General features: G+C 44.9%; 4 protein-coding genes across 7 annotated transcripts in view; 3 read left to right on the forward strand and 1 right to left on the reverse strand.

The window, feature by feature from the left end:
* Nucleotides 1–3825: 3825 nt before the first annotated feature.
* Nucleotides 3826–10968, forward strand: b4galt3 (UDP-Gal:betaGlcNAc beta 1,4- galactosyltransferase, polypeptide 3). Its single transcript, XM_046364941.1, has 8 exons — nt 3826–4269; nt 5402–5502; nt 5847–6402; nt 6533–6768; nt 7359–7549; nt 7637–7759; nt 8247–8351; nt 8436–10968. Exons 3-8 carry the CDS (start codon nt 6126–6128, stop codon nt 8839–8841), a joined length of 1338 nt encoding a protein of 445 aa, XP_046220897.1. The 5' UTR covers nt 3826–4269; nt 5402–5502; nt 5847–6125; the 3' UTR covers nt 8842–10968.
* A 5721-nt stretch (nt 10969–16689) lies between these two features.
* Nucleotides 16690–40482, forward strand: LOC124045566 (V-type proton ATPase subunit S1-like protein). Of its 2 annotated transcripts, XM_046364943.1 has the most exons (7): nt 16690–16850; nt 36748–36803; nt 37009–37085; nt 37312–37562; nt 37752–38046; nt 38151–38463; nt 38700–40482. In XM_046364943.1, the coding sequence occupies exons 1-6, from the start codon at nt 16750–16752 to the stop codon at nt 38415–38417; spliced, it is 1047 nt and encodes a 348-aa protein (XP_046220899.1). In that variant the 5' UTR covers nt 16690–16749; the 3' UTR covers nt 38418–38463; nt 38700–40482. The 2 variants fall into 2 exon arrangements, with proteins under 2 accessions (XP_046220899.1, XP_046220898.1); XM_046364942.1 differs by having other exon boundaries at nt 38151–40482.
* A 13563-nt stretch (nt 40483–54045) lies between these two features.
* Nucleotides 54046–62771, forward strand: ddx20 (DEAD (Asp-Glu-Ala-Asp) box polypeptide 20). Its single transcript, XM_046364944.1, has 11 exons — nt 54046–54276; nt 56221–56315; nt 56490–56658; nt 56786–56900; nt 57552–57694; nt 57845–57983; nt 58135–58193; nt 60132–60214; nt 60354–60459; nt 60850–60951; nt 61099–62771. Exons 1-11 carry the CDS (start codon nt 54081–54083, stop codon nt 62394–62396), a joined length of 2505 nt encoding a protein of 834 aa, XP_046220900.1. The 5' UTR covers nt 54046–54080; the 3' UTR covers nt 62397–62771.
* Nucleotides 62772–67991: 5220 nt separating this feature from the next.
* Nucleotides 67992–71203, reverse strand: part of kcnd3 (potassium voltage-gated channel, Shal-related subfamily, member 3) — a 348776-nt gene continuing 345564 nt past the window's right edge. For all 3 annotated transcript variants that reach the window (XM_046364947.1, XM_046364946.1, XM_046364945.1), the window contains one exon: nt 67992–70579. In XM_046364947.1, coding sequence (XP_046220903.1) covers nt 70402–70579 — 178 coding nt within the window. In that variant the 3' untranslated portion in view covers nt 67992–70401. The remainder of the gene's footprint in view (nt 70580–71203) is intronic.

Here is a 71203-nt window from a genome sequence, read left to right on the forward strand (position 1 = left end):
GTAGGGGTTTAATGGCACAGGCAGGGAGCCCAGCCAACAGCGAGTTGCAGTAATCCAGACGGGGATGACAAGTGCCTGGATTAGGACCTGCGCCGCTTCCTGTGTGAGGCAGGGTCGTACTCTGCGGATGTTGTAGAGCATGAACCTACAGGAACGGGCCACCGCCTTGATGTTGGTTGAGAACGACAGGGTGTTGTCCAGGATCACGCCAAGGTTCTTAGCGCTCTGGGAGGAGGACACAATGGAGTTGTCAACCGTGATGGCGAGATCATGGAACGGGCAGTCCTTCCCCGGGAGGAAGAGCAGCTCCATCTTGCCGAGGTTCAGCTTGAGGTGGTGATCCGTCATCCACACTGATATGTCTGCCAGACATGCAGAGATGCGATTCGCCACCTGGTCATCAGAAGGGGGAAAGGAGAAGATTAGTTGTGTGCATAGCAATGATAGGAGAGACCATGTGAGGTTATGACAGAGCCAAGTGACTTGGTGTATATCGAGAATAGGAGAGGGCCTAGAACAGAGCCCTGGGGGACACCAGTGGTGAGAGCGCGTGGTGAGGAGACAGATTCTCGCCACGCCACCTGGTAGGAGCGACCTGTCAGGTAGGACGCAATCCAAGCGTGGGCCGCGCCGGAGATGCCCAACTCGGAGAGGGTGGAGAGGAGGATCTGATGGTTCACAGTATCGAAGGCAGCCGATAGATCTAGAAGGATGAGAGCAGAGGAGAGAGAGCTAGCTTTAGCAGTGCGGAGCGCCTCCGTGATACAGAGGAGAGCAGTCTCAGTTGAATGACTAGTCTTGAAACCTGACTGATTTGGATCAAGAAGGTCATTCAGAGAGAGATAGCGGGAGAGCTGGCCAAGGACAGCACGTTCAAGAGTTTTGGAGAGAAAAGAAAGAAGGGATACTGGTCTGTAGTTGTTGACATCGGAGGGATCGAGGGTAGGTTTTTTCAGAAGGGGTGCAACTCTCGCTCTCTTGAAGACGGAAGGGACGTAGCCAGCGGAAGACGGAAGGGACGTAGCCAACTCAGGGATGAGTTGATGAGCGAGGTGAGGTAAGGGAGAAGGTCTCCGGAAATGGTCTGGAGAAGAGAGGAGGGGATAGGGTCAAGCGGGCAGGTTGTTGGGCGGCCGGCCGTCACAAGACGCGAGATTTCATCTGGAGAGAGAGGGGAGAAAGAGGTCAGAGCACAGGGTAGGGCAGTGTGAGCAGAACCAGCGGTGTCGTTTGACTTAGCAAACGAGGATCGGATGTCGTCGACCTTCTTTTCAAAATGGTTGACGAAGTCATCTGCAGAGAGGGAGGGGGGAGGATTCAGGAGGGAGGAGAAGGTGGCAAAGAGCTTCCTAGGGTTAGAGGCAGATGCTTGGAATTTAGAGTGGTAGAAAGTGGCTTTAGCAGCAGAGACAGAGGAGGAAAATGTAGAGAGGAGGGAGTGAAAGGATGCCAGGTCCGCAGGGAGGCGAGTTTTCCTCCATTTCCGCTCGGCTGCCTGGAGCCCTGTTCTGTGAGCTCGCAATGAGTCGTCGAGCCACGGAGCGGGAGGGAGGACCGAGCCGGCCTGGAGGATAGGGGACATAGAGAGTCAAAGGATGCAGAGAGGGAGGAGAGGAGGGTTGAGGAGGCAGAATCAGGAGATAGGTTGGAGAAGGTTTGAGCAGAGGGAAGAGATGATAGGATGGAAGAGGAGAGAGTAGCGGGGAGAGAGAGCGAAGGTTGGGACGGCGCGATACCATCCGAGTAGGGGCAGTGTGGGAGGTGTTGGATGAGAGCGAGAGGGAAAAGGATACAAGGTAGTGGTCGGAGACTTGGAGGGAGTTGCAATGAGGTTAGTGGAAGAACAGCATCTAGTAAAGATGAGGTCGAGCGTATTGCCTGCCTTGTGAGTAGGGGGAAGGTGAGAGGGTGAGGTCAAAAGAGGAGAGGAGTGGAAAGAAGGAGGCAGAGAGGAATGAGTCAAAGGTAGACGTGGGGAGGTTAAAGTCACCCAGAACTGTGAGAGGTGAGCCGTCCTCAGGAAAGGAGCTTATCAAGGCATCAAGCTCATTGATGAACTCTCCGAGGGAACCTGGAGGGCGATAAATGATAATGATGTTAAGCTTGAAAGGGCTGGTAACTGTGACAGCATGGAATTCAAAGGAGGCGATAGACAGATGGGTAAGGGGAGAAAGAGAGAATGACCACTTGGGAGAGATGAGGATCCCGGTGCCACCACCCCGCTGACCAGAAGCTCTCGGGGTGTGCGAGAACACGTGGGCGGACGAAGAGAGAGCAGTAGGAGTAGCAGTGTTGTCTGTGGTGATCCATGTTTCCGTCAGTGCCAAGAAGTCGAGGGACTGGAGGGAGGCATAGGCTGAGATAAACTCTGCCTTGTTGGCCGCAGATCGGCAGTTCCAGAGGCTACCGGAGACCTGGAACTCCACGTGGGTCGTGCGCGCTGGGACCACCAGATTAGGGTGGCCGCGGCCACGCGGTGTGGAGCGTTTGTATGGTCTGTGCAGAGAGGAGAGAACAGGGATAGACAGACACATAGTTGACAGGCTACAGAAGAGGCTACGCTAATGCAAAGGTGATTGGAATGACAAGTGGACTACACGTCTCGAATGTTCAGAATCTTCTAATCTTATTGACTAAAATGATTAAAATGATACAGTACTGCTGAAGTAGGCTAGCTGGCAGTGGCTGTGTTGTTGACTTTGTAGGCTAGCTGGCAGTGGCTGCGTTGTTGACACTACACTAATCAAGTCGTTCCGTTGAGTGTAATAGTTTCGACAGTGCTGCTATTCGGGGGCTAGCTGGCTAGCTAGCAGTGTTGATTACGTTACGTTGCGTTAAAAGAACGACAATAGCTGGCTAGCTAACCTAGAAAATCGCTCTAGACTACACAATTATCTTTGATACAAAGACGGCTATGTAGCTAGCTATGTAGCTAGCTACGATCAAACAAATCAAACCGTTGTACTGTAATGAAATGAAATGAAAATGTGATACTACCTGTGAATGCGACCGGGTTGTTGAGTTCTATTCAGAAGACGTTGGCTAGTTGTTGGCTAGCTGTTGGCTAGCTAGCAGAGTCTCCTACGTTAAGGACGACAAATAGCTGGCTAGCTAACCTCGGTAAATTAAGATAATCACTCTAAGACTACACACTCTAAACTACACAATTATCTTGGATACGAAGACAGCAAAGACAGCTATGTAGCTAGCTAACACTACACTAATCAAGTCGTTCAGTTGAGTGTAATAGTTTCTACAGTGCAGCTAATCTGTGGACGTTTGCTAGCTGGCTAGCTGCTGGGCAGAGCAGTGAAGACTACGTTAGGACGACGGAATACGATAATTACGCAATTATCTTTGATACGAAGACAGCAAAGACAGCTATGTAGCTAGCTAACACTACACTAATCAAGTCGTTCAGTTGAGTGTAATAGTAGGCACAATAATTGAATAACATAGATTTCTAAATTGATTTTGCAACACGCGACACGAGCGGTGTCGTCAGCCTATGACAGTTTTTTTATTTTTATTAAAGGACTGAAAGTAGCTGTGCTCTGGCTACACCATAGTGATACCCTAGAGGGTGCTGTTGAGGCTACTGAAGACCATTGCAAAGCAGTGTTTCAGTTATTTAGTGACGTGAATATATTTAATATATTATCAAAAAAATCTAACTTTATCATGTTTCACTATTTTAATTTGGTCCTTCCCTTCCTCCACTGCTATATAATCACTTGTGTGTTTCACAATACAATCTCAACTAGTGTGTGTGTGTGTGTGTGTGTGTGTGTGTGTGTGTGTGTGTGTGTGTGTGTGTGTGTGTGTGTGTGTGTGTGTGTGTGTGTGTGTGTGTGTGTGTGTGTGTGTGAGATAGAGAGAAAGAGATAACACGGAGAGGGTTTCTGCACTCGAACATGCTCAATTTGCCCGGCAAAATACGTCATGTTCGCTTTGCCCCTCAACATGCCTGCCTGTCGTAGCGGCAGCGCTGTAGCCTACAGAGAACGGGGATGATAGATGAACCGCAGTTTATATGTTGATATCTGTTGGATGCTGCAGCAGCGACGGCCTTCCGTGTTTAGTCCATGCGGAAGAGTGCTTTCTAAACGGCTAATAGAGGATTTCGACCTGGATAAAATAGATTAGGAAGCGGACTCACCCAGAAACAGCTCCATCCACCCATACCATCGAATGTGTTGATCACAGGGCGGCCCAGTTGTCCTAAATCGAAGCCGGGAGCTAGATTTGGAACGTCGCAGGAACATGGAGGTGAGACGACGGGTGTGACAAGGGAGTTCTGCCCTAGAAATTAATGTTGCAGACATACCGATCTAACGCGAGAATGGCCTAGAATTAAGAATGAATGCAATGATCTAGAGATATAGAATGATGTTTAGCTAGGTGAACAGATTATCACGAAAAATATTAGGCCTAGACTTCAATAATAATAATTATTAATACAACTATTATTATTCATTTTGACAGCTTGTACACCCTATTCTGGAGATAAAATGGACATGGATTTGATACGGACATCATGTTTCACCTAATATGGACGCATCAATTTACACATTTAAATCTGTTTTGAAAGTAATTGTTTATGGTATCATTGGATCTTATATTTGTATCATATAGAAAATCTAACTGAAATAGACAGAGGACCAGAACGTAATAGCCTAAAAACGAGTTGCGACTTGTTGTAGCCTACTGTTGCTAGGAATGCTGTTATAGTTAGTTCATACATTTTTCATGTAGCAACTGAACCGTTGGAGTCATACTGTAGCCTAATTTAAGAAGAACACTTGAGTCTACAGGCTTCCTATTCAGATATGAAATCAGTCAGTCAGTCAGTCAGTCAGTCAGTCAGTCAGTCAGTCAGTCAGTCAGTCAGTCAGTCAGTCAGTCAGTCAGTCAGTCAGTCAGTCAGTCAGTCAGTCAGTCAGTCAGTCAGTCAGTCAGTCAGTCAGTCAGTCAGTCAGTCAGTCAGTCAGTCAGTCAGTCAGTCAGTCAGTCAGTCAGTCAGTCAGTCAGTCAGTCAGTCAGTCAGTCAGTCAGTCAGTCAGTCAGTCAGTCAGTCAGTCAGTCAGTCAGTCAGTCAGTCAGTCAGTCAGTCAGTCAGTCAGTCAGTCAGTCAGTCAGTCAGTCAGTCAGTCAGTCAGTCAGTCAGTCAGTCAGTCAGTCAGTCAGTCAGTCAGTCAGTCAGTCAGTCAGTCAGTCAGTCAGTCAGTCAGTCAGTCAGTCAGTCAGTCAGTCAGTCAGTCAGTCAGTCAGTCAGTCAGTCAGTCAGTCAGTCAGTCAGTCAGTCAGTCAGTCAGTCAGTCAGTCAGTCAGTCAGTCAGTCAGTCAGTCAGTCAGTACTGCAGTCATGGTAGGCTACTACCTGGTGCTTTCTCTTCATAAGGAACTATGAGGGGAGGAGGAGAAGGAGAGAGGGAGAACAGACTCTCTGCTGGAGGCCAGGTTCTGACATTATCATCCAGTTGGGACCAGAGCAGAACACAGGTACACTCACACACACCACTCGTTGATGGTTTCTCAGGGAGAGATGGATTATTTTTTTTAAACACATTTCTAATTCACACATTAGTACACGCGGGAAATAGGACAAATGTAAGCACCCACAAAATTATTATGATCATTTACACACACACACACACACACACACACACACACACACACACACACACACACACACACACACACACACACACACACACACACACACACACACACACACACACACACACACACACACACACACACACACACACACACACTGTAGTAGCTATGTCATTGTTTTTGCGTAACTGTATACAATGTTGAGTGTTGTTCCCTGTCTTTTACAGTGACTCGTCAGATGTTGAAGCGATGGCCGTGTGGACTGAGCTATAGCGCTGCAAGATTCATACACATAGATGCCCCCCTCCTAACCCCCCGAGCCCCCTACAGCCTCCCCACCCTCCCTCTGTCTCTCCTCCATCTCTCCTTCCTCTGTAATCCTTCTACCCCCTCTGATCCCAGCCTCTTTCTGATCTAATTGTCTCTCACTGTCTTCTTCTCTCCTTTTCTCTTTTTTTCTCTTTTTCTCTCAATCACCCCCCCCCCCCTCTCTCCCTCCCTCCATCATGGCGTGTTGTGGTCGCTCTCTTGACTCCCCCTGTACCCTGGCCCTATTGGTGGGCTTCCAGTTTGCCTTTGTGGTCTACTTCTCCCTGGGGGGCTTCAGGGGGCTGGTGTCTGTACTGGTCCACTCTGAGCAGCCTGAGTTTGACTACTCCCGCCCCCACGACGTGTACACCAACCTCAGCCACCTGGGGGTGCCACCAGTCCCCCACATAGGCACGGGACCACCAGGGACAGGGGCTCAGCTGAAGGACTGCAAGATGCCCTCACCACTACTGGGTAAATATACGTGTGTGAGGGGGAAAACCACTCCACCATGCTGTAAGGCATTATGTACTGTATGAATAATCAAGGTTTCCTACATAATACGATACTTCTCCCCTCCTCTACCTCTCTATGTCTTCGCTAGTCGGTCCTGTATCTGTGCGTCTGTCCTCGCCTCTCTCTCTGGAGGAGATCAGGGAGAGGAACCCGTTGGTGTTACCGGGAGGCCGGTACAGCCCCCCAGATTGCCAGCCGCGCCACCACACGGCCATCGTGGTGCCGTACCGTAACCGCCAGACTCACCTCCGAGCCCTACTCTACCACCTCCACCCCTTCCTACAGAGACAACAGATTCACTACAGTATCTACATAGTCCAGCAGGTCTGTCTCTCTCTTTGATTTATTTATGTATCTGTAAAAAAAAATGTTTTACCCGTTTTTCTCCTCAATTTCGTGGTGTCCAATTGTTGTAGTAGCTACTATCTTGTCTCATCGCTGCAACTCCCGTATGGGCTCGGGAGAGACGAAGGTTGAAAGTCATGTGTCCTCCGATACACAACCCAACCAAGCCGCATTGCTTCTTAACACAGCGCGCATCCAACCCGGAAGCCAGCTGCACCAATGTGTCGGAGGAAACACCGTGCACCTGGCAACCTTGGTTAGCGCGCCCGGGCCCGCCACAGTAGTCGCTGGTGCGCGATGAGACAAGGACATCCCTACCGACCAAGCCCTCCCTAACCCGGACGACGCTAGGCCAATTGTGCGTCGCCCCATGGACCTCCCGGTCGCGGCCAGTTACGACAGAGCCTGGGCGCAAACCCAGAGTCTCTGATGGCACAGCTGGCGTTGCAGTACAGCGCCCTTAACCACTGCGCCACCCGGGAGGCTGTCTCTCTCTCTCTCGCGCGCGATCTCTCTTTCTCTCTCGCTTACTTTCTTTCTCTCTCTGATCGCTGTATTTTTCTTTGCAGTGGGGTAACTCTACATTTAACCGGGCTAAGCTGTTGAATGTTGGGGTCCGTGAGGCGCTGAGAGACGAGGACTGGGGGTGTATCTTCCTACACGATGTAGATCTGCTGCCTGAAAATGACCATAACACCTACAGCTGTCACAATCAGTTCCCCACACACCTCTCTGTTGCCATGGACAAGTTCAGATACAGGTATGTGTGTGTTTATGAAGAGTATCAGTGTCTGTATGTCAAGTGTCATCTGAGGTTCTGGCATCTTCTGGTATTTGTCCCACCCAGGTTGCCGTACCCCCAGTATTTTGGAGGGGTATCTGCGGTCACACCTGAGCAGTACATGAAGATGAACGGATTCCCAAACAGCTATTGGGGCTGGGGTGGGGAGGACGATGACATCGCCGCCAGGTGAGTAGGGCGAGGGGCTGGGAGGGACAACCACATGTGACTATACCAGTGAATTCCTTGAAAGATGTCTCGCCTGTATCTCTCTCTCTTCAGTAGCTATTTGTCTTCACGTGTTTCATTTCTACCTCTGTCATAATATCCTGTTCATCTCCATTCTCACCGCCATTGCTTTGCTGTGTCTCTCCCCACAGTTCATGTTTGGAGCTCAGTAAGTATCCATGTCAGCTTGTTGGGCAGTTTGCTTGGTAGATTTCCTCCGCATTAGTTGGTTTGTTTAGTTCAGGTGGATGTGTGAAAACCCATAGAGGGCCAATGGACCAGTATGATAGTGGATTACACACCTCATTAGTAGGCCCCAGAGTTTTTCCTAGTGAGGTCAATTGGTCAGGAAAAACTTGAGACGCTACCTTATCTAGTCCTGTGCTGTCTTTCAGTTATTTCACTCAAATCAACATATTAATTCTTCCTGTGTTGCGGTCTGTCTCAGAGTGCGTCTGTCTGGGATGAAGATAGTGCGCCCTCCAGTGGCCATCGGACATTACAAGATGATCAAGCATAAAGGAGACAAGGGCAATGAGCAGAATCCACGCAGGTACACACGCGTGCGCACACGCACGCACACAAGCACACACACGCCTTATTGACTCATCTCTCTCCTCCCCCTGTCCCTCCACAGGTTTGACCTTCTGAAACGGACCAGGCTCAACTGGCATTCTGATGGTCTGAACTCTCTGACCTACGAACTGTTATCCAAAGAGCTGCAGCCTCTCTACATCAACCTGACGGTCGACATCGGGGATGACCCTCGTCTGCCCCAGAGAAAGGCCACGCCTCCTATGCCCAAACGTGAGGTGAAGGGGGATGAATTACCTCCCCTTGTGCCATGGAGCAAACATGGATCAAAGAGGAGGGGAGACACACCCCTTGCAACCAAACATGACATAAAGGGGGAAGGGCAAGCCGTTAAAGTGGGTGTGGTTACAGCTGTGACTACGGCTAAACCTAAAGCTGACACGGTAGACCACGCCCAGTCAAAGACAGTGCATCAGACTGTAGATGAGAGGGCGAGTGTGGTAAAGTAGGAAGAAGGGCTGGAGATATGGGGTGCATCTCATTGGTCTAAAGCTGCCCCCTCTCCTCTTCTCTCCTGCATCTGAAAACACAGGATGGGTGTTAGCAATGTGGAGGATGTTACTGTCCTGTCCAGTTCTACCACATCAATGCAGATGAAGGAAATGACGTGATGAGAGGAAGCCAGAGATGCACTGAGATGTACACTAAAATGACACACCTTCTGTTCCTGTATTATCATAGGGTCCCCTATGAGGGGACCAGTAAAGCTAGCTATGTCCGTGAAACTGTAGATATTGTGAAGCATAGGGCTTACGCTACAGCCAACTCAAAACCCTTCTGAATGTGACTCACCTCCAGCGACAGTCAAGGTATTCAAACAAACTCTCCACCCTTCCTCTCTCAGAAGACTACACCACCGTTATTACCAGTTGGTTTCATTGGTTCTTAAACCTCTCTTCGGGGATCAGACGTTTCACCGTTTTGTTGTAGCCCTGAGTTAGCTCACCTGATTCCAGTAGTCAACAGCTTGATGAGCTACTGAATCAGGTGTGCTAGCTCTGGAATAGTTCAAATATATGGGGGTCCCTGAGGAGAGGTTTGAGAACCACTTGAACCAGACAACTGGTATGTAAAGGGTGTTGTAGTCTTCTGAGAGCGGAAGGGTGGAGTGGTTTTAGAAACACTGGTCTGATGGACAGGTAACGTTATGTGGTGAACATTCATTCTGAAGAGAGAGATTGTGATATCAGCATTTAATCAAACCCAATTGAAACTCCGGAGTTCCTTTTTTCAGCCAATGGAATGCCAGATCTTGCAAGCAACCAATCCGCTGCAAACCCACTGCTGCTCTGAGCCAATCATCTCCTAGTTGACTTCTGGCTTCAGCCTATCCGCTCCCAGAAACTGCTGCTGTTGGTCCGCCCTATTGTGTGGGTCAGTGTTTCTGTGCCTTCTCTCTTCTATTGTCCCTAGACGCTGATCTGGGGTCAGTTTTCTGTTGGCCCTGTTATGGTTAAGTGTATATATATTGGGTCAGGGTAAACTGATGCTAAGTCTGTATCTACAGGCTACTTCTTCTCCGAGCACCATTTTATATCCGTTTGCCCGATCAGTGCTTTCACACTCCAGACGTATCAGATGACTGTAGGATTTATATTTATATAGAGATGTTTGTTTACTTTGAGTCAGGTGCCTCTTGATTGTGTATTTGGGTTTAGAGACAATCTAATCGAAGGGTAAAAACGTTAACTGTTACTAATCGCTTCACATAGAGAAAGAAATCTCTCTGTAAAGGGAAGTGAAGTATTCTATGCCTCAAATACATTAGACTTGGTTCTATAGTTTGTTTTCTAGTTTGAATATACTGTCTTTAAGTGAGTGAACTTATGTCCATCCAGTACAGAATCCCTCATAGCCATCCATGTTGATTTCATATCAGCCATCCATGTTGATTTCATATCAGCCATCCATGTTGATTTCATATCAGCCATCCATGTTGATTTCATATCAGCCATCCATGTTGATTTCATATCAGCCATCCATGTTGATTTCATATCAGCCATCCATGTTGATTTCATATCAGCCATCCATGTTGATTTCATATCAGCCATCTGGAATGTACTGTACATACTTTATCATACTAGTTTACTGTAATCCAAAAACGATAAGATATGTTTCAGTGAGGGGAGGTTCTGGAGCCAGTTTGTAGGAGGAGCTATAAGGTAACTACCTATACTGTATTTCCTGCTGCGCTGTGATTGGCTAAAGGAGTGTGTCGGGGGGGCTCTGTAGATTCTCCTGTATAGGACATAGGGTTTCATTAGAGAGATGCTCATTTCAAGCTTTTATGCTGTTCATGAGTTGATAGAATAGTTTTTTTATATTCAGATCCACGTTAGCTGTTGAAGAATCAGCAACTATTCTTCTTGGGGTCCACACAAAGCATAGAACATAACCAAATACAGGTTACTAATGGACAAGAACAGCAACACAAACAATTAGAGTATTTTAAAAAGAAGAAGAAAGAGAAAATAAATGAATAATGCTAATCTTAAAAATTCAAGAATAATGTGTGTTTTGAAAGTTGTTGTTTTTTCATGATTTATTTCACTAAACTACTGTTTTACTGATGCTAATTTGAATGTATTTTATTTATTAAACTACTGTTAGGATTTGGGTTTTACCCGTTAAGCTTACTTACAGCAGTGAGTATTTACTCATTCCATAGCATCAACAATGCCTCATATCAGAATGTAGACCAGCCTTTTAGCGTGAAAGAAAGGGTGGTTCATATTATCCATGTAGTTGTCATGGTTACTAGCACTGTGCTGAACTTATATGACGGGACTTAAAGTTCCAAAACTTGCAGATACTGTAGAAATTAGATTTAGAATGGAAACAATTGAATCTTTATCAGGTAGAACAGCTGATTTGATATATTCTATATTTCTATTTCTGTCTTCTACATTCTAAACATTATGCCTCAATAAGCCCCGTGTTTTAAAGAATGGAATGCTGTAGGCAACCCTGTTCCTGGAGTACCACAGGTACTGCAGGGTTTTGTTCCAACTAGTCACCACACATGACCAACTGAGCCATGCAGCACTCCAGAACCAGGGTTTCCTACCCCTGCTGTAGGCTATGTACTGTATGTGTCTGATTCAGTGTACAGCATATCTTGCATATATGCCCTCTTGCAGTCTGAAGCTCCCTCGGAGAGAGCTTTACTTTTTTACGGCCGTGGTTGGGTCCCATAGGGCGGCACACAATTGGCCCAGTGTCGTCCGTGTTAGGGTTTGGTCGGTGTAGGCCATCATTGCAAATAAGAATTTGTTCTTAACTGACTTGCCTAGTTATATAAAGGTTCAATTAAAATAATATATATATATATATATAAAAACATTACGTGGGTGCTTTCTAATAGAGAGGGAGGGAGGGAGGGAGGGTATGGGAATCAAGGCCTCTGACTGTACAATAGGAATATTAATCAATACTGTCATTATCTGCACCTTGTACCCAATTAAATCTTTACAATGAGGATGATGAAATGCCACCCCCACCTTTTCAACTCGTGTGTGAGATATTTTAGAGAATTAGAGAAAGAGAATAGTATTTTGACTTTAGATTCACTACACAGGTGGCATACCAATGAAACTACTGTATACCCACTGTAACCATACACTACTTAATGGTGGTGGTGATAATGGCGATGGTGATGATGCCATCCACTATTAATCAATTGTAAGTGATCATCCATTGGATATATCTGCAGTCATATTAACACAGCTCTTCATAGGGACATAACTGACTAGTATGTATCATAGGAGACAGTGTGTACCTGGAAATCATTCTATATTTAATAAAATAGCTAGTTTTCTATCAGATGTTTGGTGTAAATGGAGGGGAAATAGTATAGACTACTATAGGCAATCTAATGTAACTTTAATGTAGTCACATGCTTTTGACTTTTATTTCTAAAACATGCTTTTGACTTTTATTTCTAAAACATGCTTTTGACTTTTTCAATCATGATCAGTTCGGTGTGTTGATTTCCATACTGATAGCTGTGTGGTAACATACTGTATTGAAAAGTGTTAGAATATTATTGTAGTTTTAAGGGGATATGAATTATATCACTTGGACTGGGAGTTGAATGGAAGGTTATGATGTGCTTTAGTCACTGTATTGAGTTTCTAACCTGATTTCCACCTTCAGATGAAAATGGACTCATATTTAGAGGAAGTGGACACTGGACAGCTCTAGTCCTCTGGGGTTGCCGTGTCTGCTGGGCTGGGTTGTGTTTGGGAGTGAGAGGGGAGATGTGGAGAGACCAGTGGAGAGGCCAGCAGAGATTGGGGGTTATTCTTTGGGCCATGTTGTGGAGTGTTGTGTTTCATGACTACACAGAGAAAACATACCAATAAAACACATTCAAAAGCAGACTTGCCTGCTGTTTTTTAAATGTATTTAATGGAGGATTATTTGAATAGGTTGTTAGAGTAATGGCTAATGGACACTTAGGGAATGTCTTGTCACCCCATCAGAGAAACATACAGTACATGCATATCATATACACATCAAACCATTACATCACTCTTAATGCTATGGCAATCCTGAATGTTCTATCACACAACATAAGTGGGGGATTATAGAGTGAGCCATGAGATCATACTTATAAATAGATTATGACTCCTGTCAATGTTCGATCTGTTTTCTAATCTCTGATTCAGAGGCATCGGAGTGGGTGTCGGGGGGAGCTGTAGTAGAACTCAACAGTCATGAAATAAATACACACAGTATCTCAGAGGAATCACATGCCTTTGGTCAGAAGTAGTGTACCGGATGGGAAATAGAGTGTGATTTAAGCCAGTCATAGTAATGTTCTGTGGTAGACTATAAATCCATAATGTACAAGGTCTGTACACAGACGTCATACGGTATGCAGAAGGTTCCTGAATTTATTGGGACCAACCATTGCATTGATGTAACTCCCATTGAACAACTGAGTCTCACAATCTGGCGTAGAGTCAATACAAAATCTTGGTGGAAACCATGAAAAAAAAATGGGCAGCGACCATTTACTGGCAGTGTTTTCCCAGCTAAATATTGTTGGTTCACAGAACATTTCTGAAAGGGAAGATATAACTCTCCTCTTGTGTGCTGTAGGCTGTACACGGTGGCAGCTGGAAGAGACTAACCTTCTTCTTACCAATGTTTGTCCATTTCTGTAGCATTCATGGAAAAAACTCCTTCCAAATAAATACACTCTAGGAACAGTGGATCCTGGGATTTAGATCAAGATTACACTGAGGTGATGTCACAGACAGAGGCCACCAGGAAGGAGACAACAGTTACCAACCATTTCAATGACATGTCAAATGGTCCTCTATTTCACCAGGAATAAAACCATTTCAATGACAACATTTATTTTAATTTGATTTATTTCACCTTTATTTAACCAGGTAGGCAAGTTGAGAACAAGTTCTCATTTATAATTGCGACCTGGTCAAGATAAAGCATAGCAGTTCGACACATATAACAACACAGAGTTACACATGGAGTAAAACAAACATACAGTCAATAATACAGTAGAAACAAGTCTATATACGATGTGAGCAAATGAGGTGAGATAAGGGAGGTAAAGGCAAAAAAGGCCACAGGTGGGTGCTGCTATGGTGACCAGCGAGCTGAGATAAGGAGGGACTTTACCTAGCAGGGTCTTATAGATGACCTGGAGCCAGTGGGTTTGGCGACGAGTATGAAGCGAGGGCCAGCCAACGAGAGTGTACAGGTCGCAGTGGTCGGTAGTTTATGGGGCTTTGGTGACAAAATGGATGGCACTGTGATAGACTGCATCCAATTTATTCAGTAGGGTATTGGGAGGCCATTTTGTAAATGACGTCGCTGAAGTCGAGGATCGGTAGAATAGTCAGTTTTACAAGGGTATGTTTGGCAGCATGAGTGAAGGAGGCTTTGTTGCGAAATAGGAAGCTAATTCTAGATTTAACTTTGGATTGGAGATGTTTGATGTGAGGCTGAAAGGAATGTTTACAGTCTAACCAGACACCTAGGTATTTGTAGTTGTCCACATATTCTAAGTCAGAACCGTCCAGAGTAGTGATGCTGGATGGGCAGGCAGGTGCAGGCAGTGATCGGTTGAAGAGCATGCATTTAGTTTTACTTGTATTTAAGAGCCATTGGAGGCCACGGAAGGAGAGTTGTATGGCATTGAAGCTCATCTGGAGGGTTGTTAACACAGTGTCCAAAGAAGGGCCAGTAGTATACAGTATTTGACATGTCAAATGAACCTCTATTTCACCAGCATTAAAACCATTTCAATGACAACATGTCAAATGATTGTCACAAGTGTAGAGAGGAGTAGGCAGTCGCAGGTTTAGAACTACTGAGTTTATTAAAGCACGATATAAATAAAAGCAGGAAGAAACCCAAAGTGCAGAATAATAAAGTATTCCGGAAATAGTAGGAGCGATTCCTCTCAGGAAAACAAGCAACATGTACAATGACCGACAAAGACAAATGAGAGTGGGAGTATATATACAGTTATTGAGTGGGGATTGGAACCTGGTGTGTGTAATGATGACGAGACATGTCCGGGAGTTGATGAGTGAAGGGCGTTTGCCAGCAGCAGGTTCGGCAGCAGCTAGAAGGCCTGAGCTGGACAGGAGGGGGAGCCAAAGCGAAGGCTGGTGTGACAATGGTCTTCTGTTTCACATGAGGAATAAAACCCATTTCAATGGCAACATTTGAAATGATCCTCTATTTCACATGAGAAATAAAAAAAGGTGTCTTTTTTTCATTAAACATATTATATAGATCCAGTGGATCCACTTTGCTTTGTGGCTGGAGTTTCACTTTGGTTGTGAGCAAACTAAAGTCTACTGTACCTCATCTTTGGCATTAGAGAGACAATCTGGTATGTTGGTGTGATAGATAAGTAAGAACAGAGAGAAGGCTGAGACAGGCTTTAGTCAACTCCTGTTAGTGCCTATGAGACTGACTGACCTGTCCCAGCCTTTACACACACACACACACACACACACACACACACACACACACACACACACACACACACACACACACACACACACACACACACACACACACACACACACACACACACACACACACACACACACACACACACACACACACACACACACACACACACACACACATCCCCGATCTGACACGTCACACTCAAGAAGATCAAGAGCCTCGGCCCTCTTTCTGCCAAGGACTCTGCTCTATTCATTAAAGAGATTTCTCTTTTTAATCTCAGAGGGGCAACCTAGATTTAGGAAGGTTAAGAGTAAGTAAACATAGAATTAATTCATGTATTCTTCAATGGCAAAGACAATCTACAAAAAACTTGAACAAAACATCCCTTATCTAACTGTTAAATTGTGTTATCTAATTTCTATAGAATATTCCTGGAGTTCCTATTTCATTTCCCAATAGGTATGTGAATAGCACCTTCCCGTACATATACGTGATTTACACTTAACCTGCACATATTTCTATGTACCGTATTTGATCCACAGCATTTGATACACAGTATTTAATACACAGTATTTGATACACAGTATTTGATACACATTATTGCTCATAACACATAACATAAATGTGAGAAAGCAGCACGGAAATACAAATAACAAAAATGTGTCAGACAAATCATCCAACCATATCTTATTGACAGGAAATAGAATAAAAATAGAAACCATCAAAAAATTAGGACATTGAGTCATCAGGCCACTCGGGTTGTATGATCCAAATTTAGTCCCTTAGCTGTTCAGCTGTTTCTATCATACACATATTCAGCCTCAGTGGACCATTTCCTCTGCCCCGGGCCTCCTGTGCTCACAACAACGCAGAGATCAAGTGAATTATTTCAGCTATTGTGGCAGTACACCCACTGGGGATCTAGATCATGCACTCATAGCTTTTTTTGCCTCCCAGTAAAATAATGTTAACATCCTGTCCTGTCCTCCTACACAATCTGACCTTGACATTCCCAGGTGATTGTTTTTTTCCTCTCTTTCTCTGTGTGTGCGTGTGTGTTTGTGTATGTTTCATGTACATTATTGGTCTGGAGTAGGTATATGGGGATGAGGGGGGGGGTAATAAGCCTGTCTATACTTAGGGTTTGCCTGCAGCTATGCTTGCATGAGAGAGGGAGAACGAGAGAGAGAAAAATAGGGAGGATGACAGAGAAGGGAGGGAGAGGTGGAAGGGAGGGGCTGTGTGACTGTGTGAGTATGACGCACATTGATCTCCTCTCCTGCGTTGTGACTGGCTGCTACGGCTGTCTGTCAGTGAGCTAAGTGGCTGGCGATACAGGGAAGGAGAGCAGATAATGAAGCGGAGCTCACCAGCGGCAGTCTCCTCTCATTGTCTCAATGGCTGCACACGCGTTCCTCCTGCTCTCCTCTGCCTTGCTGTCTGCCCTCAGCCAGCCCACCCTGTCCTTTGATCAAGTGCCTGCACTCCTAGAGAGAAGGTAAATACCCTCTGTGATTTGGGAGAGAGATTGGGGAGGGGGGTTCAAGGATGCTGGGAGGCTGATGTGCAACAAGGGTCTTTCTTCCTCCCTCTCTTTCTATCTTTCTTTCTTTCTTCTTCCCTCTGTCTCCCTCCCCTTCTCCCCCTTCCTGTCTCTCTCTCTGTCTTTCTATCTCTCTCCCTCACTCTCTCCCTTCCTGTCTCTCTGTCTCTCTCCCTTCCTGTCTCTCTGTCTCTCTCCCTTCCTGTCTCTCTGTCTCTCTCCCTTCCTGTCTCTCTGTCTCTCTCCCTTCCTGTCTCTCTGTCTCTCTCCCTATCTCTACTTAAACACACAAGGCATCACATCTGATAACGATGCTGCTGCTGTAAAAGCGTTGTTGAATCTGTGGTTGGATACTGTATGGTTGTGTCTATTTTAGCATGCATCAGGCATTTGTCATTGATCACACGGCTGTTGTCTGTCTGGCATGGAGCAGGTAAATAAGGCCAGGACAATGGAAGGCCAGGTAAATAAGGCCAGGACAATGGAAGGCCAGGTAAATAAGGCCAGGACAATGGAAGGCCAGGTAAATAAGGCCAGGACAATGGAAGGCCAGGTAAATAAGGCCAGGACAATGGAAAGGAGGGGAGAGGAGGAACAAAACAAAGGGATGGGACAGAGGAGAGGAAGGGCTGGTCTGAGGGGCTCTGTTTACAGATGAAGAGAAAGAGGGAGAGAGAGGGAGAGAAAGAGAGAGAGAGAAAAAGAAGGGTGAGAAGGTGGATGCTACTCGGTCTTGTCTGTGTACACACGGTCCTGCAGGTCAGATGTAGCAAGATTAAATATTCAGAGGCCAAACCCAGGCAGTACAGACCTGTCTCTGAGAAGAGAGAGAGAGCAAGAGAGAAAGTGAGAGAGCGAGAGAGGGCCTTTGTCAACACTGCTGCTAGGGGCATTGACGTTGGGAAAGGTGCAGGAATCAATGTTTACCTCTGCATGGAATTTTTATCATTGATGGCAGAGAATGATTTTTCTTTCTCAGCACCACACAAAGGGGGGGGGGGGGGGCAATGTTGAGGCTTTACGCTTACTCTCTTGGAGATATACTTCATAACATTACAGTTGTATTCACTATATAACAATTACAATCAATACTACATTCAGAACTACTGGTTGTTGTGAGGATTCTAATGGTTTTCTGTTGATATTCATGGGGGTGGCAGGTAGCCTAGTGGTTAGAGCGTTGGGCCAATAACCAAAAGGTTGCTAGATTGAATCCCTGAGCTAACAAGGTAAAAATCTGTTGTTCTTAACTGACTTGCCTAGTTAAATAAAATAAAAATATTTCAGATGTGAATATTTTGGCAATTTTCGCTTGGCTCTTCAACTAAACAATTACCGGGACAGTAATACTTATGTTTGTTTCCAATGAATAGTTTCACATACTATAGAAATGTTTACACAACCAGACAAATACATTCTGTTTCAAAGTAATTGTATATACTGTATTTCCATGCTAAATGAGTCATTCCTCGCAAATTTAGACAATGTCAACAGGCTTGACTAATTCTTTGTTTTCTCATTGCTTTGACCATCAGCTACCTTAGTTGCATTACTTTCTTCTATCTTTCAAAAGTTAAACCTGCATCTTCAAAACAAACAGAAGACAATAACTGATATAGTTCTCCCATGTGTTCGTCTGTCTTACTACATACAGTATATTGGTTCCTATCTGCTCTGCCACAAACTGAAATTCTGTTATATAAAAATAACTGCCTTTAATTTCAAAGATCTATATTCACTGGCTAGAGGTTCATAGAGACGGAAGTGTACATTCAGGGGGGAAAGTAGGATGGTAGAGAAAGATCCATATGAAAGGTACTGTAGAAGGGTAGCTTTAGAGTTTCAATAGGAATGTTATTAGCTAGACCAGGGCTCTACAAGCCTGTTCCTGTAGATCTACCGTCCTGTAGGTTTACACTCCAACCCTGTTCCTGTAGGTTTACACTCCAACCCTGTTCCTGGAGAGCTACCGTCCTGTAGATTTACACTCCAACCCTGTTCCTGGAGAGCTAGCGTCCTGTAGGTTTACACTCCAACCCTGTTCCTGGAGAGCTAGCGTCCTGTAGGTTTACACTCCAACCCTGTTCCTGGAGAGCTAGCGTCCTGTAGGTTTACACTCCAACCCTGTTCCTGGAGAGCTACCGTCCTGTAGATTTACACTCCAACCCTGTTCCTGGAGAGCTAGCGTCCTGTAGGTTTACACTCCAACCCTGTTCCTGGAGAGCTAGCGTCCTGTAGGTTTACACTCCAACCCTGTTCCTGGAGAGCTAGCGTCCTGTAGGTTTACACTCCAACCCTGTTCCTGGAGAGCTAGCGTCCTGTAGGTTTACACTCCAACCCTGTTCCTGGAGAGCTAGCGTCCTGTAGGTTTACACTCCAACCCTGTTCCTGGAGAGCTACCGTCCTGTAGATTTACACTCCAACCCTGTTCCTGGAGAACTAGCGTCCTGTAGGTTTACACTCCAACCCTGTTCCTGGAGAGCTAGCGTCCTGTAGGTTTACACTCCAACCCTGTTCCTGGAGAGCTAGCGTCCTGTAGGTTTACAATCCAACCCTGTTCCTGGAGAGCTACCGTCCTGTAGGTTTACACTCCAAACCTGTTCCTGGAGAGCTACCCTCCTGTAGGTTTACACTCCAGCCCTATTCCTGGAGAGCTACCATCCTGTAGGTTTACACTCCAACCCCAGTTGTAACAAACCTGATTCCGTTCATCAAGCAGCTATTTATTAGAATCAGGTGTGCTAGATTAGAGTTGGAGTGAAAACCTTCAGGATGGTAGCTCTCCAGGAACAGGGTTGGAGTGTAAACCTACAGTAGGGTAGCTATAGACTCCGGACGAGAGCCATGTCCAACATCACAATACCTTTTAACCGATGAACATTCAACATGCCTGTTATCTTAAACTTACCTGTAAAACATAGAGTACCAGTCAAAAGTTTGGACACCAACTCATTCAAGGATTTTTCTTTATTTTTTAAACTATTTTCTACATTGTAGAACAATAGTGAAGACATCAAAACTATTAAATAACACATATGGAATCATGTAGTAACCAAAAAAGTGTTAAAGAAATCCAAATATATTTTATATTTGAGATTCTTCAAAGTAGCCACCCTTTGCCTTAATGACAGCTGTAGTGTCTTAACACTTAGTACTTATTTATGTAATAAGAAAGACTCTGAATACAAGCAATTGAACTGGAGCTTCACATTTACTCAAACAGGTTAGTACCAGAATAACATAGAACAATACTGCGCATGACCAAGGGCGCTTCATCCTTAAAGGGGACATCAGTAATTAACAGAACATAACATTCCTTCTCTTATACAATCAGAGTTACTTTTACCAAACCACAACTGAAACATTTCCCAGAACTTGTTGTAGTTATTTTGCATCTTTTAATTTGAACTTGAACAGTTAGTTTTTGTTTGTTTGTTTATAAGTCTAGTCTGTCTGGTGGACGGTGCCTTCATTCTGGGTAGCGCCTCAGATTGTCTGGAGGCTCCTGAACATCCTCAGTGTGTGCTTGTTCCATTATAGCGTCTGCTATAGCAGCACCTTCATCAACACGTTCCCTTCTTTCAGCCTGGGGTCTCTCTACTGCCCCACCGTCCTCTACAGTTCCTTGTGTGTCACTCTCGGGAGCTCTCTGTGCCTGTTCTCTCTCGATTGTTGTGCTGTTTTCCGTGGAATGCATTTGGTTAATGTGACGCCGCCACATTATGTCTGGGCTCACTTGAACCTGGTAAGTTCTGGGTCCCGTTTGTGTGTGTACGGTCCCTCTTGTCCATTTCCCTCCTCTTCTGTAGTCTCGCACCATCACTTCCTGTCCTGTTTGGAGATGGCGCTCCCGGCCACCGGAGAGCATCTTGGCTTGTTTGTTCAGCACTTCATTACGCCTGTTTGGCTTCATGATGTCCAGCTGTGTGCGGAGAGGCCTCCGAACATCAGTGCGGCTGGGCTTTCATTTGTTGTGGCATGTGGGGTGTTTCGGTAGGAGGCCAGGAACTTGGCCAGTTTTGTTTGCAAAGTCCCTTCGTCTCGTTTTGCTGCACAGAGTCCTTGCTTTAGGGTTTGCACAAAGCGTTCTGCCAGCCCATTGGTGGCAGGGTGGTATAGAGCTGAAGTTGAGTGTTTGATTCCATTTACTGACATGAATCTTGTAAACTCTTCACTTACAAAAGCTTGCGCGTTGTCACTTACCAGCTGCAGTGGCAAACCGAAGCGTGCAAACGTTGTTCTGAGACACTCTATCGTCTGAGCTGAGGTGGAGGAGTCAGTGCAAAACACCTCTGGCCATTTGGAATGGGCATCAACTATAACCAGAAACCTGTGCTTTTCAAAGGGACCAGCGTAGTCGACATGAATTCTCTGCCATGGCTCTGCGGGCCATTCCCATGGGTGGACTGGGACAGGAGCAGGCATGTGAAGGGTTTCCAAACATCCACTACAGTTCTTTGCCATATTTTCTTTATCTGTTGGTCCAGACCTGGCCACCAGAAGTGGCTCCTTGCGAGCAGCTTCATTTTGACAATTCCAACATGACCTTCATGTAGTTGCTGCAAGACTCGATGTTGGCATTTCTGGGGTATCATGACTCTCATTCCCCACATCAAACATCCCTGGTACGTTGTAATTTCGTTTCTCCGCTGGAAATACGGAGTCAGCTCCTTTCTGCCAGTAGCTGGCCATCCTGACATGGTGTAGGTGTACACTTTTGACAAGGTCACATCTTTCCTTGTCTCATGTTTGATAACTGTGCTTGTGACCGGTAGTGCCTCGAGCTGAGCGGTATGGAACATGTCCACTGCATCCACCCTCCTTTGCCTTTCTCTTGTACATGGCAGTCTGGATAATCCATCTGCATTTGTGTGGAGGGATGACGGCTTAAACTCAATGTCATACATATGACTGGCAAGGAACAGGGCGTATCGCTGTAACCTGGCTGCTGTCATTGCCGGAACCTTTCTTTGGACTGAAAATGGAAAGCAACGGCTGGTGATCTGTAACCAGTGTGAAACGCTTGCCATATAGGTATGCGTGGAATTTCTTGACGCCCCACACTAGTGCCAGTGCTTCTTTGTCGATTTGTGAGTAGTTTTTCTCTGCATCATTCAATGTTCGTGACGCAAATGCAACTGGCCTCTCGGACCCATCTTTCAGTGTGTGTGAAAGGACTGCCCCTAATCCATAAGGGGACGCATCACAAGCCAACTTCACTGGCATTTCAGGGTCGTAATGCATCAGGACCTGTTCAGATGTTATGAGCCGTTTTGCCTCCAGAAATGCATTTTCACATTGCTCTGTCCATCGCCATGTCCTATTCTTTTCCAGTAGCTGATTTAGAGGCTGGAGTACTGCTGAAAGGTTTGGGAGGAATCTTCTGTAGTAATTGATCAGTCCCGTGAAAGATCTCACTTCTGTGATATTTTGTGGTCGTGGTGCCTGTACCACTGCCTCGCTCTCATCCAACACCTCCCACACTGCCCCTACTCGGATGGTATCGCGCCGTCCCAACCTTCGCTCTCTCTCTCCCGCTACTCTCTCCTCTTCCATCCTATCATCTCTTCCCTCCGCTCAAACCTTCTCCAACCTATCTCCTGATTCTGCCTCCTCAACCCTCCTCTCCTCCCTCTCTGCATCCTTTGACTCTCTATGTCCCCTATCCTCCAGGCCGGCTCGGTCCTCCCCTCCCGCCCCGTGGCTCGATGACTCATTGCGAGCTCACAGAACAGGGCTCCGGGCAGCCGAGCGGAAATGGAGGAAAACTCGCCTCCCTGCGGACCTGGCATCCTTTCACTCCCTCCTCTCTACATTTTCCTCCTCTGTCTCTGCTGCTAAAGCCACTTTCTACCACGCTAAATTCCAAGCATCTGCCTCTAACCCTAGGAAGCTCTTTGCCACCTTCTCCTCCCTCCTGAATCCTCCTCCCCCCTCCTCCCTCTCTGCAGATGACTTCGTCAACCATTTTGAAAAGAAGGTTGACGACATCCGATCCTCGTTTGCTAAGTCAAACGACACCGCTGGTTCTGCTCACACTGCCCTACCCTGTGCTCTGACCTCTTTCTCCCCTCTCTCTCCAGATGAAATCTCGCGTCTTGTGACGGCCGGCCGCCCAACAACCTGCCCGCTTGACCCTATCCCCTCCTCTCTTCTCCAGACCATTTCCGGAGACCTTCTCCCTTACCTCACCTCGCTCATCAACTCATCCCTGACCGCTGGCTACGTCCCTTCCGTCTTCAAGAGAGCGAGAGTTGCACCCCTTCTGAAAAAACCTACACTCGATCCCTCCGATGTCAACAATTACAGACCAGTATCCCTTCTTTCTTTTCTCTTCAAAACTCTTGAACGTGCCGTCCTTGGCCAGCTCTCCCGCTATCTCTCTCTGAATGACCTTCTTGATCCAAATCAGTCAGGTTTCAAGACTAGTCATTCAACTGAGACTGCTCTCCTCTGTATCACGGAGGCGCTCCGCACTGCTAAAGCTAGCTCTCTCTCCTCTGCTCTCATCCTTCTAGATCTATCGGCTGCCTTCGATACTGTGAACCATCAGATCCTCCTCTCCACCCTCTCCGAGTTGGGCATCTCCGGCGCGGCCCACGCTTGATTGCGTCCTACCTGACAGGTCGCTCCTACCAGGTGGCGTGGCGAGAATCTGTCTCCTCACCACGCGCTCTCACCACTGGTGTCCCCCAGGGCTCTGTTCTAGGCCCTCTCCTATTCTCGCTATACACCAAGTCACTTGGCTCTGTCATAACCTCACATGGTCTCTCCTATCATTGCTATGCACACAACTAATCTTCTCCTTTCCCCCTTCTGATGACCAGGTGGCGAATCGCATCTCTGCATGTCTGGCAGACATATCAGTGTGGATGACGGATCACCACCTCAAGCTGAACCTCGGCAAGATGGAGCTGCTCTTCCTCCCGGGAAGGACTGCCCGTTCCATGATCTCGCCATCACGGTTGACAACTCCATTGTGTCCTCCTCCCAGAGCGCTAAGAACCTTGGCGTGATCCTGGACAACACCCTGTCGTTCTCAACCAACATCAAGGCGGTGGCCCGTTCCTGTAGGTTCATGCTCTACAACATCCGCAGAGTACGACCCTGCCTCACACAGGAAGCGGCGCAGGTCCTAATCCAGGCACTTGTCATCTCCCGTCTGGATTACTGCAACTCGCTGTTGGCTGGGCTCCCTGCCTGTGCCATTAAACCCCTTCAACTCATCCAGAACGCCGCAGCCCGTCTGGTGTTCAACCTTCCCAAGTTCTCTCACGTCACCCCGCTCCTCCGTTCTCTCCACTGGCTTCCAGTTGAAGCTCGCATCCGCTACAAGACCATGGTGCTTGCCTACGGAGCTGTGAGGGGAACGGCACCTCAGTACCTCCAGGCTCTGATCAGGCCCTACACCCAAACAAGGGCACTGCGTTCATCCACCTCTGGCCTGCTCGCCTCCCTACCACTGAGGAAGTACAGCTCCCGCTCAGCCCAGTCAAAACTGTTCGCTGCTCTGGCCCCCAATGGTGGAACAAACTCCCTCACGACGCCAGGACAGCGGAGTCAATCACCACCTTCCGGAGACACCTGAAACCCCACCTCTTTAAGGAATACCTAGGATAGGATAAGTAATCCCTCTCCCCCCCCTTTAAGATTTAGATGCACTATTGTAAAGTGACTGTTCCACTGGATGTCATAAGGTGAATGCACCAATTTGTAAGTCGCTCTGGATAAGAGCGTCTGCTAAATGACTTAAATGTAAATATGTGTTTTGTGCAATCCATTACAGTCAATCTCATGTCCACAGAAGACAATCTTGTCTTTGAAGAACTCACACTTCTTTAAGTTTGCCTGTAGACCATACTCTTTCAGTCTTTTCAGGACCTCTTCCAGGTTAGCCAGATGCTCTTTGTCGGTGCGTCCTGTTATGATCATGTCATCCAGGATACACTGGGTTCCTGGGATTCCTTGCAAAATCTGGTCAATAGTTCGTTGCCAAATAGCTGGGGCTGATGCAATGCCAAACACCAGGCGGTTATACCTGTATAGACCTTTGTGTGTGTTTATTGTCAGGTACTGTTTGGAACTCTCTTCAACCGGTAGCTGCAGGTAAGCCTGTTTCAGATCGATTTTACTGAAGTGTTTCCCACCAGCTAGTGCAGCAAAGATGTCATCCAAGCGTGGTAGGGGGTATTGGTCCACATGCAACATTGGATTCACAGTTACCTTGAAGTCCCCACACATTCTAACAGACCCGTCTTTCTTCACAATAGGAACTATGGGTGTGGCCCATTCGCTTCTGTCCACTTTCGTCAGGATCCCTGTATCCTGCAGGCGATCGATTTCCGCTTCCACCTTTGGTCTCAGGGAGTATGGAACATATCTGGCTTTGCAGAATTTTGGGTTTGCATCATCTCTTAGTACAAGTTTTGCTGTGAAGCCTTTTAATGTTCCCATCTGATCACTGAAAACTGTGTTGTATTTATTCCGTAAGTGTTCCAGTGTTTGGTCTGTGCCTTTCTCTTTGGACTGGAACGTGTGGAGCATTTTCAAGTCACACCAATTCAGCTTTATTTTTGAAAGCCATTCCTTGCCAAATAATGGGGGGCCAGTTCCAGGCACCACATACAGCTGTAACTGCTGTGTTTGCCCCCCATAATGCACTCTGACCTGCAACGCCCCCATTGGGCTCAATCTCTCTCCTGAGTATGTCTTCAGCAACACATTTGTGTTCTTCAGCTTGATAGCCTTAAAGTGCTCATTGTAGACAGTAGTGGAAATTATAGACACTGCAGATCCTGTGTCCAGCTCCATTTTGAGGGGTTTGCCTTCGATATCTGGTGTCACCCATATTATGCTACTGCTGGGAGAAGTCACTGTGTTTAACTCCATTGTACCAATTAATCGTTCATCTGAATCACTGCCACTGTTCTCTGCTAGTGCATTCACAGACCCTTTCATTTTCTCAGTTTTCCTGTTGTGACTGAATTTGGCTTTGCATGCTCTTTGAATGTGCCTGATGAGCTCTGATTCTGTGAGCAAACGTTTTTGAATGTGTTCATGTTTCAGTCCACAAACAAATCTATCCCTTAATGTGTCATTTAGGTTCTCTCCCAACTGGCAATGTTCAGACAGTTTCTTCAACACTGCTACATATGTACTAACACCCTCCCCCTCATTCTGATCTCTCTTGTGGAAACGAAAACGTTCCGCGATGAGGAGTGGTTTAGGTGATAGGTGATTTTGCAATATCTCCACAATCTCTGTGAATGTTTTATTTGAGGGCTTCAGAGGGGCAGTCAGATCTCTTAGCAAACTGTATGTTTTTGGGCCAATTAAACTCAACATCGCTGGCACTCTCTTGTTATCAGCAATGTCGTTTGCAATGAAGTACTGTTCCAGTCGTTCAATGTAAGTTGCCCAGTTTTCTTGCGTGTCATCAAACACATCTATTTTCCCGATGCTAGCCATTCTCTTTACCTCCGGCTCCACGGGTCTTTGATCTGCCGCCTCGTTCTCGTCAGCTCTCCCCTCGTCCTCACTGCTTGCTAGCTGTTGTGCTAAAGGGTCAAAATCTCCCTCTCTTCCTACGAACTCCATCTGTATTCGTGATGCACACTGCAGGTAATCATCCTCGGCGCCATTGTAGTGTCTTAACACTTAGTACTTATTTATGTAATAAGAAAGACTCTGAATACAAGCAATTGAACTGGAGCTTCACATTTACTCAAACAGGTTAGTACCAGAATAACATAGAACAATACTGCGCATGACCAAGGGAGCTTCATCCTTAAAGGGGACATCAGTAATTAACAGAACATAACAACAGCTTTGCACACTCTTGGCATTCTCTCAAACAGCTTCACGAGGAATGCCTTTCCAACAGTCTTGAAGGAGTTCCCACATATGCTGAGCACTTGTTGGCTGCGTTCATACTGATTCATACATTTTATTTTTGTTCCTATTGTTTTACCTCTCTTATCAAAGTACTCATAAAACAGAGGACTATTTTCTGATTAACTTAATCTTGACCAGTAGCAGGGTTCTGAATCCTGATCCCAAGCAGACCTCACTATATTTATCACACCTCCAAATCTGTCCTGAGGTCAGTTCTTAAGCATGTCACCTGAGTAGCAGCAGGGGACCTTAGAGTCTCTCTAAACGCTTTAGTCTTAATCTGCTCTAATAGTCTATTATTAGTCATCACCTGCATGTACAATTAACATATCAAAAGCATGTAGGAAGGAGTAACGCAGACAGGATATTGGTGCTAAGTGATAATGTCTCCTGACCAGGATAACACAGGTTACAACCTCAACGAGGCTTCCCTGAATAAATGAAGGGTAAATAACACAGTTTACAACCTCAACGAGGCTTCCCTGAATAAATGAAGGGTAAATAACACAGATTACAACCTCAACGAGGCTTCCCTGAATAAATGAAGGGTAAATAACACAGGTTACAACCTCAACGAGGCTTCCGTGAATAAATGAAGGGTAAATAACACAGGTTACAACCTCAACAAGGCTTCCCTGAATAAATGAAGGGTAAATAACACAGGTTACAACCTCAACGAGGCTTCCCTGAATAAATGAAGGGTAAATAACACAGGTTACAACCTCAACGAGGCTTCCCTGAATAAATGAAGGGTAAATAACACAGGTTACAACCTCAACGAGGCTTCCCTGAATAAATGAAGGGTAAATAACACAGGTTACAACCTCAACGAGGCTTCCCTGAATAAATGAAGGGTAAATAACACAGGTTACAACCTCAACGAGGCTTCGCTGAATAAATGAAGGGTAAGTAAAACAGATGACAATTGAAACTTATCCTGGTAAATGACTTGATGTATAAGACAGAGGTAGAGAGAGGCCCAGAGAGGTAGGAGACGCTGAGAGTTCATCGAGGTACCAATCTCCATCTCTGTAGAGCAGTGCTTCTGAACAGAGTCACTGCATTGGCAGAGCGGGCTTGTCCTGTTTACTGTTTGATGCATACCACACCTGCTCCAGCATAGCCAACTCAGCCCAGTAGAGAGTGTATGTGTATCGTTCTGTTGTTTGTGTTATCGTTTATCAATGTATGTTTGTGTGTGAATGGGTGCATGGTATACAGTACATCTCCATGAATGTCTGTGTGTCTGGACAGGTGTATGACTCTTTGTATATTTGAATATGCAGATGCTAGTGCGTATAGTTTATATGTGCCTGTTCCTTCTGTATGACTGTGGGTCCATGTGTCCCTGTGTGTCCTGGTGGCAGGTAGCCTAGCGGTCAAGTGCATTAAGTCAGTAACCGAAAAGGCGCTGGTTTGAATCCTAAAGCCGACTAGGTGAGAAATCTATTGGTGTACCCTTGAGCAAAGCACTTTAAAGTAATTGCTCTGGATAAGAAAGTCTGCTAGATTACTAAAATATAAATGTGTGTTTGTCTTCTTGTGTTGATGAGTGCCTCTGTGAGGTGAGCCAAGGAGTGGCTGTGGAATAGCTTTGATTATATAAAGGGCCTGTTCAGCACTCGGGCTCCGTGTGACAGGGTCAGCCAGTAACAGGGTTGCAGCTGACCTGGCCAAACTGGCACAGGAACAAACGGCGGGGCTTACTTGCGTTTATATACAAACACTTGCAAGGCAGCCTCTTCCTGCCAGCTGAATCCTGGGTATTCACTCGTGTGTGGAGCTGTGGAGTTTAGGAAACCGGGCTGACGGAGGACCTATTAGTGTAGTTGAGGGTAAAATGAGGTCTTTAGTGTCATTCGGCGCCGTAGGCCCTGTGTTGATTTAGTTACGTTCTATGCATATTGGGTGTAAATCAGATGTTTTTATTGAGTGGCCGTGTTGTTATGCGTCTGTTATTTAACGCTGGGTGCTGGGCAGGAGAACAGATACAGGTGATGAGGCACAGACGTCCACCAGCCTGGCACGCTATCACAGTCTCACATGCCAGGTCAAAATGACAAACGGCACCACGGCACTACTAGGGCATACACACATCCAACACATCAACTTCCAACATCATTATCTCAGCACCTCCATTTTAGGGTAAGCTCAGTCTACATTAGATCTACTGTAGCCTGCATCAGAGAAGCTAAACTCCATCGTAATTTGATTCATACACAGAACAGCAGCTTACTCTACATAGTGTGCGCAATGGAGAGGAGCAAAGGGAGACTACAAGGGACACTATTATCACAACAGTGGCGGCTGGTGGATGGGAAAATTGGAGGATGAGCTTATGGTAATGGTTGAAATGGGATAGAAAAGCCATCAAATACTTGGAAACCATGTGTTCATTATCATGACAGCCCATCCAATCAGAAAGTTCTGGGTCAATAAAGGCAACGGGACATTAGGAAAAGTGCTCCGGGGGGGGGCAGGTAATCCAAAAGAAGGTGACCTTGCTTAATTAAGGAACATTAATGAATTACGCATTTGCGTATTTAATTATGTGTAAGTAAACGCGCGCCATCAGCAGCAGGGAGCCACTGTCTGCAGAACACTGCCTGGTCTGAAAAGCATTGAGTTCATCAGTGGTATTCCACTGTCTGCAGAACACCGCCTGGTCTGAAAAGCATTGAGTTCATCAGTGGTATTCCACTGTCTGCAGAACACCGCCTGGTCTGAAAAGCATTGAGTTCATCAGTGGTATTCCACTGTCTGCAGAACACCGCCGGGTCTGAAAAGCATTGAGTTCATCAGTGGTATTCCACTGTCTGCAGAACACCGCCTGGTCTGAAAAGCATTGAGTTCATCAGTGGTATTCCACTGTCTGCAGAACACCGCCTGGTCTGAAAAGCATTGAGTTCATCAGTGGTATTTTTTCTGTCTCTGTAAATGAAAAGGACAACACTTTTTGCTAAATAAATACGAAATAGCAAGATTATTATTTTCTAAAAATGTGAATCTACTAAAAGGTAGAGAAACACCATGCTGTTGTTGTGCATCCCTACGTCTAAATAAATACCAATGAAATGTTCCTTAAGTTCATCAACTCTCCTCTGCTTGGAAACAAAACTAGACAATTAGGCTGTTGTATCCTTTCTGCAACCTCTGTGCATGTTTAGACATTGTAACTCTGCTTCCTAACATGTAGCTAGAATAAGATAAAGGAGGATAAAAGATTAGACACATAGGTCATAGGGCAAAGAAGTCAGGAAATAGGCATGACAGGTAGCTCTTCCAATTGTCCCCAATGTGCATGGTCCTATTATCTACTGTTCTCCACAAATAGTGCCTTATTCTTTCCCCAACTAATCAAAGCCAGCTTGGTTGAAGCCTATGATTAGTTAATATGTTGAATCACATGTAGGTCGATTGCTTGGCTGGAACAAACGCCTGGACACATACAGGCTTTTCGAGGATAAGAATAGCCACTCATGGTCTAATCTCTCTTCTTGTCATGCAGCTGGACCTGGAGAGTTCTCAGTGCATCCTGGTGCTCTCCCGGTGTAAAGGATGTGAAACTGCTAGCTTGGACCTGGAGAGCTCTCAGTGCATCCTGGTGTAACGGATGTGAAACGGCTAGCTTGGACCTGGAGAGCTCTCAGTGCATCCTGGTGTAACGGATGTGAAACTGCTAGCTTGGACCTGGAGAGCTCTCAGTGCATCCTGGTGTAACGGATGTGAAACGGCTGGCTTGGACCTGGAGAGCTCTCAGTGCATCCTGGTGTAACGAATGTGAAACGGCTAGCTTGGACCTTAAGAGCTCTCAGTGCATCCTGGTGTAACGGATGTGAAACGGCTAGCTTGGACCTGGAGAGCTCTCAGTGCATCCTGGTGTAACGGATGTGAAACTGCTAGCTTGGACCTGGAGAGCTCTCAGTGCATCCTGGTGTAACGGATGTGAAACGGCTGGCTTGGACCTGGAGAGCTCTCAGTGCATCCTGGTGTAACGGATGTGAAACGGCTAGCTTGGACCTTAAGAGCTCTCAGTGCATCCTGGTGTAACGGATGTGAAACGGCTAGCTTGGACCTGGAGAGCTCTCAGTGCATCCTGGTGTAACGGATGTGAAACGGCTAGCTTGGACCTGGAGAGCTCTCAGTGCATCCTGGTGTAACGGATGTGAAACGGCTAGCTTGGACCTGGAGAGCTCTCAGTGCATTCTGGTGTAACGGATGTGAAACGGCTAGCTTGGACCTGGAGAGCTCTCAGTGCATCCTGGTGCTCTCCTGGCACTAAACTGTTTTTAACCCCAGAAACGCTGCTCCTGTGTTCCACCCCTACACTAATCCTGATCCCTCAGTCAGGTGGGCTGGCAATGAGTTGCCCCTAGCCTGGCAGGAACTTCCCCTGGTGTGTCCACCTGACCTCCTGGAAGAATGCTAACTGATACTAGGTTGACCTTTTTCTAATCTAACGGATCCTGAAAAGCAACCCCTCTAGCCACCGACCTCTAACAGCTCACTTCTCAGAACTAACTAAGCCTGTTATAATAAGACTAGTAATTGTCCTTGACTTGAGCAACAGCCCCACCAATTATATATGTCAAGTCCAAGCTTGCTTTACCTGGGCCCGGTTTCCCGATAGCGATGGAATTTAAGTCTACAGGTGTTTTAATTATGCATTGTTCCTACAACGGCCCGAAGATGTAACGTGCGTTTCCCAAAACACCACGCAGAGAGAACATTTGCTGAGTGCGTCGTTAGACCATGTGTCGATACTGGTAGGATCGAAAGAAAACCATCGCTGCTCTCGAAATCAGCTTCATCCATTTAAATGTTATGTTAACATTACAACTACTCCACAATACTGACGACGGATCAGCCCCTAGAGAGATATTATCACCAATGGCTGCAAATATTGAGGCGGTTTATTATGCTTAAAAAATAATATTGCACTAAATCACAGATTGGGCACATCATTGCGCTGTTGTTACTCACCATGAAATATAGACAACAATTACAGACAGTAGCCTATTGGCAAAACATAACTCAATTGACTGAACATGGACTTGATTTCATTATGATTGAAACAATTTAGCCACATATGCAGTCATATTGGCTTCCATTTGAGGCAGATTTTTATTATTCACTAGTTTATAACAATTGCGAAGACTTTGGCAACTTTGTATTTGTAGTTAATTAACTTCGTTCTGCAGTTATCGGCAGTCACCGTCAGACAGATAAACTTCTTCATTCTATGTTTAGCAGAGATCTTCTGTGAAGAAAGTGACATGGAAGGGCAAAAAAAAGCATCTAATGACGCACTTAGCTGTTCTACTAGTAATCTTAGGGAGTAGGTAAATAACGAGCGTTTTCAAGTGCAAGTTTAGTAACGATGTCTTTAACGATGCTCTTAGCTCGCAGAATTAACGGTACTACTACGAAGGTTCTAACGAACTTTGCTTTAAGATGCTTTTGGGAAACCGGGCCCGAGGAAATAGCACCAGAGCTCACTGCCTCAGACCATTTAACTGTTCCTGAACAACAGCGTTTGTTACAGCTCTCTAGAAATAGGGTTGGTCATCACTAGACCATGTCACACTGGGCACAAGTTGGTTGAATCAACGTTGTTTCCACGTCAATTTCAACAAAACATATAAATGTGATGACATCGAGTCAACATGGAAAACTGATGGGATTTGCAAAAAGTAAATGAATGAGACAAATAAGTTTTTTTTCATCCAGCCTTTACCTAAATGCAATGAGCTGATTAAAACATGTGTTGGTTTTACTTTGAATTCACGTTAGATAACTCAATCAAATGTTTATCCAAACTAAACATTGAACTGTCATCTGTGCCCAGTGGGGAGTGCCTTTCTGATATCCCTTCCTGAACCCAGATCCTATAGTCTTGAGCCAGGTGGACAAGTGCACAGAGCCATGTTACTGGCAGGTTACTGTCTGATAACAGCAGATGTATAACAACACAGACATGCCCAAGACCGGGGTATTACATTCCCCAGATGGATAGCTACCCCAGAGGAAATGATCAGGGTAGAATTTTCTAAATAAAATATAATTTCTTCCAATCCAGCTGATCAGGGTGTTATTAAACAGCCTATCTATCGCATACCTGGTAGTGTTCAGACAGAATTCCAACAAAGAGTAAAGGCCTATGTAAATGAACATCCCAGCTACTTCTGCACAACGTACTATAGGGCCCAATTCAGTCAAGCAAAGCATAGGTAAAGGTTCACAAGAAAAGGTCAACCAGTGAAGAACAAACATCATTGTAAATACAACCCATATTTATGTTGATTTATTTCAAATGTACTTTTGTACTTGTATTTGCACATCGTTACAACAATGTATAGAGACATAATATAACATTTGAAATGTCTCTATTATTTTGGAACTTCTGTGAGTGTAATGTTTACTGTTAATTTGTGTTTATTTCACTTTCGTTTATCTATTTCACTTGCTTTGGCAATGTTAACATATGTTTCCCATGCCAATAAAGCCCTTGAATTGAATTAAAGGCAAACCTCATAGCAAGTTCACTCACAATGTTTACTTTACACTGAGTTGTCAATTGGGTTAAAAGCTACACTCAGTCCCTGCAAGCTATTCCTCTCACAGACATTGTCATTCGATATTGATGCAAAAACAACGTATAAAGTGCTTAAAATATAGGGCAAACCCTCGGAGTGAATCTGTGCTGTGGTTGTTCTTTATCTATGCCTAAAAGCATTCCAGCTATTTATTTTACTTTTCCTGTTGAAAAACAATATCTCATGTATAAATATGGTAATGTACACAGACCTAAGAGTAAAAAAAAGACATGTTTTGAGAAAAATAGTGTTTTTTTTTTATACCCAACTGCAAACTTCAAGGTGTCCATTCAATGAGTTGGTCTGATGGGTGCACTGTGATGTCATAGGCCTCCCCAGTGCTTGAGGAACAATAGAGGAGTATTAGAATGCACTGTGATGTCATAGGCCTCCCCAGTGCTTGAGGAACAATAGAGGAGTATTAGAATGCACTGTGATGTCATAGGCCTCCCCAGTGCTTGAGGAACAATAGAGGAGTATTAGAATGCACTGTGATGTCATAGGCCTCCCCAGTGCTTGAGGAACAATAGAGGAGTATTAGAATGCACTGTGATGTCATAGGCCTCCCCAGTGCTTGAGGAACAATAGAGGAGTATTAGAATGCCCTGTGATGTCATAGGCCTCCCCAGTGTTTGAGGAACAATAGAGGAGTATTGGAATGCACTGTGATGTCATAGGCCTCCCCAGTGCCTGAGGAACAATAGAGGAGTATTAGAATGCCCTGTGATGTCATAGGCCTCCCCAGTGCTTGAGGAACAAGAGAGGAGTATTAGAATGCACTGTGATGTTATAGGCCTCCCCAGTGCTTGAGGAACAATAGAGGAGCATTAGAATATCCCCCCCCCCTCTTTAAAGGAATTGGGTGCCTTAGTTTTGACACCAGCCTGATCAGGTCTGGGTGCTGATCAGTTCTGGGTACTGATCAGATCTGGGTACTGACTGTACAGCCTGTCTGTAAGTTCACTGCATGCTGAGCAGAGGCAAGGTATTCAAACGCATAATCTAACCAAATTCCCACACGTACACACACACACACACACACACACACACACACACACACACACACACACACACACACACACACACACACACACACACACACACACACACACACACGGATTGAGATGAACCACTGGGGGTTTAAGCCACAGACAGCCTAGCCTGCATGATAAAGCTGGTCGTTATGGATAAATTGACAGAATTATCATGATAAATAGAACCACACGTTTATAATATTCATGTACACTTGTTACCCTACTTTTATATATTACCATACCATTAGCACTACTACTACGGGGCGGCAGGTAGCCTAGTGGTTAGAGCATTGGACTAGTAACCGTAAGGTTGTCAAATCGAATCCCCGAGCTGACAAGGTAAAAACCTGTCATTCTGCCCATGAACAAGGCAGTTAACCCACTGTTCCTAGACCGTCATTGAAAATAAGAATTTGTTCTTAACTGACTTGCCTGGTTAAATAAAGGTAAAATACTACTACTTTGAATGTTGTTACTATCAATTGTACCAGTTCCGTATTTAGAGATGACTTAGACCAAGGTGCAGCATGGTAGGCGAACATCTTACTTTATTTAAAATGAACACCGAAAAAACAACAAAATACAAAATGACCGTAAAGTTCTACAGGCTACACAGCACCTATACAAAATCAAGATCACACAAACTAAAGGTGGAAAAAAGGCTCCCTAAGTATGATCCCCAATCAGAGACAACGATAGACAGCTGCCTCTGATTGGGAACCATACCCGGCCAACAAAGAAATAGAAAAACTAGAATGTCCACCCAAATCACACCCCGACCTAACCAAATAGAGAAATAAAAAGTCTCTCTGAGGTCAGGGCGTGACAGTACCATTAGCCCATATTAGCAGACTGATTTCCTTTCAACTTCACATTTCTCTCGTAGACTATTTATTGGGATTATCGGTATCAGTAAAATGTCCTCAATAAATTGTCGGCGTCAATCATTTTCGTCCCAGCTCTACTGCATGATCAGCCTGGGCAGGACAGGACAATACAAAGCTGACCAATCACAACTATACTGTCAAATGATTGTGTTTATCCTCTGATACTGCATGTTGGCCACAGCTAGTGTCAAGGTTTGATAGTAAATAAAATAAGCTTTGTATTGGGGAGATATACCACCAGCCCCACCCATTACCAATGTGTAGCTGCCACCAGCATGCCAACCTTTTGGCGCCAGAAAGTAGTGGTGGGGTAGTGGTGGGGTAGAGGTGGGGTAGTGGTGGGGTAGAGGTGGGGTAGCAGTGGGGTAGTGGTGGGGGGAAAACATTTACAGTTACATATTGGGATATTATTTTTGACGATATATCATATCCTTTTGGCAATATCATATTTTCACTAGTTGGCTGTACCTGCACCAAAACTCCAGTATTGTTCCTTCATAGCTTGTTGGCTGTACCTGCACCAAAACTCCAGTATTGTTCCTTCATAGCTCGTTGGCTGTACCTGCACCAAAACTCCAGTATTGTTCCTCCATAGCTCGTTGGCTGTTCCTGCACCAAAACTCCAGTATTGTTCCTTCATAGCTCGTTGGCTGTACCTGCACCAAAACTCCAGTATTGTTCCTCCATAGCTCGTTGGCTGTTCCTGCACCAAAACTCCAGTATTGTTCCTTCATAGCTCGTTGGCTGTACCTGCACCAAAACTCCAGTATTGTTCCTTCATAGCTCGTTGGCTGTACCTGCACCAAAACTCCAGTATTGTTCCTTCATAGGTCATTGGCTGTACCTGCACCAAAACTCCAGTATTGTTCCTTCATAGGTCATTGGCTGTACCTGCACCAAAACTCCAGTATTGTTCCTTCATAGCTCGTTGGCTGTACCTGCACCAAAACTCCAGTATTGTTCCTTCATAGTTTGTTCTCCATCTTCTTTTTAAATAGGGAAACAATTTGTTTTCAGCACTTTTATTTCCATGACTGATCTAAACAGACACCGTGCAGCAATAAAATCACTGTATCAAATCGCATTACATATATAATCGTGAGAATCGCAATACATATATAATCGTGAGAATTGCAATACATATCGTATCGCCACCTAAGTATTGTGATATTGTATCGTGAGGTCTCTAGCAATTCCCAACCCTACCAGAATGCTCAGCAGACATTGGCTATGATGATCTGGTTAGTGATCACAAGGTGAACTGCTGAAGGTATAGTATCGTATGGGGACATAGAACATATTGGTTGGCCACTAATAGTATAGCTTGCCTATATTGCCTTGTGCTGGTTTGAAATCTGCTCTGTCAACTCTGAGAAAATATGTGCACGGACATGTAGCTGCATCTTTTAACCACATTTGTCATTTTCTCTTGTCTTTACAGCACAGAAGTGGACTATGTTACAGAGGTCGCATACCCAGCTGTGAGAATCAGAGCGGGTAAATAACAAATCATGTCTCATGATTATGAGCCTGACGCAATCAAGCCTGTCTTAGACATGTTTATGCAGTATCGGTTTAAAAATTACTGCACAAACATACAGCTTGAAGCATCAATGTCCATGTAGGTAGACAGTGTATTTGTAAGCAAGTATATTTTAGCCAAATAGTATTTGACTGTTTTATTTGTGTTTCTGTGTGTCAGGTGGTATTGATGGAATGAGCTTGGTGGCTGAGGGTTATGTGCCCACTGAGGAAAGCACACTCAAAAGATTACTGAAGGTAGAGGTCTCTCTCTCTGTCTCTCTTCTCGCTCTCTTTCTATCCCCGCTCTCTCTGATCCTGTGCATCGTAGTATCACATCGCCCCCTAGGGGACACTGTTCAGATTCTCTACAGTTTGTTTTACTAGTCTTACTATTACTACCGTGATAACTATGTGTGTGGCGTTTCTTATCAATCAATTATATGAATTGATCCAATCTCCCCTCTACCTCTCCTTTCTGCAGCGGGACAGCTGGCACCACCTCAACCAGCATGGCCATGACAAAGGCAAGAGAAAGCTGCTCCAGTCCCCCATATTCGGGCCCTACTCTCCTCTGAGCGTGGCCTACAATGGCAAGACCTGCATCCTGTTCAAAGCCAAGCGCCTGGCCGTCCGCTACAAGAACCACACATTCATAGACCTAACGGAGAAGACCTTCGGACCCAACGCCCCTGTGGACACCAAGGGATCCATCTGCACCAAGGAGAAGGCTACGTAAGTACTGTAAATCATGTCCGACCATGAGTTGTATCGACTGCTATGTAGTTATCAAATGTTTAAATTATACATTCAATCAATGGAGGAAAATATTGTTACAATGAGATGTGTCCTGTATATCTCACTCAGGATCTACCTACTAAAGGCCCGGTCCTTTTCAATCAACATTTGAGTTTTTGTATACAGGCTATCACTGAAATTTGGCGATGTGGAGGACCTCAGGGGACTTGTTATCAGGTTGCAGATGTCCAACACGTTCTACGAGTCGGCAGGGCAGAACTGGTTCACCTTAGACAGCGTCCACATCCACTACAACTGGACCCATGAGGCTACATTCAACGCCAGCGAGGTGTACGCCCCCGCCACCTCCTCCTATCACTGCCAGCATGTCAGCAGTCAGCACAAATATGACACCCTCCTGGTGCCCAGCTCACACACTGACACCTCAGCTAACTGGCACATCACGTTTACTGACTTCCAGGTATGGAGCTTTGACTGTTTTTAATGACTGATTGATTTATCTATAAAAAAAACTTGTTTACTTCACCTTGTAATATTTCCTATTTCCTCTCTTCCTCTCTGCAGATCCAGGCGTTCAACGTCATGTCTGATAAGTTTGCATCGGCCAGCGACTGTGCCACCTTCCTGACCCCAGCCATACTGATGGGCCTGGTGACCTCTCTGATCCTGCTGTTGGTGCTGGCCTACGCTCTGCACATGGTGGTGCACCTCAAACACATCGACCGCTATGAGGAACATAAAGCTATGGTGTATTTCCCACGGAGGCTGAGCAAAGCTCTAGAGCGTAGGGCCTCACAGCAGTACGAGCTACCTGACAAGAACTGCCTGTGAGAGTGGGAGGAAGAGAGAGGGAGAAGATGGAGAGTCGTGGATGCTGGTGAATGAAAGTGGGAAAAACTTGCACCCACACTGTTTTCCATGCTTCCAAATGTTTGTTTACTAGTGACAACTATTTTCACCTGTTGGCTTTTGCCTGTTCTCTATTATAAGACCAACATGTTAACATGTTAACAATACTAAGCTTTCACATTTTTTAAAGCATTAAAACTGTGTTTGTCTACCATCCTTCCTTTTTTCATTGACCTGAACCTTCACATTCATTTCCTGCCTAAGGTTATTGGATGTTAAAACCTCTTGATCGTGGGGTTGAAGGTCAGGAAGAGACCAGGGGCCCTGGAGGGACACAGTGTCACCAAGCTTTCACCTCAGCCAGGCACTGAAGCACCCGATTCAACAGTTAACGACTGCAGCTAACCCTGCCATCGTCCAACCCTGCTTAGGGGTCCTCACCCCTTAGCATAACTGGGCTTTGGTGTGTGGAGTCCCCACTCCCCATCCTAGCATTGACACATTGCCAAATTCATACCAATACAAGGAATCTTTTGTCGAATCTCATGGCATTTTCACTGAATTAGCTGCACTCTGTCATAAATTGAATATGGTCGTCAAGCACAGTGTTTCTAAAATGGAGTGTGAGGACCCACTGGTAGATCACAGACACATCTTACTGTGTTAAGATAGTACTGGAGCTGGAATCTTGTTTGTGATAATCTAGAGGGTATCTCAAGAATTCTAGAGGGTCACAAAACTATTTGGGAACCACTGGTCTGGCACCTGGCTGGAGTGAACTAGATTGGTCACTGTGGCTCTCCTGAACCTCTGGGGTTTCCCACCCTGCCCCTGGCGTAGACTTTTGGGACTTGAATGGACCAGCCGCCAGTCTGAGGGGTTCGACTAACTAGCACAACATGGGTTAGCCTGGCAGGCGCTAATGGCTAACTCTCAACACTAAAGACTAAACATGGAAATAAGCTGCACAAGACTGCCCTTCTGAGGGCAACGAACGACGCGGGTCTATAGGAAGATGTCACTCACTGAGAGTCTGTGGAGTACGGACAAGGGAGGTGAAGGAGCTGCCAGCCTCGCTGCTGGGTTTTTGACTGCCAAAGTGAAGCTAAAGGATTTTCCATTACGCATGACAATGTGAACATGAGAAGTACAGTTACAATGTAAATAACAAATGAAAAACACTCAAATGTACAGATGTATCTCTCAGCTGAAGTTTTTTTTAAATATACAGTGTAATCAAGAAATACTACTAGGTACAGGAAGGCTATTCTACTACTGCTCATAATCACAAGGATATACAGTGCTGTAGATATGTTAAGGTCGTATGATCATAGCTGTTTACTATCTTCAGATGGCGCACAATTACATAGTTATCAGTTAAACATTGTGCTATGAGGATCGGTGACAGTATCAATGCATATTTGTTTTTTTCTACAGTATTACCATATAACACTGTCTGTCTTATAATTGTCTTGAACTGGGCCAGACATGACACCCTAGAAGTACAGTCCAGTTTGTAGGTAGATTCAGCAGTATGACATCATTGTCCACAGTGGGGCGACTTCCTGCTTCACAGACACAATAACAGATTCAAACCTGCCAATATTTGGGGAAGAGCCAATAGGGGTAGTCTTGGCAGATTATACTTTTGTTATTGTTGATTTCTGTAAGCGGGATGTCACCCTGCTGTGTATGATGATGTCATATTGCTGAGTCTACCTTTGATCCAACTGTGACTTTGCAGTACAAATGTAAACATAGGGACGATACTTATGGAATGCCGTCCGTCCGCAAGTACATATAGAGGCCATTATACTCCAGAGACAACACTAGCAACCAGTAACAACATCAGTAACTCACTATTACAGAATAACACTCAGCATGACAGAAAGTAGATCTTACATTCGATATGGCAGTTCTGTCAGTCTGTAGCAGTGTACTTTGGTCATACATGTATCCTACAAACTATGAAACCAGTGGAGGAGGTTTCTCCATGGAACAATTTATGTAGTTTGATCAATAAACAATAATCAAATTAAATTGCTAAGGGTCGCCTTGTTATGTCTGTTGGGTTATTTTGCCTTTGCCACGGTAACAGAATTGCACTGAGACTCAAATGTTTCACTTTAAAATGTATGCCATAAAAAAACATTGATTTCAAGGTTTAACAAACCATACAACTATGCACAATGACTATTTTTTTTACATTTTACACGAAGAACTGTGCAGATGCTAAGTTTGGTAACAGAATTTCAGTAAAATCTCCCTCATAATTATGGATATGAATGTTACTTTCTTCATGGTGATGTAGAGGTAGACAAAGGTAGAAATATCCTCCTTTGAATATTTGGGTATTATTCTACACACTGGCTATTACTTTGGTGAATTCTGCCCCCAAACAAGAGCAAATTTGGTTTGGACCCAACCAAATCTGAACCAATCATAGACGTCTATGTTTCACACGTTTGGACATCAAAGTACAGCACAGTTGAGATGAGTTCAGAACAGTACAGTAAAGTATAGTAAAGTATAGTTCAGAACAGTACAGTAAAGTATAGTAAAGTATAGTTCAGAACAGTACAGTAAAGTACAGTAAAGTATAGTTCAGAACAGTACAGTAAAGTACAGTAAAGTATAGTTCAGAACAGTACAGTAAAGTATAGTAAAGTATAGTTCAGAACAGTACAGTAAAGTATAGTAAAGTATAGTTCAGAACAGTACAGTAAAGTATAGTTCAGAACAGTACAGTAAAGTATAGTAAAGTATAGTTCAGAACAGTACAGTAAAGTATAGTAAAGTGTAGTTCAGAACAGTACAGTAAAGTATAGTAAAGTATAGTTCAGAACAGTACAGTAAAGTATAGTAAAGTATAGTTCAGAACAGTACAGTAAAGTATAGTTCAGAACAGTACAGTACAGTAGAGTTCAGAACAGTACAGTAATGTATAATTCAGTACAGTACAGTAAAGTATAGTTCAGAACAGTACAGTAAAGTATAGTTCAGAACAGTACAGTAAAGTATAGTAAAGTATAGTTCAGAACAGTACAGTAAAGTATAGTTCAGAACAGTACAGTACAGTAGAGTTCAGAACAGTACAGTAATGTATAATTCAGGGGGAGAGAGAGAGAGATAGAGAGAGAGATGGAGGGAGAGAGAGAAAGAGGGAAAGAGAGGGGTTGTCAAAACTGTTTTACATGTACATTACATTTAAGTCATTTAGCAGAAGCTCTTAGTCCAGAAGCGACTTACAAATTAGTGCATTCACCTTATGACATCCAGTGGGACAGTCACTTAACAATAGTGCATCTAAAACTTAGGGGGTGGGGTGAGAGGGATTAGAACCTATCCTAGGTATTCCTTAAAGAGGTGGGGTTTCAGTGTCTCCGGAAGGTGGTGATTGAGTGTCCTGAACAGTCAGTGAGGGAGTTTGTTCCACCATTGGGGGCCAGGGCAGCGAACAGTTTTGACTGGGCTGAGCAGGAGCTGTACTTCCTCAGTGGTAGGGAGGCAGCAGGCCAGAGGTAGGAGAACAGTACAGTGCCCTTGTTTGGGTGTCAGGGCCTGATCAGAGCCTGGAGTATAGTTCAGGTACGTTCCCTACAGCTATAGTAGGCATAGCACCATGGTCTTACAGTAAAGCGGATAGTAAAGCTTATAGTTCTGGAAGCCAGTGGAGAGAACGGAGGAGCGGGGTGACGTAGTTGGGAAGGTTGAACACCAGACGGGCAGTAGAGTTCTGGATGAGTTGAAGGGGTTTAATGGCACAGGCAGGGAGCCCAGCCAACAGCGAGTTGCAGTAATCCAGACGGGAGATGACAAGTGCCTGGATTAGACCTGCGCCGCTTCCTGTACAGTACTCTGCGGATGTTGTAGAGCATGAACCTACAGGAACGGGCCAGCCAGTGATGTTAGTTGAGAACGACAGGGTGTTGTCCAGGATCACACCAAGGTTCTTGGCGCTCTGGGAGGAGGACACAGTGGAGTTGTCAACCGTGATGGCGAGATCATGGACAGGGCAGTCCTTCCCGGGAGGAAGAGCAGCTCCGTCTTGCCGAGGTTCAGCTTGAGGTGGTGATCCGTCATCCACACTGATATGTCTGCCAGACATGCAGAGATGCGATAGCCACCTGGTCATCAGAAGGGGAAAGGAGAAGATTAATTGTGTAGTCGTCTGCATAGCAATGATAAGAGAGACCATGTGAGGTTATGACAGAGCCAAGTGACTTGGTGCATAGCGAGAATAAAGGGCCAAGAACAGAGCCCTGGGGGACACCAGTGGTAGCGCTGGTGAGGAGACAGATTCTCGCCACGCCACCTGGTAGGAAGCGACCTGTCAGGTTGACGCAATCCAAGCAGGTCCGGGAGATGCCCAACCGGAGAGGGTGGAGAGGAGGATCTGATGGTTCACAGATCGAAGGCAGCCGATAGATCTAGAAGGATGAGAGCAGAGGAGAGAGAGTTAGCTTTAGCAGTGCGGAGCGACCTCCGTGATACAGAGGAGAGCAGTCTCAGTTGAATGACTAGTCTTGAAACCTGACTGATTTGGATCAAGAAGGTCATTCAGAGAGAGATAGCTGGAGAGTCTGGCCAAGGACGGCACGTTCAAGAGTTTTGGAGAGAAAAGAAAGAAGGGATACTGGTCTGTAATTGTTGACATCGGAGGGATCGGTGTAGGTTTTTTCAGAAGGGGTGCAACTCTAGATCTCTTGAAGACGGAAGGGACGTAGAACGGTCAGGGATGAGTTGATGAGCGAGGTGAGGTAAGGGAGAAGGTCTCCGGAAATGGTCTGGAGAAGAGAGGAGGGGATAGGGTCAAGCGGGCAGGTTGAGGGAGGCCGGCCGTCACAAGACGCGAGATTTCATCTGGAGAGAGAGGGGAGAAAGAGGTCAGAGCATAGGGTAGGGCAGTGTGAGCAGAACCAGCGGTGTCGTTTGACTTAGCAAACGAGGATCGGATGTCGTCGACCTTCTTTTCAAAATGGTTGACGTTTTCACACTTGCTTTGACCACCAGTGGACCGAAAGAAAAAGAAAACAGTTAGCAGAACATACCAGTATGCCAGTTAGCAGAACATAACACTATGCCAGTTAGCAGAACATAACAGTGTGCCAGTTAGCAGAACATAACAGTGTGCCAGTTAGCAGAACATAACAGTGTGCCAGTTAGCAGAACATAACAGTATGCCAGTTAGCAGAACATAACAGTGTGCCAGTTAGCAGAACATAACAGTATGCCAGTTAGCAGAACATAACAGTGTGCCAGTTAGCAGAACATAACAGTGTGCCAGTTAGCAGAACATAACAGTGTGCCAGTTAGCAGAACATAACAGTATGCCAGTTAGCAGAACATAACAGTGTGCCAGTTAGCAGAACATAACAGTATGCCAGTTAGCAGAACATAACAGTATGCCAGTTAGCAGAACATAACACTATGCCAGTTAGCAGAACATAACACTATGCCAGTATTAGCAGAACATAACACTATGCCAGTTAGCAGAACATAACAGTATGCCAGTTAGCAGAACATAACACTATGCCAGTTAGCAGAAGCATAACAGTATGCCAGTTAGCAGAACATAACAGTATGCCAGTTAGCAGAACATAACACTATGCCAGTTAGCAGAACATAACAGTGTGCCAGTTAGCAGAACATAACAGTGTGCCAGTTAGCAGAACATAACAGTGTGCCAGTTAGCAGAACATAACAGTGTGCCAGTTAGCAGAACATAACAGTATGCCAGTTAGCAGAACATAACACTATGCCAGTTAGCAGAACATAACAGTGTGCCAGTTAGCAGAACATAACAGTGTGCCAGTTAGCAGAACATAACAGTGTGCCAGTTAGCAGAACATAACAGTATGCCAGTTAGCAGAACATAACAGTATGCCAGTTAGCAGAACATAACACTATGCCAGTTAGCAGAACATAACACTATGCCAGTTAGCAGAACATAACACTATGCCAGTTAGCAGAACATAACAGTATGCCAGTTAGCAGAACATAACACTATGCCAGTTAGCAGAGCATAACAGTATGCCAGTTAGCAGAACATAACAGTATGCCAGTTAGCAGAACATAACACTATGCCAGTTAGCAGAACATAACAGTGTGCCAGTTAGCAGAACATAACAGTGTGCCAGTTAGCAGAACATAACAGTGTGCCAGTTAGCAGAACATAACAATATGCCAGTTAGCAGAACATAACAGTATGCCAGTTAGCAGAACATAACACTATGCCAGTTAGCAGAACATAACACTATGCCAGTTAGCAGAACATAACAGTATGCCAGTTAGCAGAACATAACAGTGTGCCAGTTAGCAGAACATAACAGTGTGCCAGTTAGCAGAACATAACAGTGTGCCAGTTAGCAGAACATAACAGTATGCCAGTTAGTAGAACATAACAGTATGCCAGTTAGCAGAACATAACAGTGTGCCAGTTAGCAGAACATAACAGTATGCCAGTTAGCAGAACATAACAGTATGCCAGTTAGCAGAACATAACAGTATGCCAGTTAGCAGAACATAGCAGTGTGCCAGTTAGCAGAACATAACAGTGTGCCAGTTAGCAGAACATAACAGTATGCCAGTTAGCAGAACATAACAGTGTGCCAGTTAGCAGAACATAACAGTATGCCAGTTAGCAGAACATAACAGTGTGCCAGTTAGCAGAACATAACAGTGTGCCAGTTAGCAGAACATAACAGTGTGCCAGTTAGCAGAACATAACAGTATGCCAGTTAGCAGAACATAACACTGTGCCAGTTAGCAGAACATAACAGTGTGCCAGTTAGCAGAACATAACAGTGTGCCAGTTAGCAGAACATAACAGTATGCCAGTTAGCAGAACATAACAGTATGCCAGTTAGCAGAACATAACACTATGCCAGTTAGCAGAACATAACACTATGCCAGTTAGCAGAACATAACACTATGCCAGTTAGCAGAACATAACAGTATGCCAGTTAGCAGAACATAACACTATGCCAGTTAGCAGAGCATAACAGTATGCCAGTTAGCAGAACATAACAGTATGCCAGTTAGCAGAACATAACACTATGCCAGTTAGCAGAACATAACAGTGTGCCAGTTAGCAGAACATAACAGTGTGCCAGTTAGCAGAACATAACACTATGCCAGTTAGCAGAACATAACACTATGCCAGTTAGCAGAACATAACAGTATGCCAGTTAGCAGAACATAACACTATGCCAGTTAGCAGAGCATAACAGTATGCCAGTTAGCAGAACATAACAGTATGCCAGTTAGCAGAACATAACACTATGCCAGTTAGCAGAACATAACAGTGTGCCAGTTAGCAGAACATAACAGTGTGCCAGTTAGCAGAACATAACAGTGTGCCAGTTAGCAGAACATAACAGTGTGCCAGTTAGCAGAACATAACAGTATGCCAGTTAGCAGAACATAACACTATGCCAGTTAGCAGAACATAACAGTGTGCCAGTTAGCAGAACATAACAGTGTGCCAGTTAGCAGAACATAACAGTGTGCCAGTTAGCAGAACATAACAGTATGCCAGTTAGCAGAACATAACAGTATGCCAGTTAGCAGAACATAACACTATGCCAGTTAGCAGAACATAACACTATGCCAGTTAGCAGAACATAACACTATGCCAGTTAGCAGAACATAACAGTATGCCAGTTAGCAGAACATAACACTATGCCAGTTAGCAGAGCATAACAGTATGCCAGTTAGCAGAACATAACAGTATGCCAGTTAGCAGAACATAACACTATGCCAGTTAGCAGAACATAACAGTGTGCCAGTTAGCAGAACATAACAGTGTGCCAGTTAGCAGAACATAACAGTGTGCCAGTTAGCAGAACATAACAATATGCCAGTTAGCAGAACATAACAGTATGCCAGTTAGCAGAACATAACACTATGCCAGTTAGCAGAACATAACACTATGCCAGTTAGCAGAACATAACAGTATGCCAGTTAGCAGAACATAACAGTGTGCCAGTTAGCAGAACATAACAGTGTGCCAGTTAGCAGAACATAACAGTGTGCCAGTTAGCAGAACATAACAGTATGCCAGTTAGTAGAACATAACAGTATGCCAGTTAGCAGAACATAACAGTGTGCCAGTTAGCAGAACATAACAGTATGCCAGTTAGCAGAACATAACAGTATGCCAGTTAGCAGAACATAACAGTATGCCAGTTAGCAGAACATAGCAGTGTGCCAGTTAGCAGAACATAACAGTGTGCCAGTTAGCAGAACATAACAGTATGCCAGTTAGCAGAACATAACAGTGTGCCAGTTAGCAGAACATAACAGTATGCCAGTTAGCAGAACATAACAGTGTGCCAGTTAGCAGAACATAACAGTGTGCCAGTTAGCAGAACATAACAGTGTGCCAGTTAGCAGAACATAACAGTATGCCAGTTAGCAGAACATAACACTGTGCCAGTTAGCAGAACATAACAGTGTGCCAGTTAGCAGAACATAACAGTGTGCCAGTTAGCAGAACATAACATAGTTAGCAGAACATAACAGTATGCCAGTTTATGCCAGTTAGCAGAACATAACACTATGCCAGTTAGCAGAACATAACACTATGCCAGTTAGCAGAACATAACACTATGCCAGTTAGCAGAACATAACAGTATGCCAGTTAGCAGAACATAACACTATGCCAGTTAGCAGAACATAACAGTATGCCAGTTAGCAGAACATAACAGTATGCCAGTTAGCAGAACATAACAGTGTGCCAGTTAGCAGAACATAACAGTGTGCCAGTTAGCAGAACATAACAGTGTGCCAGTTAGCAGAACATAACAGTATGCCAGTTAGCAGAACATAACAGTATGCCAGTTAGCAGAACATAACAGTATGCCAGTTAGCAGAACATAACAGTATGCCAGTTAGCAGAACATAACAGTATGCCAGTTAGCAGAACATAACAGTGTGCCAGTTAGCAGAACATAACAGTGTGCCAGTTAGCAGAACATAACAGTGTGCCAGTTAGCAGAACATAACAGTATGCCAGTTAGCAGAACATAACAGTGTGCCAGTTAGCAGAACATATGCCAGTTAGCAGAACATAACAGTATGCCAGTTAGCAGAACATAACAGTGTGCCCAGAACATAACAGTATGCCAGTTAGCAGAACATAACAGTATGCCAGTTAGTAGAACATAACAGTGTGCCAGTTAGCAGAACATAACAGTGTGCCAGTTAGCAGAACATAACAGTATGCCAGTTAGCAGAACATAACAGTGTGCCAGTTAGCAGAACATAACAGTGTGCCAGTTAGCAGAACATAACAGTGTGCCAGTTAGCAGAACATAACAGTGTGCCAGTTAGCAGAACATAACAGTATGCCAGTTAGCAGAACATAACACTATGCCAGTTAGCAGAACATAACAGTATGCGAGTTAGCAGAACATAACAGTGTGCCAGTTAGCAGAACATAACACTATGCCAGTTAGCAGAACATAACAGTGTGCCAGTTAGCAGAACATAACAGTGTGCCAGTTAGCAGAACATAACAGTATGCCAGTTAGCAGAACATAACAGTGTGCCAGTTAGCAGAACATAACAGTGTGCCAGTTAGCAGAACATAACAGTGTGCCAGTTAGCAGAACATAACAGTATGCCAGTTAGCAGAACATAACACTGTGCCAGTTAGCAGAACATAACAGTGTGCCAGTTAGCAGAACATAACAGTGTGCCAGTTAGCAGAACATAACAGTATGCCAGTTAGCAGAACATAACAGTATGCCAGTTAGCAGAACATAACACTATGCCAGTTAGCAGAACATAACACTATGCCAGTTAGCAGAACATAACACTATGCCAGTTAGCAGAACATAACAGTATGCCAGTTAGCAGAACATAACACTATGCCAGTTAGCAGAGCATAACAGTATGCCAGTTAGCAGAACATAACAGTATGCCAGTTAGCAGAACATAACACTATGCCAGTTAGCAGAACATAACAGTGTGCCAGTTAGCAGAACATAACAGTGTGCCAGTTAGCAGAACATAACAGTGTGCCAGTTAGCAGAACATAACAATATGCCAGTTAGCAGAACATAACAGTATGCCAGTTAGCAGAACATAACACTATGCCAGTTAGCAGAACATAACACTATGCCAGTTAGCAGAACATAACAGTATGCCAGTTAGCAGAACATAACAGTGTGCCAGTTAGCAGAACATAACAGTGTGCCAGTTAGCAGAACATAACAGTGTGCCAGTTAGCAGAACATAACAGTATGCCAGTTAGTAGAACATAACAGTATGCCAGTTAGCAGAACATAACAGTGTGCCAGTTAGCAGAACATAACAGTATGCCAGTTAGCAGAACATAACAGTATGCCAGTTAGCAGAACATAACAGTATGCCAGTTAGCAGAACATAGCAGTGTGCCAGTTAGCAGAACATAACAGTGTGCCAGTTAGCAGAACATAACAGTATGCCAGTTAGCAGAACATAACAGTGTGCCAGTTAGCAGAACATAACAGTATGCCAGTTAGCAGAACATAACAGTGTGCCAGTTAGCAGAACATAACAGTGTGCCAGTTAGCAGAACATAACAGTGTGCCAGTTAGCAGAACATAACAGTATGCCAGTTAGCAGAACATAACACTGTGCCAGTTAGCAGAACATAACAGTGTGCCAGTTAGCAGAACATAACAGTGTGCCAGTTAGCAGAACATAACAGTATGCCAGTTAGCAGAACATAACAGTATGCCAGTTAGCAGAACATAACACTATGCCAGTTAGCAGAACATAACACTATGCCAGTTAGCAGAACATAACACTATGCCAGTTAGCAGAACATAACAGTATGCCAGTTAGCAGAACATAACACTATGCCAGTTAGCAGAGCATAACAGTATGCCAGTTAGCAGAACATAACAGTATGCCAGTTAGCAGAACATAACACTATGCCAGTTAGCAGAACATAACAGTGTGCCAGTTAGCAGAACATAACAGTGTGCCAGTTAGCAGAACATAACACTATGCCAGTTAGCAGAACATAACACTATGCCAGTTAGCAGAACATAACAGTATGCCAGTTAGCAGAACATAACACTATGCCAGTTAGCAGAGCATAACAGTATGCCAGTTAGCAGAACATAACAGTATGCCAGTTAGCAGAACATAACACTATGCCAGTTAGCAGAACATAACAGTGTGCCAGTTACATAACAGAACATAACAGTGTGCCAGTTAGCAGAACATAACAGTGTGCCAGTTAGCAGAACATAACAGTATGCCAGTTAGCAGAACATAACACTATGCCAGTTAGCAGAACATAACAGTGTGCCAGTTAGCAGAACATAACAGTGTGCCAGTTAGCAGAACATAACAGTGTGCCAGTTAGCAGAACATAACAGTATGCCAGTTAGCAGAACATAACAGTATGCCAGTTAGCAGAACATAACACTATGCCAGTTAGCAGAACATAACACTATGCCAGTTAGCAGAACATAACAGTATGCCAGTTAGCAGAACATAACACTATGCCAGTTAGCAGAGCATAACAGTATGCCAGTTAGCAGAACATAACAGTATGCCAGTTAGCAGAACATAACACTATGCCAGTTAGCAGAACATAACAGTGTGCCAGTTAGCAGAACATAACAGTGTGCCAGTTAGCAGAACATAACAGTGTGCCAGTTAGCAGAACATAACAGTATGCCAGTTAGCAGAACATAACAGTATGCCAGTTAGCAGAACATAACACTATGCCAGTTAGCAGAACATAACACTATGCCAGTTAGCAGAACATAACAGTATGCCAGTTAGCAGAACATAACAGTGTGCCAGTTAGCAGAACATAACAGTGTGCCAGTTAGCAGAACATAACAGTGTGCCAGTTAGCAGAACATAACAGTATGCCAGTTAGTAGAACATAACAGTATGCCAGTTAGCAGAACATAACAGTGTGCCAGTTAGCAGAACATAACAGTATGCCAGTTAGCAGAACATAACAGTATGCCAGTTAGCAGAACATAACAGTATGCCAGTTAGCAGAACATAACACTATGCCAGTTAGCAGAACATAACAGTATGCCAGTTAGCAGAACATAACAGTGTGCCAGTTAGCAGAACATAACAGTGTGCCAGTTAGCAGAACATAACAGTGTGCCAGTTAGCAGAACATAACAGTATGCCAGTTAGCAGAACATAACAGTATGCCAGTTAGCAGAACATAACAGTGTGCCAGTTAGCAGAACATAACAGTGCCAGTTGCCAGTTAGCAGAACATAACAGTGTGCCAGTTAGCAGAACATAACAGTATGCCAGTTAGCAGAACATAACAGTATGCCAGTTAGTAGAACATAACAGTATGCCAGTTAGTAGAACATAACAGTGTGCCAGTTAGCAGAACATAACAGTGTGCCAGTTAGCAGAACATAACACTATGCCAGTTAGCAGAACATAACAGTGTGCCAGTTAGCAGAACATAACAGTGTGCCAGTTAGCAGAACATAACAGTGTGCCAGTTAGCAGAACATAACAGTATGCCAGTTAGCAGAACATAACACTATGCCAGTTAGCAGAACATAACAGTATGCGAGTTAGCAGAACATAACAGTGTGCCAGTTAGCAGAACATAACACTATGCCAGTTAGCAGAACATAACAGTGTGCCAGTTAGCAGAACCAGTTGCCAGTTAGCAGAACATAACAGTATGCCAGTTAGCAGAACATAACAGTGTGCCAGTTAGCAGAACATAACAGTGTGCCAGTTAGCAGAACATAACAGTGTGCCAGTTAGCAGAACATAACAGTATGCCAGTTAGCAGAACATAACACTGTGCCAGTTAGCAGAACATAACAGTGTGCCAGTTAGCAGAACATAACAGTGTGCCAGTTAGCAGAACATAACAGTATGCCAGTTAGCAGAACATAACAGTATGCCAGTTAGCAGAACATAACACTATGCCAGTTAGCAGAACATAACACTATGCCAGTTAGCAGAACATAACAGTATGCCAGTTAGCAGAACATAACAGTATGCCAGTTAGCAGAACATAACACTATGCCAGTTAGCAGAACATAACAGTATGCCAGTTAGCAGAACATAACAGTTAGTTAGCAGAACATAACAGTATGCCAGTTAGCAGAACATAACAGTGTGCCAGTTAGCAGAACATAACAGTGTGCCAGTTAGCAGAACATAACAGTGTGCCAGTTAGCAGAACATAACAATATGCCAGTTAGCAGAACATAACAGTATGCCAGTTAGCAGAACATAACACTATGCCAGTTAGCAGAACATAACACTATGCCAGTTAGCAGAACATAACAGTATGCCAGTTAGCAGAACATAACAGTGTGCCAGTTAGCAGAACATAACAGTGTGCCAGTTAGCAGAACATAACAGTGTGCCAGTTAGCAGAACATAACAGTATGCCAGTTAGTAGAACATAACAGTATGCCAGTTAGCAGAACATAACAGTGTGCCAGTTAGCAGAACATAACAGTATGCCAGTTAGCAGAACATAACAGTATGCCAGTTAGGAGAACATAACAGTGTGCCAGTTAGCAGAACATAACAGTATGCCAGTTAGCAGAACATAACAGTATGCCAGTTAGTAGAACATAACAGTGTGCCAGTTAGCAGAACATAACAGTATGCCAGTTAGCAGAACATAACAGTATGCGAGTTAGCAGAACATAACACTATGCCAGTTAGCAGAACATAACAGTGTGCCAGTTAGCAGAACATAACAGTGTGCCAGTTAGCAGAACATACCACTATGCCAGTTAGCAGAACATAACAGTATGCCAGTTAGCAGAACATAACAGTATGCCAGTTAGCAGAACATAACAGTATGCCAGTGGACTGTAGCAGCTAGCAGGTGACAACTGTGGTTTGTGACTACTATGATTTCCAATTTTAGCCAATTGAATTGCAGTAATTCTGTTACTGGTTTGTGGGAAATTATTTGACCAATTTCATTAAATAAAAATTCATAAACAAAATAGATATCAGTAAAAACACAATATAACTAGATGTTACTTCTCTGAACATTCATTATCCTCCCTCCTCATGAGAATCTTGAAAATATCTTAAAGATTTGCAGGATTTTGGTCACAGAATTTGAAGGCTAAGGGCTATGTCTCAAACTTTCAGAAGGCAAATACTAAATATAAGTCTTTATTATTTGGCAGGGATCTTTACTTCAACATTGTTGTGTTTTGATATATTTCTAATACCTTTAAGACTTTTTCTGGTAGATGTTTTCAAAGACCCCTTTTCCATCTGACCAGAAATTAAAGCACTTTCTAATTTCTAATATTTAACATAGAACATATTGAAAATGTATCTATGCCTTCATTTCTTAAAAATATAGACTCTTAGCTTTCTTTTGACACCTAATTTGACATGTTCCTATGAACTTCCCATGTTGCTGCTCATGGATCATCTTACATGCCCCTTTTTGCTTCCTTGTCTCTTACATTTACATTTACATTTAAGTCATTTAGCAGACGCTCTTATCCAGAGCGACTTCCAAATTGGTGCATTCACCTTATGACATCCAGTGGAACAGTCACTTTGCAATAGTGCATCTAAATCTTAAAGGGGGGTGAGAGGGATTACTTATCCTATCCTAGGTATAACACTATGCCAGTGTTTACATGCAATACATCTACAAGGGGATTCAAGTTGTATTTTCTAATAATTCAGTCATCCAAATATTGTAATTCACTCATCACATCAAGGGGCTTACTCCTGTCTATTAGAATGTGTTTCATAAATCAAAATGTTTTGCATGTAATTTCATGATTTGGCCTGCCTTGAAGTGTATAACTCTCCTCAGTCCAAAGCCTTCAACCCCTCAACCCCATACCTCAATGCATTGTCAGATCTGTCAGTCCGTCCCCTCCGGCGCGCCATCTGCTCTCTCCTCTCACCTGACGGGTCATCGCCTCTCGCAGGGACAGTTTACTTGTGGGCAGCTGACCAATGACAGGCCTGCCTATTCAAATGTTCATAGGAGAAGTATAATAAAACCATTACGTGATGGCTTCCTTGAACACACATAGTTTGACATAATTGCTTGTGGTGAGATACCTGGTAGCCTAAAATATAAGTAGCCTTCTGATAGCCTAAAATGTACTTATCCCTCTCTCTCACCATGTATGTGTCTGTGTGTGTGTTATCAGATAATAAGAAAAGCTATCTGGTATTATCATTAAAAGATGCAGATTTTATGGATAACATCAGCTAAATAAATGTTAAGAGATGATGCACAGGGAAGATCTAAATGACATACTCCTCACGTCCTCTCTCCTCGTCTCCTTCTCAAAACCCATTGGAGGAGAAGGTCAGAGGGGCGGGCCTCTTGCTTGGAGACGAGGAGAGAGGACTCGAGGAGGATGCAATTGAGATTTTCCCTCTGACTCATAGGACTCTGACTAAGAACAGACACACTTTATTGACCAAAACAATGGTCAGTAAACCACATAGACCAGACCCCGCTGCTATCGCACTGGTGCCTACAAGAGAGCCACCCCCTTACACGCATTCTTAATTTATCCACCATCTTTAACCGTACAGTAGATGGCGACAAACAGGGACACAAAAAAAGAAAACGTCTAATAACGAGAAAAAGCAACATCTCGCGATACTACCGGGTTTGTTTGAAACATGGCTTCCTCAATGAAGAAGGCTGCTCACGATATTGAAACGCGAAAACGGACAGATGATGTTGTCTTGTCGGGCGGTATCGACTTCAACGCCCTGTTGTTGTCGCAGCCCGTGCTCGATGGACTGGCGGCTTCTGGATTCAAGAAACCGTCTCCAATCCAGCTCAAAGCCATTCCGTTGGGGCGATGCGGGCTCGGTATGATCTTGTCGTCAGCGTCTACAGTAGTTAACGTTACGTCTTAGCTAGTTAGCAATTGTATGTCTTAACCACCTAACTTCCTGTATTCTAGTCAGTTTCTAGTCTGTTTAGATTCATTTGAAATTATGCCGCGTTGATAACCAAGTGCACTTTATATATTCACTTTATATATTATCTACCTCACTTGCTTTGGCAATGTTAACACATGTTTCCCATGCCAATAAAGCCCCGTGAATTGAATTGGTGGAAATTACTAGTTGGGAAGTCATAAATACTCGTTTGATGGATTCACGTGCTTTGAACTCGTTGAGAAACGCCGATTTGCCAACAAGCTGCGTCAACCATAAATTAAAAGTTCAGTTATCATGCTTGTAAACAAATTATAGTGTTCTCAAAAAAAACACACAAAAAAAATAATATATATATATATATATATATTTGTAAAGTTTTGTTACATTTAATAACCAAAGACGGTGGATAAATGAAGATAGTTCACTCAGGCCTTTTATCATTGTCTCCCATAGACACCAATGCAATAGCAGCAGGGTCTGGTCTACTTAGTTAATTGACTTAAATTACAGTGGTGGGACCAAGTCATTGTTTTACAAGTCACAAGTAAGTCTCAAGTCTTAGCACTCAAGTCCCAAGTCAAAACAGGCAAGTCTGAGTCAAGTCAAGACCTTCAAGTCTCAAGTCCTAAACTTTGAGTTTCGAGTCCTAAACAAGTCATAACGTGCTCCACCAAATGTAATACCATTTCATATTTTTAACAAGAGTAATAGTTTGTATATTACATTTATGCAAATCATGAATGCTTTTAAAAATATCTATATATTTATTACTTTACTTTCCAAATAAATGTTATATTTCCATGGAAATACATGCGTAGCCATGAGAAAGACCCCCCCCCCCACCCTCCCATAGTGATCGACTGTCGAGGATCCCTATGGGGTGCAATTGGACCATGTTGAGTTGTACACAATCGCCCAACCTTAACACACACACACTCTCTGTGTGGTTACAGTAGGCTAATGTATGTCAATGGTTTTAGGAGCAGAAATAACATCAGGCAGGATTTAGGCTACCAACTGCCTAGCCAGTTGTAGCTCAATCTTGTGCAATGATCACATTCCCGCACTGACTGACTGGGTGGAGGCTTGTGATTTAACGTTATATTAGCCTACATGATACACTAGTAAAAAATATATATTTAGCTGTCGGCTATATAAGCCACAACTTAACGTTCTTTGTGCTGCTTCAAATGTCGAACAAATTTGGAAATTGTTTGTGCCTCAGTCTGTCATTTTCTTCCTGCATGTTTTGCAAGTTGCCATCTGTTTTTTGTTGATACAGCGTCGTTTTTATATTAGAAAATAATAATTTTGGGTGTCATCTTTCCAAGGGCTCCGTCTGAATTCACCCGCCGACGTTCCTCTGCACTGCCATGTGCAACTGTTTCTCAAACTGTAATCTGTTAAATGAAGAGTTGATGTGCTGGACACTTATTCTTTTTTAATAGCCTCATTTCTAATATTTGGGCTTGGGGAGGGTATCAAGTCAGGTCGAGTCATAAGGCTCCAGTCCATGTCAAGTCTCGAGTCATTGGTGTCAAAGTCTAGTTGCAAGTCATCATATTTGTGACTCGATTCCAAACCTCTGTTAAATTGAACCAGAAAAAAACAGCAAGCGTGGTGTCTCACTTCCTCTTCAAAGTCTGCCCACAATATTGAAACGTGAAAACGGACTGATGTTGTCTTGTCGGGCAGTATTGATTTAGCCTTAAAGGCTATTAGGTGACGTCAGGCTCACGTGCATGGCTCTCAGGTGTTTGTCACCTGATGCATGCGTATATGTGCAAGTGTTTCCATAATATTTACAGATGGCTATTTAGGACAGGAAGCTGGCAACCTACATGCCTCATGTCTGTGTGCTGTATTTCAGATCTGATAGTGCAGGCCAAGTCTGGCACAGGGAAGACCTGTGTGTTCTCTGCCATCGCCCTGGACTCTCTGGTAATGGAGAACACTACGACACAGGTGACTCAACTCACTCAATTTATCATAACAGAGACATGCATTCATTTCACATGTCAAGGTTGAATGTCATCTATGACATCTGTTTGCTTGACTCTATATTTGGACAGATTACAGGCAAATCTTTGACATAGGATGGACATTGTGTATTGACCAAGATGTCCCTTCCTGTGACAGGTGCTGGTGCTAGCCCCGACCCGTGAGATAGCAGTGCAGATCCACTCTGTGGTGATGGCTATAGGCAGTGCCATGGAGGGCCTGCAGTGTCATGTCTTCATTGGGGGGACGCCCGTCAGCCAGGACAAGATCAGTCTCAAGAAGTGCCACATCGCTGTGGGATCACCAGGTCAGTGACTGTAGGCAAACCTATACAGTTCCTTTGTCATATAGGTTAATAACCATGGCAACAGTATCATCCGTAGCAAACAGGGGCATAAGTCTAATTGTATATGGATGTGTTCTTCCCTGGTCAGGACGTATCAAGCAGCTGATTGAGCTGGGTTTTTTGGTTACCGCCAGCATCCGTCTGTTTGTGCTGGACGAGGCTGACAAACTACTGGAGGAAGGCAGCTTCCAGGACCAGATCAAGTGAGAGACACACACGGGTCTTCGATCAACTCCACCTGACGGACTCTGTCTCAGCGATCCTATTAAATTACTAGAGTGGCTAAACCTTTAAAGAGCCTAAATGGACTGAAAATGGCAGCGATTGTGGTCAGGGAGACATCCAAACCAGTCTAACTGGAATTAATGACAAAGGCATAGATTATGCATTTCCTGTTTTTACTCATGCAGGATAAAAAGTAAGGCATGTAAATATCAGAAATGATGTAATAGAATTGTCAGCCTAAAATACTGTCATCAGTCTTTCCCATATTCATTTAGCAGTGGCCTTGATATATATATATATATATATATATATATATAAATATATATATATAAATATATAAATAATCATCATCATTTTCAGGATGCTGAAATGTTTTCAGTGTAAACTTAAATGACTAAAGACAGATATAATGTATGTAGAAAAGTTAAACGAGCGATAAATATATTATTTTAAAGAAATGAGCTTTTAAACAAGCAACATTTTGTGTCTGTGGCCAAAAGGCAGGCCTTTAAAATGTTTGTTTGGAGACTGGGCTATTGGCCATGCCCCACCCTTACCAAAATGGTTGACATTTTATACAATCATAAGAAGGTTCATGTCCATTATATTATTCCTAATTCTATCTCTAGTTGGATATTCTCCTCTCTACCAGTCAACAAACAGATGTTAGCCCTGTCTGCCACCTACCCAGAATCCCTTGCCCAGCACCTGGCCCACTACATGAGAGAGCCCACCTTTGTCAGACTTAACCCCTCCGACCCCGGACTCATAGGTCAGTATCACAGCTCAACCAGTAACATCCAGGTACAACAGGCATCATCTCCCAGACAGACACAGAGATATTCCATGATTTTGGGTCATGATTAGCATGAAGATTGTGCTGTGTTTTATTTCACTGAGATGTGTATTCTGCCCCCCTCAGGTTTGAAGCAGTACTACAGGCTGGTGCGCTCCCATGCCATGCCCCATAAGGTGTTTGAGGAGAAGGTTCTGCTCCTGCTGGAGCTGTTCAGTAAAGTTCCCTTCAATCAAGCTCTGGTGTTCTCCAACCTGCACACCAGGTAGGATCCTCAGCTGTAGGGTTACTGTAACATCAACGAGCTATCTGAATAACTGTCTACAGTCATTTGTTTTGCAGTGTAGTCTCCCTATTAGTAGTTTGTTTCATTTTTCTTTTTGGTCAATGATTTCTTATGGTTTTCATCCCTACAGGGCTCAGCATTTAGCAGACATTCTGTCCTCGAAGGGCCTTCCTGCTGTCTGTATCTCAGGTGAGAGTGGGCCAGGGCCAGCAAGGAGCACTATACTAGAGTACATTACTCTTTACTACACTGCTCAAAAAAATAAAGGGAACACTTAAACAACACAATGTAACTCCAAGTCAATCACACTTCTGTGAAATCAAACTGTCCACTTAGGAAGCAACACTGATTGACAATAAATTTCACATGCTGTTGTGCAAATGGAATAGACAACAGGTGGAAATTATAGGCAATTAGCAAGACACCCCCAATAAAGGAGTGGTTCTGCAGGTGGTGACCACAGACCACTTCTCAGTTCCTATGCTTCCTGGCTGATGTTTTGGTCACTTTTGAATGCTGGCGGTGCTTTCACTCTAGTGGTAGCATGAGACGGCGTCTATAACCCACACAAGTGGCTCAGGTAGTGCAGCTCATCCAGGATGGCACATCAATGCGAGCTGTGGCAAGGAGGTTTGCTGTGTCTGTCAGCGTAGTGTCCAGAGCATGGAGGCGCTACCAGGAGACAGGCCAGTACATCAGGAGACGTGGAGGAGGCCATAGAAGGGCAGCAGGATCGCTACCTCCACATTTGTGCAAGGAGGAGCAGGAGGAGCACTGCCAGAGCCCTGCCAGAGCCCTGACCTCCAGCAGGCCACAAATGTGCATGTCTGCTCAAACGGTCAGAAACAGACTCCATGAGGGTGGTATGAGGGCCCGACGTCCACAGGTGGGGGTTGTGCTTACAGCCCAACAACATGCAGGACGTTTGGCATTTGCCAGAGAACTCCAAGATTGGCAAATTCGCCACTGGCGCCCTGTACTCTTCACAGATGAAAGCAAGTTCACACTGAGCACATGTGACAGTCTGGAGATGCCTTGGAGAACGTTTTGCTGCCGGCAACATCCTCCAGCATGACCGTTTTGGAGGTGGGTCAGTCGTGGTGTGGCTTTTCTTTGGTGGGCCGCACAGCCCTCCATTGTGCTCGCCAGAGGTAGCCTGACTGCCATTAGGTACCGAGATGAGATCCTCAGACCCCTTGTGAGACCATATGCTGGTGTGGTTGGCCCTGGGTTCCTCCTAATGCAAGTCAATACTAGACCTCATGTGGCTGGAGTGTGTCAGCAGTTCCTGCAAGAGGAAGGCATTGATGCTATGGACTGGCCCGCCCGTTCCCCAGACCTGAATCCAATTGAGCACATCTGGGACATCATGTCTCGCTCCATCCACCAACGCCACGTTGCACCACAGACTGTCCAGGAGTTGGCGGATGCTTTAGTCCAGGTCTAGGAGGAGATCCCTCAGGAGACCATCCGCCACCTCATCAGGAGCATGCCCAGGCATTGTAGGGAGGTCATACAGGCACGTGGAGGCCACACACACTACTGAGCCTCATTTTGACTTGTTTTAAGGACATTACATCAAAGTTGGATCAGCTTGTAGTGTGGATTTACACTTTAATTTTGAGTGTGACTCCAAATCCAATCAATGGGTTGATAAATTTGATTTCCATTGATAATTTTGTGTGATTTTGTTGTCATCACATTCAACTATGTAAAGAAAAAAATATTTAATAAGAATATTTCATTCATTCAGATCTAGGATGGGTTATTTTAGTGTTCCTTTTTTGAGCAGTGTATATTCTACTGTTACTACTACTATTCTACTGCCATAATAAAACTGAATCAGATGTGTTGTGGTGTACAATGCTGTGTTGTGGTGTACAATGCTGTGTTGTGGTGTACAATGCTGTGTTGTGGTGTACAATGCTGTGTTGTGGTGTACAATGCTGGGTTGTGGTGTACAATGCTGGGTTGTGGTGTACAATGCTGGGTTGTGGTGTACAATGCTGGGTTGTGGTGTACAATGCTGGGTTGTGGTGTACAATGCTGGGTTGTGGTGTACAATGCTGGGTTGTGGTGTACAATGCTGGGTTGTGGTGTACAATGCTGGGTTGTGTGTGTGTATAGGTAGTCTGAGTCAGGACCAGCGAATGGAGGCCATGTCTAAACTGAAGCAGTACCAGTGTAGAGTACTCATCTCTACTGACCTGGTGAGTGTTTCAGCAACATGACCTCACACCTACCTCATCTCCACAATAACCTCACAAAGGGCTCTCCTATCCTCACAAATGTCCTTAAGAACAGAACATTTCTGTACCACTTGCTAAAAGCAGCCTCCCCCTTTCCCAGACCTCCAGAGGTATAGATGCTGAGAAGGTGAATCTGGTGATCAACCTGGATGTTCCTCAGGACTGGGAGACCTACATGCACCGTATAGGACGAGCTGGACGCTTTGGTGAGTTCTGCCTGTCAACACAGCCATTATACCGCCATCACAGGGCTAGGATGTCAGTCTGGTCCTAATGTCTGTCTTACACTGCTAGTAGAGACTAGCTTGTAGACCTCGGTCTATAGATTGGTCCCAAGGTCAACAGGTTGGCTAATCACTCAGCCGTGTGTGTGTGTGGAGGTGATAGACAGAACCCTCTAGGCGACTACAAACTGGGTCGTCATGACAAACTCAGGCTGGCAGGAGTGGCATCCTTCTGTTGTCAGAACTTTGCTTTACCTCTCCCTCTTTTTCACACACACACACAGACACAGACACAGACAGACGCACAGACGCACACACCTGCTAGCTGTTGTTTATGGGTCCTCATAAGGAGTGTTTTCTCTTTTGTCCCAGGTACACACGGGCTGGCAGTGACCTACTGTTGCCATGGCGAGGAGGAGAACAAGATGATGGCCATCGCTCAGAAGTGCAACCTAATTCTTTGCGCTCTACCAGGTAAGATCTGAATGTCCTTGTGACCTTTTGCTTTCAGTCATAGATCAGATTGTGGATTTTTTTTCTCATCTTTTTGCAAATGGAGCATTAGTGTGGTTTTGCTGTGTTATTGTGATGGATCTCCTAACCCCATCATCACTCCTCCAGACCCCATAGAGCCAGGGCTGATGCAGGAGCCTTGTGACTGGGATATCACTGTGGAGGCCCTGACACCAGGGACTAATTCCCAGGTGTTCCCCAAGACAGAGCGAAGGAGACGGGCTAAGACCGAATCCCCAGCCCCTAAACCCATCCGGGATCAGAACCCCAGCCCTGTCCACCCAGAGAGCACTGAACCCAGCCGACCATGTAAGAGCCAGCACACAGCCAGTCCTGTGGCTAAGGCTGGTCCGAAGCTCAAAAATTCATCCCCTGCCCTGGATGTCCTCCTACCCCCTCCCAAGGCTTCAGTAGTCCCTGGGGCCTCCCTAGCTCTCTCCCGTAAAGAGCAACAGGATGCCCTGCCAAAGATCCCTCCACTCAGCGCCTTCAAGAGTCAAAGATCAGGGATCATGACCTTCCAGGAGGCAGAGCTGGACTTCCAGAGCTTCATCAGGGAGGGGCTGGGAAGGACAGTGGAGGTCATCCGACAGTTCAGAGGTCACGGAGACGACGGTGAGGGATTTAACAGTCAGCACGGCTACGAGGAGTCTCATACACTCCAGGATGACGATGTGCCACTCACACACACACACATGACACGGAACGGAGAGCGTCCACCAACACCCACACAGCTTCCTCTAAAGACTAACTCTGACCCGTCACCTTTGGAGTCAACTTCTGATGGGTCCAGCTCTGACTGTGACATGGAGGAAGACCGGCAGGCTGACGAGTCAACGCAGAGCTCCACAGATCAGACCAGAGGAGCTGAACACAAACCAATCATTCCGATTCAAACTCAATCTGCACAGCAATCCACAGTCATGGATGGGGCAAGGAAACCAAAGTTTACGCCACCTAGAAGCCAACCCAACTCACCGTCTGTACCCCATCCTAGCCGCCACAGATCCCCCAGACCAGAGGGGAGAGCTGTGAGTACAAACCCCGGGGAGGGGGAACCTTTGTTGTGGAAGGCAAAGGACAGAGAGGCTACAGCACAGCAGTGGAGTAGGGAGACTGCTAAGAAAGTCAAAGGGGAAAAGAGAGATATTTTAGAGGAGAGGAAGGTGCCTGAGAATCGAGGGAGTGAGAGGAAGAGGGACAGAGTGAGTGAGGTAGAGGAGGAGGAGGATGGTGAGGGCTATGAGGGCTACTGGAGGGCCTACTACAGAGCTTGGGAGGATTACTACGCCTCCATGCCCCCCTCTCACCACCCGGGTTACCATGGCTACCACAGTATGGCGTCCAGCTGGATGGCTGCCTACCGTATGAACTCTGTGTACATGGAGGAACTGTTAAAACACTAACACAGGGCTTCACACGTAGACCAGAGAAACTGAGTTAAACTTCTGCCAAAGACATGAGCTATTCTTTCCACTCAATGTCTGCTGTTCTCAGTGAAACAAACAAAGTTAAAGATGATTAAAACATTAAAGATCTCTTTGTAGAAGCAGCAAACGGTGAACAAACATGAATAATTTCTTCAGTTAGTTTAAGGAAATCACTGATTTCCACGTAACAATATTATTTTGCTGTACACGTTTTGGTCTTTCATTTTGAATGTGAAATAGTGGACTTTCGCTAATATTATTGCATGGTAAATGAATGACTACTACGTGCATTATTATTATTATGCCTACTTTGTGTACATACTTTTATAATAAAGATCCTTTTGTTCAATATGCCTCCTTTCAGACCTTATTTGATGCCCCTTGTCATTCCGTATAATAATATATATCTTTTTTTGCTCCATCTTATTCCAGAAACACAGAGAAGAACATGGGCCAATTCTGATTATACATTTATTTATTTTTAAATTAAAAAAAATATTTTGTCCAATCAGCTCTGAAAAAGATCTGATGTGATTGGACAAAAGACCAATTATTGGTGGAAAAAAAGATCAGATTTGGGCTACCTGTGTAAATGCAGCCATGATGGTATTCTTGGAAAGTGCTCAGTCGTCAACCTCAGAATAACACAGGCTAGAACAGCAAGGTCACACGGATCTAACCTGAATACTCCAATCAGCCAGCAAAGCCCTGCTCATCAAATCAGGCTTGGAACAGTCTCCCTCAATATGCCACTCAATCACAGAACACACTTTAAATTATGACCAATTCACCCCATTGACATGTGTCATAGGCTAGCAAGGATGCTGCTATCAAAAGTATTCCGTTTGCTCTGTGCTGCCTGGTGAGAGGAGAAAAGGCTTGGAGCATGGCTGTGTCTGCAGGCTTGGGAGGCATTTTACGTTTTGATTTAACTGCAAAGATATGAGTAAACTAAATGTGGTACTGTTGACCGTCAATGGAAGGAGTTGAAATATCACCTGGCTTATTTTAGGTCACATCCAAGCAGATGGGTAAAATGAAATGCTCTCTGGACACCCGCTCTTGCTGCTGTCTGTGCTACTGGAGGGGAGGCAAGAGGAGGTGCCGTAGTCGATCCTGCTTTGCTCCCTGCAGCAGTTCACCTATGCCCTCTGCAGTTGCCTTCAACTGCTCACCCTGGTCAGCGACCGCATATAACGGTTTCAGGCCACGCTTTTCCGTTTCACAACAAGAAGACAAAGGCCAAGATTCCGGTTTGGATCCTCGCCATCTGGGCTTTCAGGTTACTTATAGCTATCCTTTCGCTGGCTCTGTCCAGACGTTATCTGTTTTACATGATGTGCCGTCGTCACGTAGGCAAACACGTGACGTTTGGCGCATATATTTTGGTATTATATATAGTCAGGTAACAAAGTATCAGACCGCGGGATTCAGCTGAGGCCCTCTGTGTCGAGGCACATCTGGAGTTGGCAGAACTCTGTTGTTTCAGCACCGCGGATAGCACCGGGGCAAACTGTCAAATACTTACTAGCGGCTGTAGCGTTGCTGATTCTGCAACTCCCACGGTGCACGGTGATCACAGTGTCTGAGACCAGCACCCCTGCAGCGGAGAAAGCTCAGGAGAGAGTGAGGTCTGTGTGTCTCCTCACCCCCACCGCTAGAGAGAGTGGACAGAAGAGGACAGAGGGGAAACTGGCCAAGCGCTTTGGGTACATCATCATCACCTTCACTCTCTTCTGGATGCCCATGGTTGTGATTCTGCTAATACACGCCATCGTGACGAGGGGCAGAGACTCAGTGAGTAGGCTATATCATGAAATGATCAGAAAAAGAGTCTTTACAGCTTTCATATTCATTTACAATTTTTACAGTGTTTAATTTTGTAGGCTACTCTTTCATTCCCTCTTCTCTCCCGTCTTCTTTCCCTCTGTCCCTCCCTCTCCCCTGTTTTCCTCTTTGCCCCTGCCGCTGCACCCCCCCTACCCTGTTTTCCTCTTTGCCCCTGCCGCTGCACCCCCCCTCCCCTGTTTTCCTCTTTGCCCCTGCCACTGCACCCCCTCCCCTGTTTTCCTCTTTGCCCCTGCCGCTGCACCCTCCCCTGTTTTCCTCTTTGCCCCTGCCGCTGCACCCCCTCCCCTGTTTCCTCTCTGCCCCTGCCATCCCCTCCATCTCCCCTGTTTTTTTCCTCTCTGCAATCCCTGCCATCCCCTCAATCTCCATCCCTGTTTTCCTCTCTGCCCCTGCCATCCCCTCCATCTCCCCTGTTTTCCTCTCTGCCCCTGCCATCCCCTCCATCTCCCCTGTTTTCCTCTCTGCCCCTGCCATCCCCTCCATCTCCCCTGTTTTCCTCTCTGCCCCTGCCATCCCCTCCATCTCCCCTGTTTTCCTCTCTGCCCCTGCCATCCCCTCCATCTCCCGTTTTCCTCCTGCCCCTGCCATCCCCTCCATCTCCCCTGTTTTCCTCTCTGCCCCTGCCATCCCCTCCATCTCCCTGTTTTCCTCTCTGCCCCTGCCATCCCCTCCATCTCCCCTGTTTTCCTCTCTGCCCCTGCCCCTGCCACCCCCCCCCTCTCCCCTTTTCTCCAGCAGAGCTGGGTCTTGAAGGAGCTGGAGACCTCAGCCATGATCCTGACCTGTGTCCCTGTAGCTGTGGTCCCCCTCATCTACACCATGGTCACCAGACAGTTCCGCTCTGAGTTCAGCAAAATGCTCTCCTCACTCCTCTGCAGGGGATGAGGAATCAATCCAGACCCAGGAGGACTGAGAACTGGGACCACTGGACAGAAGTCAAGGCTGGTCTGCGAAGGATTCAATTGTAGTGCCCTGTCAGCACAATATCATTTCATACAATTGAGAATTCTATCATCATGTGTAAATAACCTAATAACATCTCACTTTTGAGGTTTTTACCTGAGTTTATTCAGGTAAATATTAAAACATGCTAGCCAGGCTGGTAGCCTTTTTATCACATGTATAGATGTATTGAATTGAATTGAATAGACAGTAGCTAATGGGATTGTACAGTAGGTGCCGTAACGATGCCTTAATGAGGGCTATGACTGTTTAGCGTCTGTACTTACTGTCATCAGCATGTGTGAAATTGCAATTAGTGAAGGAAGAAAAGCTACTTACAACTGTAACACACACACACACACACACACACACACACACACACACACACACACACACACACACACACACACACACACACACACACACACACACACACACACACACACACACACACACACACACACACACACACACACACTACATCCCACCACCCCCAATGTCTGTTAGTGGATGACATAAGAGACAGAGTCAGAGGTGGTTTCGGCAGATATAGATGTTTTTATCAGGCGTTTTCACAGTCGGGACACAAGACAAGGTCATAAATAATAACCAACGACTGACAGGATACGCACAGCATTAGTGTCAACAACGACAGGAGTCAGGGGAAAGCAAAGAGTGATGGAGAGACTGGGCCGAAGGAAAGACAAATTGGCTAAGGGAAAATAAAACAAAAAAGAAGAGCGAGAAGTGACACAATAACAGACCTTAGTGTTCATCATTAGGGGAAAGATAACAATGATTTGACACTTTTTAGGGGAGTTATTGTGTGTTTGATCACTGCCCCCCCTACAGTGTCATGGTAGGATAGACTGCAAAGTCAGCCTTTTCATTTGATTTAAGTCATGGTATGCAGGACTTGTGATAACACTTTTCTATTTCAACCCAATAACGTGAACCTACTGCTGCTGTCTCCGCTTTTCTGTCAATCTAATTCAAATAGTGTTACAACCAGGCCTGGAAACTGTGAGTAAGATGTAATTCACTTCGGAAAAGTGCCTGCCTGGCTGTGCTTGTTTCTCTGTTTGCTCTGTGACAGAGAGCGTCTGACTGTGTATTACACGTACACTAATAGCCCATGTCGGATTTCCCCTCGACCAGGCCCACAAATTGGGGAAAACCAATATTATTTCCTATTGACCCCAATTGTAAAATTGGCAACCTCGTTGTTAAATATTTGTTATACAGAAATAACAAAACATGCTCAAAATGTACATGTAGTCAGGTCAAAAATCCCAATCTACGGTTCGCAATGCTCCCACATAAGGAAAGAGCCTGCGAGAAGAGCCCTATGGCTTCAGGCTATTCGGTGTGGGATATTTGGGGACGCGGAGTCCAAGTAGGCTATGTATGGAAAACATTTAATCACAGGTAAGACATTTAACTTGTTTAGTACCATTCATTTGTAACTCCACTAACTGCTTGTAGCTGTATAGTCTGTTTGTTTGTGTTGTTGGTCTTGGCTAGTTTAATGTTCCGGTCAGTAGATAGCTAGCACTCACTCACTCAAGTGGCTGCTAGCATCGTCATGAAAAGGGGCATGAGGGAAGCCCTACAATATGTTTTTCTAAGTAGAGAGAACGCTAGGGAGCAGGCCATGTTGGAAAGTGATCTTTAGACATGTTGTACTTCTCTTAAATGCACTTTTGTAATTGACTAAAACAAGCAGACAACATGAAAATTGCGTTTGAAAAAGGTCAAGTTTTTGTTGTGAGCCAATGGAGTAACTTACAGTGCATTCGGAAAGTATTCAGACGAATAAGGTGAACCTTTTGCCCCACTTGAGACCTGAGGTCCTCAGTGCTCTGGAGCAGGTTATCATCAAGGATCTCTCTGTACTTTGCTCCGTTTATCTTTCCCTCGATCCTGACTAGTCTTCCATGCCCTGCTGCTGAAAAACATCAACATAGCATGATGCTGCCACCACCATGCTTCATTGTAGGGATGGTGCCAGGTTTCCTCCAGATGTGACGCTTGGCATTCAGGCCAAAGATTTCAATCTTGGTTTCATCAGACCATAGAATCTTGTTTCTCATGGTCTGAGAGTCCTTTAGGTGCTTTTGGCACCAAACGGGCTTAAGTGCCTTTTACTGAGGAGTGACTTCCGTCTGGCCACTCTACCATAAGGGCCTGATTGATTGAGAGATGGTTGTCCTTCTGGATGGTTCTCCCATCTCCACAGAGAACTATTTAGCTCTGTCAGGGTGACCATTGGGTTCTTGTTCACCTCCATGACCAACGCCCTTCTCCCCCGATTGCTCAGTTTTGCCGGGTGGCCAGCTCTAGGAAGAGTCTTGGAGGTTCCAAACGTATTCTATTTAAGAATGATGGTCACTGTGTTCTTGGGGATCTTCAATGCTGCAGACATTTTTTTGGTACTCTTCCCCAGATCTGTGCCTCGAGACAATCCTGCCTCGAAGCTCTACAGACAATTCCTTCCACATCATGGCTTGGGTTTTTGCTCTGACATGCACTGTCAACTGTGAGACCTTAGAAAGACAGGTGTGTGCCTTTCCAAATCATGTCAAATCAATTGAATTTACCACAAGTGGACTCTAATCAAGTTGTAGAAACACCTCAAGGATGATCAACGGAAACCGGATGCACATGAGCTCAATTTCAAGATTCATATCAAAGGGTCTTGAATACTTATGCAAATAAGGTATTTCTGGTTTTTATTTTTAATACATTTGTAAAAATTTAGAAAACCTGGTTTCGCTTTGTCGTTATGGGGTATTGTGTGTAGATTGATGAGGACATTTTATATTTATTCAATTTTAGAATAAGGCTGTAAGAACATTTTTAGAAAGTCAAGGGGTCTGAATACTTTCCGAATGCACTGTAGGTAACCACAGGTTGTTTTCCCTACAGGAGGGCAAGATCGCAACGTTCTATCCCATAACGACTGGGTCTATATTAGATCCTGGGAGCTATGGTCACGGAATACATCATCGAGTTCTAAAGTAACAATACCTGTGCTTACAAATGCAGGTCATTTACTAAATAAACAATACCACTAACTTCCTGATCCAACATAGTTGAACCCTTTTGGTTTGGTTGAATCACAGGTCCTGTGTCATGTCGTAGATAGATGCCATGGATCTACTCTGCCCCTTTGCCCCTTTGTGTGCCTGTATCTCTGGAAGGGTTGGTGTCTGAATTCAGTCTGAATATACTGAAATGAACTGAGCCCAACTCTAGTGTCTGGTAAAGAGACATTTCAGACCCTGTAACCAAGAAGATAAATGGCTAGTGTTAGATGTTAAGGTTGGTTTAGGTCCATGGGTGGGTGTCATCCAGTCCTCCATGTCTCTGTGGTCACCATGACAACAGATGTCCCAGGTTCAAGTTCTCCAGGAAAAAAAAAAAAATTTAAGACCTAGAATGTCCCAGGAGAAAAACATGGAAGGCCACAGAAAAAGTACAAACACCAAGTTTCTATCCACATAGAAGATTACAGACACCCAACAACTTTGAAAAATGCCAGCTGAGTTTGGGGAGAAAACATTGACGACTAAAAACAACTACCAAAAGCATACTGTTCTTCACACAGAACGGAGGAAAGGATACACAGGACGACAACGAGAGAGAAAGAGATACACAGGACGACAACGAGAGAGAAAGAGAGAGAGGACAGCTTCACGGGCTCTGCCAAACAATGGGAAAATATTACAAAATATTCTATTAACAATATTCACAATATAACCCAGGCTCTGGACAGATCTCTGTCAGAAATTCTCAGCAAACACCTTGTGCTTTTAGTTAGACGTGGTTTAAGTTTAAATACAACCTTTTTGGTCTTGGTGTTGGATAATGAAGCAAGTTTACATAAAAGGTCTGTTGAATATCTACAACTAGAGCCCAGAGGAAAGCAAAGGGAGGGAAACCGACCTACAAAAAAAGAGAGAAATAAAATCAAGAATTTACTCAAACGAAACAGGCACATATTGTGTAAAAGGCTTCCAGCTGAGAATTTTGGACAAAAATATGTACATGAGCTTTCCATGAGTGGCAGCTAGTCACACATATACAGAGCCATGGACACTTAAAGAAAGAGCTCAACTACAGACAGCTCCTCAAACTCACACACGCTCATACAGGCATACACACGTACACGTTCACAAATATAAGAAACCCACTAGTATCTCTGATACAGACACCTACCATAGTTTGATTTGTTAAGAATTTTCACTGTGAAATTAAATTATACCTGGGGAGAAAAAAAAGAAAAGGAAAAAGATTTTGGATGGTGATTGACATGTATCTATGACGACGAATAAGTGGATCAAACTGAATCTAACCATAAATAACATAACAAACCAGAGGAAAACTTTAATGATGTCAATATGTCTAAGTTCTTTTCTTTGATATGATCACTGCTTCCTGCTGTAACGATGTAAAGACCAGACAGGTCAAATGTCAAACTCAGGTTCCAAACCATAAAAAGGTCATCCTTGCTATCCGGGATCCTTGGGACATCCATACCCCCCATTGAAGTTGAAATTTAAAATGGTTAAGGTTAGGGTGAGGTAAGGGTTATTGTTAAGGTTAGGGTTAAGTAAGTGTTATTGTTAAGGTGAGGGTTAAGGTTAGGTGAAGGTTATTGTTAAGGTAAGGGTTAAGGTTAGGGTTAGGTAAAGGTTAAGGTTTTAGTGTAGGGATGTCCCAATGATCCCGGATAGCACTAACCATAAAAAGGTGCTGCGTGCCCAGTGACATGTGACTTTACTGCTCTACATCTCTCCAGCGACCCATCAAGTGCTTCTCTTTCATACACTCCAAAAACTCAAACCTTTTTTATTTTCTCTAACACATTCTCTCTCTCACACTTATAACCTACCAAACACACACAAAACGCACACTCAAACATACAGAAGCGCCCAGACACCTACAGTAGACTGTATCTAAAATCCATCCTCCATTTCTACAGGAAGTCCATGTCATTACAGTAGATCTCCACCAGTAGGCAGTCCTTCTCCATGTCTTCAGTCTGGGACTCGGCCTTCAGAGCATTCGCCTGCTCGTCTGTCGTATCCTTCGCACTGTCCTTCTGTCTATCTGCATGAGTCTGTCTATCCATCCTATCTGTCTGTCTGTCTGTCTGTCCGCGCGTCCTGCTGCGCTTCTACTCTCACAGCGCAGACACCTTCACAACGTTCTGAAGGGCGGGGCCTGGGGGTGGAGGGTGGGCGTCGCTCTCAGGAGTGGTCGCTGGGGGCGTCGGAATGCTGATGATCGCAGTGGTGATCGTGCCACTCTGGCAGTTGAGGCGCGCGGGTTCGTCCACACGCATGTTCAGACTGGAGCGACTGGAGAGAGAGAGAGGAGGGGAGTGGAGAGAGAGAGGCAGGGAGTGGAGAGAGAGAGGCAGGGAGTGGAGAGAGAGAGAGGCAGGGAGTGGAGAGAGAGAGGCAGGGAGTGGAGAGAGAGAGAGGCAGGGAGTGGAGAGAGAGAGGCAGGGAGGGAGTGGGAGAGAGAGAGGCAGGGAGTGGGAGAGAGAGGCAGGGAGGAGAGAGAGAGGCAGGGAGTGGAGAGAGAGGAGGGAGGAGAGCAGGGAGAGAGAGAGAGGCAGGGAGTGGAGAGAGAGAGGCAGGGAGTGGAGAGAGAGAGAGGCAGGGAGTGGAGAGAGAGAGAGGCAGGGAGTGGGAGAGAGAGAGGCAGGGAGTGGAGAGAGAGAGAGGCAGGGAGTGGAGAGAGAGAGAGGAGGGAGTGGGAGAGAGAGAGGCAGGGAGTGGAGAGAGAGAGAGGCAGGGAGTGGAGAGAGAGAGGCAGGGAGTGGAGAGAGAGAGGCAGGGAGTGGAGAGAGAGAGAGGCAGGGAGTGGAGAGAGAGAGAGGCAGGGAGGGGAGAGAGAGGCAGGGAGTGGAGAGAGAGAGGCAGGGAGTGGAGAGAGAGAGGCAGGAGGCAGGGGAGAGAGAGAGGCAGGGAGTGGAG

This window comes from Oncorhynchus gorbuscha, linkage group LG10, assembly GCF_021184085.1.
Source record: "Oncorhynchus gorbuscha isolate QuinsamMale2020 ecotype Even-year linkage group LG10, OgorEven_v1.0, whole genome shotgun sequence".
NCBI classification, from domain to species: domain Eukaryota; kingdom Metazoa; phylum Chordata; class Actinopteri; order Salmoniformes; family Salmonidae; genus Oncorhynchus; species Oncorhynchus gorbuscha.

Excerpts from the sequence above, each read along its gene's own strand:
- LOC124045566 (XM_046364942.1), top strand. The coding sequence starts at position 16,750 with ATGGCTGCACACGCGTTCCTCCTGCTCTCCTCTGCCTTGCTGTCTGCC. Across the intron at positions 37,563-37,751 it reads TGCACCAAGGAGAAGGCTAC|GCTATCACTGAAATTTGGCG; the intron begins GTAAGTACTGTA and ends TTTTGTATACAG. Across the intron at positions 38,047-38,150 it reads TCACGTTTACTGACTTCCAG|ATCCAGGCGTTCAACGTCAT; the intron begins GTATGGAGCTTT and ends TCCTCTCTGCAG.
- ddx20 (XM_046364944.1), top strand. The coding sequence starts at position 54,081 with ATGGCTTCCTCAATGAAGAAGGCTGCTCACGATATTGAAACGCGAAAA. Across the intron at positions 56,901-57,551 it reads AGCTTCCAGGACCAGATCAA|TTGGATATTCTCCTCTCTAC; the intron begins GTGAGAGACACA and ends TTCTATCTCTAG. Across the intron at positions 60,952-61,098 it reads AATTCTTTGCGCTCTACCAG|ACCCCATAGAGCCAGGGCTG; the intron begins GTAAGATCTGAA and ends TCACTCCTCCAG.
- b4galt3 (XM_046364941.1), top strand. The coding sequence starts at position 6,126 with ATGGCGTGTTGTGGTCGCTCTCTTGACTCCCCCTGTACCCTGGCCCTA. Across the intron at positions 6,403-6,532 it reads GATGCCCTCACCACTACTGG|TCGGTCCTGTATCTGTGCGT; the intron begins GTAAATATACGT and ends TGTCTTCGCTAG. Across the intron at positions 8,352-8,435 it reads AATGAGCAGAATCCACGCAG|GTTTGACCTTCTGAAACGGA; the intron begins GTACACACGCGT and ends GTCCCTCCACAG.